The following is a 64,746-nucleotide window of genomic DNA, read 5'->3' on the forward strand; positions in this document are numbered from 1 at the left end:
CCACTAGGCCACCGATGTCCCATTTAACACACATATGACCAGACATCCCCCCTCATCAGCAACACTGAGAAGATTTTTGCACACGGATAGAAGACACCTCCACTGTGTACAGGTACTTGATCAGCAGGCATTTAATTAAAAACCTGGAGCAGCTAAAACGATCCCATGTAGATCAGATGAAAGCGGCTCCCTGTCACACTTTGGCAGCCTCAAAGCAGCCCTGGTGGGGAGCCGATCGACGACGGGGGTGACATCACACCATACATCACAGGAACAGGTGCACTCCTGCAGATCGCCGAGTTTCTGGATGATGGGCCGAAATGAGCTTCCGTCGGTGACCTGGCGGCCGATCGGGTTGACGTTTTTGCGGGATTCGTCAGTTCACCTTCACATGGCGCGTACTTACGAATACATTCATGCATTTTTAATGCATTTCCAAATCAAACATTCCCTCATTAGCGGCTTTCACCCCCCTGCATCAAACCCGGGGCCGACATCGCCGCCTCGCCCGACACGGAGACGTCTCCATCGGTGGCGCCGGTTAGATCACACGCGCCGTGACAAGGCAGCTCGCTCCGGAGAAAGCAGGCAGGGGTCCGCGCCCGGCCCAGTACCCACAGTAACTTGACGCATGTGACACGGCGCCTTCGGGCGCCTGGGACCGCGACTTCCTTTTGTTCGCGGCCTTGTTCAGTGTGCTCGGCACCGCGCTCTGATTGATTATCCCGTTGTTTTTATTTTATTATTCATATCCCGGCGCCGTGAACTGACAGCTATTGCTGGGAATTCGCCGTTTTACTGGCTTTTAATGTTCGTGTAGCGTAACTCCTCGTCCCCTTCGGTAAATTAGTAATCATCCATTTTGAATGGCTTATTGGAGAGCGAATTCATGTTTTCCCAGCGCATGAGTGATTCTTTTCCTGAATGGCCACTTAACTTGGCTTCCGAATCTCGATGGTTCGAATCCCCATCTGCCAAGGTGCCACTGAGGTGCCTCTGAGCAAAGCACCGTCCCCACACACTGCTCCCCGGGCGCCTGTCATGGCCGCCCACTGCTCACTCAGGGTGATGGGTTAAATGCAGAGGAGAAATTTCACTGTGTGCACCATGTGCTGTGCTGCTGTGTATCACATGTGACAATCACTTCACTTTTTAAGAACGTTTTACGAGTGCGTTGTTTAAAACGCGAAACCGGCCCAACTCAAGAACGTAAACCTGGTCCTGCCAGAGTGCCGGATTGGTTCTCACCGCGGTTCCACTCCAGCTTCCAGTGGCGCATAATCAGCAGAAACGTATATATGGGAGCGAACGTATGTGTGGAAGGAGCTTGTGTCTCACTGCCTTGTCCTGGAGATCTGAAGAGTCTGAGGTCTTTAGATCTGCAGCCTTTGGAGGCCTCTTCAGCTCTCATGGCGTTACACAGATGATTCATCAACTCGAAGGTTGTTCGGGGCAAAAAAAAAAAAAGCCCAGTTTTCTTCTCATCACTCCATCACTCCATGCGGTTTTCAGTCTCAACCTGCATCACTCTTTGACAACATCTCTCTTCCCTTTGAAAAGTTTGGATCCTGTCTTCAGACATTTTGGCGAGAGGCTGCACTTTCCCAAAACTTTCTGCTTTTCAGGAGAGGGGATTTTCGTGTGTTCTGCCCATTATTAGGTTCTCCGGAACCAGAACCTCATTCACAGCGAATGAGGACCATGTTAGAACAAACAGGACCAAGGACCACGTTATAATAGAAAGTTGCTGATCCATCACAGGACAATCGTAGACGAGATTAGATGTTATTTCAGATGACTGCACTCGTTTTTGCAGAATCATTTCTCTTTATAACACTTTTAAATCGCTCGGGGAGACGACTGTAGACGCACTTTCGTCCTGGCGTCCAGCAGATGTTCTTCTCCAGAAGGCCACTGTTAGTGATATGCCGAAATATGGCAATTAAAACAACCAATATCCCATGATCAACTGAGGAATTCCTGGTTTTCCTGCACTCAGCTCCAAAACCAGCGATAAAGGCCGATAGATGTTTTAAAATTTTAAAATAAGTAAAAACTTTTATTGCTTTTTAGTAGTTGAACGTGAGCCATTTCCTTTTTTGTCTGTTGGTCACTATATTTGTTTTTTTTTTTTTACTTTTTTTTAAAGTGACTCTGAAAGATGGAATCTCTACTTTCATCCAGGCGCTTCAAAGTCCTGACACTCTTTCCTTTTCTCTCCTTTTTTTTTTCTGTCCACTTTTTAAACGTCTCTGCGTCTGTCAGTCCGCGGTCCCTCCGCTGCACAGTGCAACATTGTTGTACCAACGGTAGTGACATCTTGAACGGGCCGCGTCGAAATGAGCGGTTTAAAAATAAAGGAGAGAGCGGCAACGGAAAAAAAGAGCAAAAAAAAAAAAAAAAAACCCAACTCCCCTCTCCTCTCTTCACAGCTCCTTCGCCACCCTCCACTTCCCTCTCCATCCTTTGGTCTCTCGTCTCTCGCGGTGCGGGTGCATGTCAAGCGATTGTTGAATTGAAATATTGATGTGGAGTATCAAAGCGTGGCGTATCGCTCCTGTGTTTCCAGAACTAACGGAAGGGGGCTTTGATCACGGGCTCCTGTGATCTGACTTCTGAAGTTGTTAAGAGTACTGGAAAACAAAATGCAAACAAACTTCTGCTGCCCCTGGTACTGATAAAAGTTCTCTCTCTCTCTCTCTCTCTCTCTCTCTCTCTCTCTCTCTGACTGGGAAAGATGGGCCTCTCTCGACCGGCGAGTGGTCCTTTCTAAACGCACGCGGATGCCGATGTTTGACTGATGTTCCGCTCGAGCGGGACCTGGCTAAGACCAGGCGGCTGAGAACCCGCCACCACAAGCCTGAAGCTCCATCGTGGGTGAGCGAGAGAGGAGCGTTTTACCGACGTGACAGCCCATCCACGGGGAGAGGAGGTGTTAAACGTACGATTAAAGCGAGATTCGGAGCGACAGTACAAACGTTCTTCTTTTGGCATGTTTGCTGTTTCCAGCTTCCGAGTAGCAGGTAGCGATGCACACGCGGCGCGCCAGCCTCCCCCTCCCGACGTGTGTGAAGGATGGGCTTCTAATACCCGTCACGGCCAAATGTGTGTCAATTAGGCAGCCATGGCGGCCTCGCAGGGTCGGCCCGGTCACGGTCCTTGGGCGCCTCGTCGTTCCCGCTTTCAGATCCATCGAGGCTCAGGAGCGTAAAGCGGCAGGCAGCAGCAGGCGTCCGCGTGCTGGCCGTCCCCTCCATTATCCCTCCACCGTCACCTGGGGCCCGAGGGCCGCGCTGTAAAGTCGGCTGCCGGCCGCGGCCACCAGTAAAAGAGCCGCCGCTCTCCATTTACGCCACAGATGGTCAAGACAGCTGGGACAATTTAGTGATCTGAGGCAGTTAAACTGCCCTCCAGACATGATCATAAAAAACAGCTTGACAACGTGCCGCTTTCCTGCATTGTTGTCCGGTTTTAAAACCCCTGGTTAGTCCTCTGTGGCACGGAGGGAGGGAATAATGGAAGTTCTTCCCTCTTAGAGGGAGGAGAAAAAAAAAAAAAACAGATCCGAGGGAATCTCGAGCTGTCCTCTCATCGCCCCACGCATCATTCTTCTGACAGATACTTTTTTCTGTCCCTATACTTGACATTGAACCTTTTCCATGAGAGGCTGCAATATTAAGACTCTTAGGGTAGCCTAGTGTGTAACACACTCACCTATGAACCAGAAGACCCGGGTTCAAACCCCACTTACTACCATCATGTCCCTGAGCAGGACACTTAACCCTGAGTGTCTCCAGGGGGGGGGGGACTGTCCCTGTAACTTCTGACTGTAAGTCGCTCTGGATAAGGGCGTCTGGTAAATGCTGTAAATGTAAATATAAAATATACATGTAAATATTAAATATTAAAACTACATTTCATGGCTGGGGAGTCGTATGAGTGTAAGCCACAGTTTGGGTAAACTTGAGATATACACATCAAGCACATGAGTGTCCTGAGTGTCTCCAGTCGTCCCTGTAAATACTGACTGTAAGACGCCGGATACGGGCGTCTGGTAAATGCCGTAATTGTAGATCGTCTCTTTCTACTTTAAAAGGATATTAATAGACTCTTTGTACGTACACAAAACCAAATGACTTATCGTGGAACACACAGAAGTAGTTTGTTCCAGAAACTTGATTGTGACTATTTTTTATATATTTTAACAAAAGGAATATACTGTGTACTGTATACTAGTATACTGCAATTTACTTGTGTTTTTGGTAGGGTATTTGCTCTCGGCGAAAGGTCATTTACACTGATTTATTATCTCCTGACCATTACCTCGTAATAGATCTGTAACAAAATTTATAGAATCTCATTCACAAGTTCAGACCACGCCTTTATAGAGCAAAAATATAACTTCTGATGACCACCCCCAACTTTATTTGATTGCAGAAGACAGTGTAGACTTGAGCATGAAAGAAATTTAATAAAGCGAGTTCCAGACCTGCTGTTCTTTTGCAACATTCGTGGCACCGTACAGAGACAAAGGACAGACGTGAGCAACCAAGAACGTTCTACAAATACTTTGTCTGAAATGGAAGGGTAACAATATTATGGGAAAACGCATCTGTGTTCTTTTATGACTGTGGTTTTGTGAAGCATTGACTAGTGGGAAAGGAATGCTGGGAAATCTGCGAAATTGAACATTTACGTCAGCTAGAAAAATACAGAAGACGCGCCGAATTGCAGCAGAATAAAGACGAAATCATCCTTTCCTTCCCCTTCTATTGAGACCTCGGATAAATGAACTTGACAAATGCCGGGGGGACTGTGCAGTACAGGCCGAGCGCCCGATCGGCTCGCTCTTTAATGAACGCCGCGGCTCTGGAAATGAGCTTCTCCCTGGAAACGGTGGAAGCCGTATCCAGGTCTATTTAAATGAGGTAACATGGGGAAGGTAAGCACAACCACATGAGCATTGTTTCCACAGTTCAAAGTGAGGAGAGAGTACTTTGCACTTCAAAGACACTCATCTGGGAGGCAGTCGGTGGAGTGGGGGTGGCGGGGACAGGAAATGGGAATCAGGGTAATTAACAACTTCTGCTCGGTAATAAAGCGCATGCGAGGAGCAGCGAGGGCCCCGCCGCCGAAGACTCCCCGTCTTTCTGCTGCGGACCGACGCACGCGTTTCACTGCAACGGTGTTCTTATTGCGCTCGTTAATTACGCGTACAAGGTTTCATGCAACCGTAACAAAATGGCAGAACACACTCGGTAGTGAACTTCGAGATTCTAGAGTTCGTTCAAGAGACATAAATGTGATGGGCCAAAAGGGCCAAAAACTAGACTCTGGGTTTAAAGGATGATATTTAGCCGAGCCGGTGGTTCTTTATTCGTTAAGTCTGATTAGATGGGGTTGTATTGATTAAAAAACAGTGATGCAGAGCTTCGGAACGGATGGAAGCGGTGAATGTTGTTCTGTTGTGGAAATGGCATCGTCCTCATGCTGGAGGCGGGGAGGGCTTCTTCAAAGGGGGCCGAACCGTGTCTTTCTTCCCCCTCGCCTTTGTTGACCATTTGTAAAACAATTTAGTTAGCAAGGCCAATTTGCGGCGAAGCAGAAGAGGACAGGGACGACGACAGGAACGTCCCTGGACAACTTATCACCCTTCCCCGGCGGAAGAGAAACAGGCATCTTCACTCCTCAGGACACGTCTTCAGAATCGAGGAATTTGGGCTCACCAGATGGAAACATTTTACGTTTGTAAAAATATAAAAGCCCGGATGCTTTATAGATTTCTTCTGAATAATAAACATTTGTGACTTTAATGTTCTGAAGGACAAAAGTGGATTGTGATGCGGATGTGGGCTGAATGAGGATCCTGAGTGTGCGTGTCAATGCAGACGGCACAAAGCAGCCGGCTCTCCGGGGGTCTTACTATGCAAAGGGCCTCGGCGGCTTTTTTTTTTTAAATGTAGAGGACCCGGCACTGAGGGATGAACTCGGGACGCCTCCCGCATCCGCCGAGTTAATCCGGTCAGATGTGATGACGCCCCTAACTTGAACCCGCCGGCGTGAAAGTGTCACGCGGGGCGGCTCATTTGCACCGACTCGGGGCTCCTTTTGATGGACTTTTATTCCATTTGTGTAGGAAAGGGGAAAGCAGGCATGCGGCTCTCTGATGTCGGAGGTGCTGCAGCTCCATGCGACCCCTGCGAAGGTTCTCAGGGCAACGTGGGGGGGGGTTTAATAAGATGGTCGACCATCTGGCTCGACCAGTTTAGGCCGTGCTGGTCAAACCAGTCGACTACCTGGACGACATGGATTAATATCTGAAAAATGTAAATGGAATATTAACTACCAGCCCTGCAGTGAAACCCCTTATTCTACCCTGAAGGGGGGTTTCCTCTGGGGGTGTCTTCTGAAAGACATACTGTACCAGAAATAAATCTTGTCCAGACTGACTAAGGACGTTATATTTTTTTAAATTTCCAGGCTAATTAAATTACAGCCTCTTGTTTTCATTTTCAACATTGCTGCGAATGCAAATGAGAACATGAAATACAAATGAAGTAATAACACCAATCATAGTAATAATGATGATGATTTTAAAAAATGAGATGCATGAATAATGTAGATGAACCCAAATAAAAGTGGTGTGGAATAGTTGGTGAACAGCAGTGGTCAGAATTTTTCATGAAATGAAAGCTGGCCTGCTGTATCACACACACACACACACACACACACACACACACACACACACACACACACACACACACACACCCCTGGTCTGCCACCCCCCCTCCCCAGCAGCCCCCATTCAGGGGCTCTCCTGGTACATACTTAAGAGACCCCGTTGAGAGGATCTTTTCTCTATAAAGAGAAGACGCACGCCGAGCGCCCTTTGAAATGATCCCGCGGATTTATTGCGACCGGCTCCTCTTCCCGCTTCAAAAGGGCGGCCGGCGGTCGTGAGCGCGCAACTTTGCTCCAACTTCGCGGCGCGGAGATGCGCCAGTGATCCGCGGGACGCCGAGCGCTACTCCACGCGGCCAGGGCGCGCTCTACTCCGGTACCGTCTGGGTGGCGCGCGCTCTACTCCGGTTCCGTCTGAGCTGCGCGCGCTCTACTCCGGTACCGTCTGGGTGGCGCGCGCTCTACTCCGGTTCCGTCTGAGCTGCGCGCGCTCTACTCCGGTACCGTCTGGGCTGCGCGCGCTCTACTCCGGTTCCGTCTGAGCTGCGCGCGCTCTACTCCGGTACGGTCTGGGCGGCGCGCGCTCTACTCCGGTACCGTCTGAGCTGCGCGCGCTCTACTCCGGTACCGTCGGGGCAGCACGCGCTCTGCTCCGGTTCCGTCTGGGCTGCGCGCGCTCTACTCCGGTTCCGTCTGGACTGCGCGCGCTCTCTCCGGTACCGTCTGGGTGGCGCGCGCTCTACTCCGGATCCGTCGGGGCAGCACGCGCTCTGCTCCGGTACCGTCTGAGCTGCGCGCGCTCTACTCCGGCGGCGTCTGGGTGGCGCGCGCTCTCTCCGGTTCGCCGGTGGCGGCAGGTGCGGACCGAGCGCCGGACAGATGGCTGCGCTGGCGCTGTCCAGAGGCGACAATTTCCTCCACAGCTTCCTGCAGGTACGGTCCACTCTAATACACGTGCGTTCTTTTTTTTTTACATTTATGTGTAAAAATGTATTTCTTATATGACTATATGATGACACAGATTTAGACCTTTTGGCAAAGTTCAGATAAAAAGATTAAAAAGTAAAAAAAAAAAAATAATAAATTAATTGCATGCTTGCTTGTTCACTTTCACTTTTTTCACTTTTGCTTCTTTTGTCCACTCAGGATCGCACACCCAGCTCATCTCCGGAGAGTGGCCCGAACCCGCTCACTTTCCTGGCCACCACGTGCAGCCAGGCTTGGCAGGTGGGGGGTGGCGTGGGCTCCGAAGGCCCTCAGTTCCCCTATGAGGGAGCCATGGGCTCGGCTTCCGGCATGTTCCAGCTGTGGAGCAACGAGGTGGCCCCCAGCTCCGGCCTGAGCGCCCACCAGATGGCCTTCACCATGCCCAAGGTCCAGTTCCCCGGGCACGTGCAGACGGGCCTGGGCGCCCACTCCCACCACCACCACCATCACCACCACCACCACCACGAGCTGCCCCTCACTCCGCCGGCCGAGCCACCTGCCGCGTACTCCTTCGAGCTCTCCCCGGTCAAAGTGCTCTCGTCCCAGACCCAGGGCAACGGGCCCTACTACCCCCAACACAACGCCGTGGGCCAGAACTTCCCCAGCTTCCCCAGGCCGCACCTCGCCGGCAGCCACGTGGAAGAAGGCCAGCAGTGGTGGAGCCTGCCCCAGACCAACGCTTCCGCGCCGGGCCACCCCTTCTCGTCCCTGGGCCGGCAGCTGGTCCTCAGCCACCAGCCGCAGATCGCCGCCCTGCTGCAGGGCACCTCCAAGGGGCTGCTGAGCTCCACGCGCCGCTGCCGGCGCTGCAAGTGCCCCAACTGCCAGACGGCGGGCGGCGCGATGGAGTTCGGGAAGAAGAGACTGCACGTGTGCCACATCCCCGAGTGCGGCAAGGTGTACAAAAAGACGTCGCACCTGAAGGCCCACCTGCGCTGGCACGCCGGCGAGCGGCCCTTCATATGCAACTGGCTGTTCTGCGGCAAGAGCTTCACGCGCTCGGACGAGCTGCAGCGCCACCTGCGCACCCACACCGGCGAGAAGCGCTTCGGCTGCCAGCAGTGCGGCAAGAGGTTCATGAGGAGCGACCACCTCTCCAAGCACGTCAAGACCCACCAGGGCAGGAAGGGGCGCGCCGGCGGCGGCCATGCCCCGCAGCAGCATGACGCGCTGCTCAGCAACATCAAGCGGGAGTGATGTCTGGCCTTTACGGGACATCTGGGACCCCTGGGATGTACGGTGACCTGCCCTGACGCCACGCCGGACCCTTCCAACAGTCTCCTTGTAAAAATCGAACAATAACACTAACCGGTGGATCCTATTTTAAATGAAGAGCTACAATAAAGAATATTTATGAAGTTGAGTCACGTAAAAAAAACGAATTCCAGTTGTTACTTAAGCAAATTTGCCTTAAAGGAACGTTGCTTGTTTTTCTAGTCATGTTCACTTTTTGAGCTTTCGTTGATTTTTCACTGTTGTGTCATTAAAATTCGGCAAAATCGGGATAATACAATTCGATCTTGTGACGAATTGTATCGCCTGGTCTTTGCGTGGCGTGCATCTCATGAAAGGTCGTTTGCGTAGGACCTCATTAGATGGAGCGTAACCTATGTCATACCGCCAAAATTGATCTACTTCATTCTTCTTTTTTTTTTTTAAATATACCTGTCGTAACTTTTAATGTATCCTTGTCATCCTCTGTGTTGGTATGCAGTGGTGTGACCTTTAATTCTGCCACTTTATAGACTCCGGCTGTAATGTAAATTTTGTACATATGGCTCACAGCTCTATGAAAATTGAGATTGCATGTGAAATATGAATAAACGGCTGGATAAAACGAGTGCGCATCCACTTTTTATATATATATATATATATATATATTTTTTTTTTTTTTACAGTTTGCTTCACCTTTTGTTGCTTCCGAGAGCCGTGATGTCACGCGAGCAACTGACCCACCCGCCACATAACATCTGATGGGGATTCAGGCGTTAATTTGAATGCTAATTTAAACGCTCATTGGTTCCTCGGCGCTGTGGCAACTCTTTAAAGTGGACAAATGCCTGAAAGACACTTTACACCTCGGTGCAAATACCGAGGCCATTGAGGAAAAGGGACGGGGGTCGACCTTCTGCAATCAAGTTCAGAGCCGTGAAGGCCCTTGGTGGCCTCCCCTCTCATTTAATGGTAATGATTGAGTCAACGGACGGCGCTCTGGCAGTAAACCCCCCCCGCCGTGCGGACCCCCTCGGTGGGGACAGTGCGCCTTTTGATTCGGGCTCCCTGTGAAAGTTAATACCTCGAGCCCTCCGGGTTTTTTTCCTCTCCCCAACCCCCTGTACATCACAGGCGGGACCAGCAGCTCCCTTTCTCCTGCCAACAATGCACAGAGCAGGAGCGCATTGTGAGATAAACCGAGCAGATGTCTTCTCCTCATGGGGTCCCCCCCCCCTTAACCTTTTCATCTCTCTGGATGTCTTTAAAAGGCGTTCTCACTTCTCTCTCAATAAAGCAAAGATTAGAGGTTAAATCAGGCTTTAAAGATTAAATAGAAGTACTTCGTTTGTGCTTTTGAAAGGAGCGTAATCACATTTTTGAAATTTAATTCAAAAAAGTAAAACTTCAACCCTTCAGCCCCAACCAAGCACTCACTGTATAAATTAAGAAACATTTCTATATTTTGACTGATCATATGTAACATTTTCACAGTTTGAGATACTCAAATTTATGATCTTTGAAACATTAAAACAAATCAAAAGAGATGTTTAAATCATATTTTTTAAATGGACATATTATTTGAGATGCAGTAGTATTTCCTTTAATGGATATTCATGGAAATATATGTGCAGATTGTTTTGTACTTCAAAATGACATTTTATTAATAAGATCAAAGTGTGAATTCCTGGCAGGCATTTATCATATGCATATTTTTTTCTACTTGATAGCTCTTCAGTTCTCACGTCAGCAGGTACGTTTCAATGCATGCAAGACTGCTGGACCCCCAGCCTCATCCATTAAAACCAAGACTTCACTGACTGTGTGTGTGCGGCTGCTGAATAAAATGTACTTTTTGCAAGATCCACACTTTTTAAACATCGTAACAGGAAGTCAGATGCAAATGTAAAACTTTACGTCATTTACAGAAATGTACACACAGTGCCCAGTGAATAGAGGGGCTCTACATTTTGCCATGGCTCCTTGGCGACCTCTAGTGTAGAGGCTGGGTAGCGACACCAAACCTTCAATCTCTGCAATATGCGAAACACACGAAGCAGCAAAGTATTGTTTCACTTTGCTTGGGTTTAACATTTTTTGAAAAATATTTGTTCAGCCAGAATCCAGCATCTGGTAAGATTCAAAATGCTGAGTTTGCGTGTAATTGGTTATCGTGGCATTTACAGCACAATTAGCGACGAGTAATAGAACCAGCTGTACATGTTTGGGGCATGAGTTTCTGTTCTTAAAAAATGAAGAAAGGAAGGCAGGAAGAAGGAAATATACTGGCACCTGCTTTTTGGCACTTAGTCTAATGGTGTCGGTGGTGGAGTCGCAAAGTCCCGGGAGGGGGGTTGTTGCAGCCCAAATGTCATCCCATTCCATGATGAGTTGAAAATGGGGAGTCGGGCTGCACTGTGAGGGGACGTGAGGGAAATGGCGGTCGAATGAAGGCCCGGTAACAAAAAGTAAACAGCAACGTCCGTGTTTCCGTCTGTGTCCCTAGATGTCCATCCATGCTGAAAGGTTGTACTGTGGTGTGAAAAGTTCCAGGCATTTTCTCCATATATACAGATTCTCCCGCCAATCAAAGCGTCACCAAACAAGAAGAACAGAGTCATTTGCATCCAAGACAGGAAATAGAAAGAGTGCCTTTTACAAAGAGGCTTTGCTCGTGCGAAAGAGTCACAGTCCAGCTCGGTAGGAGGCCCAGTGAGGGGTCTCTGTCATGAATGTAATGGCCGCTCATAAAAGAAATACCCCCCTGCCCAGAAAAAAAAGAAATCACATTCCCTACAACAATGAAAGTCGTAGGTTTCGGTGCATTACATACATACACACACACACACACACACACACACACACCCAAGCACACAAGTCCATGTGACTCCAGTGACCTCCCAATACAGGAATGGTTATTTGTTCTTTGGAAAAAAAAAATATCGCGTCCTTAAAAACAAGGATATAATTTTTTTTTTTTTTTTATAAAAGATTAGTCATTTCCACCAGTGTCGGTGAACGGGAAAAGGCGGGGCTTGCCAAGAAAAGTAACAACGCTATAAATCAGGAAGAGGGGGACGTTGACGCTGCCCATCACCAGGCCGTGGCGAGGTTCAAAGGTCATCTTCGTCCAGCTGAGCCAGGTTACTGGGGCGCTGCAAAGACGAGAGGCCGGCCGGCTGGCCGCCGCCCTCTCCCATGAGTCCGCTGTGGCACCCGTCCCCTCCTCTCTGCCAAACAAGCAGACAAAAGCACAGGGAATTAGCTGATTTCTGCTGATCCACGACCACGCCCAACGAGGCCGCGCCGGTACTCGGCAGACTTGCAGGAAATGTCTGGCGCAGGTGTCGGGTGTGACGAGGAGGAGAAAAGAGAGAACGTTGCTTCGGTGACGACAAGCAGGACGTAGAGCACTTTGTTTCGCGAGAGTCGATGCAATGTGGAAAACAGAGCGGGAACAATCAGGCCTAATAGCATCCTCCGACGTTCATCTCTTTCCTGTTTGTTACGTACCGCCTCCCATCAGATACAGAGACGCCCACGGCAATTGTTTCCCTGTCATCAGCACAAGTTTGCTGTGTTGATGGACAGGGGTGGGTTTAATGGCAGCGGGCCGCTAATGGGCCATGAGACGCTATTATGCAGACACTTTAAAAATTGTGCATATGTGCTAAAAACATATTTCCATCCCACTGACCAAGACCCTTTATATTATTTTCCTGTTAAATTGTTTTCATACTTCATTTTTTTTTTCTCGCTTTGCCAGGTTCGTCCACCAGAGGGAGTTAGACCTCTTCTCATCCTCCTCTAATCAGAGACCCATGATTCTTAAACCAACGTGGCCTCAGCGTGTTGAGTCCAATTTCATTGATCAGTTTGGACGTTGGAAAATCTAAACTCTCTTAGTGACCGTGATTTAAGCAGAGCTGAAATACTTCATTACATCATTTACCAGACGCCCTTATCCAGAGCGCCTTACAGGGACAGTCCCCCCTGGAGACAGGGACACGATGGTAGTAAGTTGGGTTTGGACCTGGGACTTGTGTTATTACTCTATTACCATACGAAAAAAAAACTTTATTTATCCCTGATTGACAAAAAAAAGGACAGAGAGCCAGTGAATGAACGGGCACGGCACCTGTGTGCTGGGTTGGGTGGAAGGGCACAGGCCATTGGAGACCGAAGTCAGGTGCACGGCAGGGTGGGGGACAGATGGGTGCTGTTCAATGAAGGCCAGCTGCACGTGGGCGGGAGACGCCGTTTGGCTCGGGCGGCTCGCCGTGCTGCTGGGCTACACACACGTAAACATACAGAAAATAACGGCCATTTACTGTAAACACGCGCAGGGATGCAGATGCGGCCACTTCGATTTGCAAATCTCACCTGGTGTGGGACGTGCGTGTGGGACTCCGCCGGCCCGTGACTGGGCAGGTAGAGACTGGGCAGGGAGGAGTTGTGCGAGCGCAGGCAGGGCGTCCGGTGCCGGTCGATGGAGGCCGAGGAGTGGGGCCTGAGGCCGGCCGCCGCGGAGACAGGGGGCTGCATGGTGCGTCCCAGACTGTTGGACTTGCTCTCTCTCCGCTGGTATTCGATGGGGGACTGTAGTGCTGCGTGGTCCGACATGTTGAACACATTAAAATTCAGATCCTCGTGGAACATTCAGCATGACAGCATTACATTGTGTAATTCTGCCATTTTAGGAAATTCTATGTCATCATAACCTTATGTAACATAAGTATTGCCAATTTTATACATAATTATGTGCTGCAGTGGAAAAAAAGAGATGCCTTCATCCGTCACAGGCTTGTTGTGGTCCAACAGTGTACATAATCTTACTTCACATCTCCATTAGAAACAACTTGGTCCAAGAAGAGGATCTAAGGTGTCAGATGTTGAAAAATCATGGACAGGCCTGGCAAACCTCAGCAAGCAGTGTTGAGAAGCATGAAGAAATAAGCAGGGCCTTTTCAAAGCACCTCAAAAGTCGAACGGGAACCTGCCAACTTGCTATTTGAGGGATATTTACTTGTGTTTTTTGTATATGTACTTATAGTTAAAGAGATGATTAAATGCCACCATCATCCAATTCAAACAAAGGACGATTCCAGCCTGTAGGATCTTTCTAATTCTGCCAAGGACCACAGCCTCCCATCAATCCCATCATCTGACCCGTCACATTCAATTAGGTTCCACGACTTTCGGAGACACCCAGTGTTCCCTGTTGTTGAAATCGCTTGTGTTAGCATCTGCTAGTTTGCCATGACCAGGCAGATCTTAGCTAAATATCAACTCTGCATTGTATCTGAAATAACGCAGAACAGCGGAACAGATTAGGTCCAAGATGCTGAATCTCCTCAAGAAAGCGGAAAGTAAGGTGCCGTGCTCTGGAGAAAAGAGCTAGGTTGTTTTAGAAGCAGATTCTGTTTGATGTCCCTCGTTCCTGATGCCGTCAAGAGATGACGCAGGGGTGGAGTGCTGGGTGCATGAGCCCAGTGCCTCCATGTGATGTGTATAGAAAGTGAAAGTGAAGTGATTGTCATTGTAAAACACTGCAGCACAGCACACGGTGAAAGGTGTCCTCTGCATTTAACCATCACCCTTGGTGAGCAGTGGGCAGCCATGACAGGCGCCCGGGGAGCAGTGTGTGGGGATGGTGCATTGCTCAGTGGCACCTCAGTGGCACCTTGGCGGGATTCAAACCGGCAACCTTCTTACCCGCCAAGCCACCACTGCCACCCCTGTATAGCAATTATACAGAATCTCTCACCGTTGAGGAAGTTGCGCTGCGTTTCCAGGATCTGAAAAACATCGGCCACCCAGGCCCGGCTGGTTTCAGGGGAGGAGGCCTGCAGAACGAAGCGCACCGTGCTGCCATCAGCGGCCCGCGAGCTCAGCGCAAACCGGCACGGGTCTCCTTCTACATTCGCTTCCACACCCAGACAGCTCATCTGCAAACAGCCATGGATGAAAAAGCATGAGAAAAACACAGGTCATATGAAACATCACAGGACACACACACCTGCGGCCAATCCACGTGTGGCGGGAGGAAACCGGAGAGCCGCACTGACCTGGGGAGGACATGTACACTCCGCACACACACGGCCCAAGTCCGGACCCACCTTGATGCTGTTCTTAAAGATGTATCCTGGAAGCGAGAAGCCTTTCTTCCGGTCGATTGGCTCGCTGAAGATGACGAGCTGCTCAAACAGGAAGACCCGCCTCTCCTTGGCCCGTGACAGGAAGCTGCTGTCCTGCTCGGAAATGGTGAAGGTGTCCTGCTGAAGCAGCTTCCCCTGCGCGGTGATCTTACCCTGCAGAGGGACCAAAGTAGTGTTGTTTTGGTGAAATGTCTTCGTCAATGAACCTTTATGACGTAACGAAAACGAGATGAGACGAGATGTAAATGCTAGTCATGTGACGATGACTTTAACAAAATATATCATGTAATATTGTTGATGAATAAAAACAAGACTAAATGTGGTTTACAAAATAAAAACTAGATTAAAATGTTGATGAAAACGAGACGAGACATTATTTCTGTCTCCTGTGTCTCCCGTCCAGTCACACAGATGATGTCACTTCCTCAATATGTGGCATTGATTCGATTTCAGGAGACTTGTGGTGGGTTATCAGATGACTGGGAGAAAAGGAGCACGCGACCTTTAAACACCTTCTTTACAGTGAAGCGGATTCTTTACAATGCGGAGAAACGCGGCCACTGGAATAGACGTATTCTTGAGTCTGTAAGGTAACTATAATATTATAATAATACCCATTGTATGTGTGTAGATTTCAATTGTACATTTGTAGATATATACTTATACATATTTATTTTTTGCTGCTATTACCTCTGTTTTGCTGCCATTATTTCTGTATCCACTTTCTGTCGTGACAAATGCAATTTCCCACTTGTGGGACTAATAAAAGTTGATCTTATCTTATCTTATCTCATCTTAATTGTTTTAATTATTAAATGGGTTTGACTAAAATAAAATGTTTTGTCTGTTTTACTTGATAATAATACTTAATTGACTGGGTTAAATATAATCACATTACTAAAAAAAAAAAGTCAAAAATACAGTTTTCATTGACTAAAACTAGACCAAAATTGTTATAATTTTTGTTGACAAAACTAGACTAAAATAGTCATGGATGATTCTCACTAAAATAAGACTGAAACGCTCACACTTTTAGTCGAGTGAAACTAGACTAAAATGAGTCTGAACGTGTTTAAACTAAAACTAAAAGGACAGCTTGACGCAAAGACTAGAGAACTCAAACTAACATTAAGACAAGTAGAGACCAAAGACACATGCATCGTTCATGACCATGAGATTTACATTTACAAGTTTCTTTTTTGTGGAGGGGTGTCCTCACCTCAAACCCCTGCAGTCTGCCCACATTCATCATGTCGTTGCAGCGCTTTGGCACAATGCACATCACCTCCACTGCTTTCTGCTCCAGAACAAGAGAGAGAGAGAGAGAGAGACTCAGCCCCATCACTCATGAGCTTCCGAGTAACAGAGTGGAGCAAGAGTCACTAAGCGGCCGTCCCGGAGGAGCCTTCGCCCCGGCAGCACTCAGCGCAGCACGAGTCGGCTTCCTCCGGGCCCTCCATGACCATGATACTGTCTAATGGCCTGGATTTGAGCCCGCCGCTTGGGATAATGGAGGGCATTATCTGTTTTACCGGACGGTAATTGACGGTAATTTTTGTGCATGTTTTTTTTTTTTTTGATGAGTCATACCTCCAACTCTTCCGTGTCCATGCCCGCCTTGGTGTAGTACTTCAGAAAGTCCTGCAAGTAAAAGTGAGGGGGAGGTCACTTCAGCACATCTGGGAAATTCACTATTTTTTAGTGCTTTTATGTGTGTTGTTTTTGTGTGTGTTGCAGTTACACAATTGGTAGTTACAGGGACAGTTCCCCTGGAGACACTCAGGGTTAAGTGTCTTGTTCAGGGACACAATGTTAGTAAGTGGGGTTTGAACCTGGGTCTTCTGGTTCACGGGCGAATGTGCCCACTAGGCTACTGTTTTGTTATTTTTTATTTTACGGCATTTTCTCTTATCCTGAGCACCTTACAACCAGTAGTGACAGGGACAGTCCTCTTGGAGACAATGAGGGTTAAGAGTCTTCCTCAGGGACACAATGGTGGTAAGTGGGGTCTTCTAATACCACCCCCAATCACCCATAATTAGACCATCTCTTCTTCTTCCATGGCTGACAGGCTGAAGGCGTGTAGCATCAGATATTTGTTTAAAAATCTGTTTGCGTGGCTGAGAGAAGCCACCAATGAGCCCCGGCGGATGGATTTTGTGCCGAGACTGCTCTTTAGTATTCAGGCCTGTTGCTGTTGGGCCGTGTGACGCGCCTTAATCAGACATCACCATGTAGCACCAACGTCGCCCAGTTAGGCTCATTCAGCTCCGGCTGCTGGTAGCCTTGGCAACCGTGAATTGGGGTGTCGAAATTAATCGTATAATCGATGCATCACTATGCAGATGTGGACGATTCTACATCGATGCAGCGCAGAACCTAATCGATAATATCATAATGACGCGGCTTGGTGATTCTCTGGTGGCATCAACATTTCCATTAAAAAGCAGCGCCGGTAGTGACTGATCTGTGTTCAGTCCGCCCTCGCCTGACGCCACGGACGTTACTGCTTTTACGTAATACAAAATGAAATAATAAAAGGAGCACAGGAGCCTGGAGCGGTCTGCTCGGTTCCTCTGCTTGGTGGCGAGTCCATCTGCATCAGGACCGGGCCAGACGACTAGCTCCACCCACAGCAGTGCCGGTAGTGACTGATCTGTGTTCAGTCCGCCCTCGCCTGACGCCACGGACGTTACTGCTTTTACGTAATACAAAATGAAATAATAAAGGGAGCACAGGAGCCTGGAGCGGTCTGCTCGGTTCCTCTGCTTGGTGGCGAGTCCATCTGCATCAGGACCGGGCCAGACGACTAGCTCCACCCACAGCAGTGCCGGTAGTGACTGATCTGTGTTCAGTCCGCCCTCGCCTGACGCCACGGACGTTACTGCTTTTACGTAATACAAAATGAAATAATAAAAGGAGCACAGGAGCCTGGAGCGGTCTGCTCGGTTCCTCTGCTTGGTGGCGAGTCCATCTGTACAAACGTTTGTGTGTGTGTGTGTGTGTGTGTGTGTGTGCGTGTTTGTCTTGATAGCATCGAGCCCGTGTACGTGTGTGTGTGTGTGTGTTTTATTCCATACTGACTTTTGCTGGTTTTGCCTGGGAGCGCATGCATGTGTGTGTGCGTGTGTTCCATCAGGATGTGATGTGTGTTTGTTCCCTGCTTGTGTGCAATGTGTGCGTTTGTGTTTACACGATAAAATGGACGTGTTTGGCTGTGTGGCTGTGAGCGTCTGTTGGTATAGTCGTTTTCTTTGCGTGTGTGTGTGTGTGTGTGTGTGTGTGTGTGTGTGTGTTTGTGGTCCTGGTCTCACCTTGAGCAGCAGCTGGTACTTCATAATGCGCTGCACCGGCTTGATCAGCAGATCGTTCAGCTGCAACCTGTGGCCCAACTGCTGCTTCAGCTCCTGCACACACACGAAGGCAGCGATAAATACACACACACACACACACACACCCTTCTGTACCGTATTAATAGAGTATCTAGATTAGATTGACTTGTGTTTACATTCTGTATGTACGGGAATAATTATCAGAATGAAGCATGAAAGCCCTCTGTCCACATGGCTCAGGTCACATGGTGGGGACCCGCTCACCTCGAAGTAGGTGTCGATGTACTCCGACACGATGTGCTCCGACTTGGGTTTGTTCTGGCAATAAACCACGTACATGTGGAGGCGCCGCTCCTGCAAGTCAAACACAGAGGGAAGGCGGCGGTTTACTCGGATCTCGCGTCCTGGCCGAAGTTCGTGGCTCAGGAGGCTTCAGAAAATACGTGGCACCCACTTGGCGGCCGCCTTGCTTAGAAACGAGTCGGGGCAACACTGGCCGAGTACCCTCATCCTGCATTATGCAAAATATCATTTAAACGTGGATCCTGTTGTGTATTGTGTTGTTCTGACTGTCGTGTCGCGGATTCACAGTGGTGTGTAAACACACTACATGCACGTACATACACAAGAACTGGCACACGGTGGACGGTGAATGTAACTGTGTTTTTTTTTGTTGAAGACAACCAAAACCTGCTTGGCGCACGGCATCATGGTGTATCCTGAGGAAGGGGTGGTTAAGGGCAGCGGTGGCCTAGCGCTTATGGAAGCAGCCCCGTAATCAGAAGGTTGCCGGTTCGAATCCCGATCCGCCGAGGTGCCACTGAGGTGGCACTAAACGAAAGCACCGTCCCCACACACTGCTCTCCGGGCGCCTGTCATGGCTGCCCACTGCTCGCCAAGGGTGATGGTTAAATGCAGAGGACACATTTCACTGAGGCGGGGCGTTATCCTTGTTAGTTAGTATGTTGTGCGACCCAGCTGTAGTAGTTCTGTTTTAAATAGGTGGAATTACCAGAAATGCTTTGTATTTAGTTCTTTATATAATTTATGATACTGTTTCTTGTCCTGTGTTTTACCAAACACATACATCCATGGATTTTTTTTTTCCCCGTGGGAACAATAACCTTTTTTTCTGAGTTTCACCCTACATTTTGCCTCCCTGCTGCCTCATTCCATCAATCTCCAAGACTATTGACACCCTCCCATTTTTACGATGTCATACAAATGGATCTCATGTACTACGATAAAGCAGATTTCAGGTAAATGGTTTTCTGTTGATGTGCAATTATTTCTGACACCCAGAAGATGAACTTCTGGGTGATATTTTTATAAACCAACTTTAAAAGGGGGAGGGGTTTGTAGGCGTGATTGACAGTTGTAACGTTATTTCCTCATTCTGGTCAATATCTCCTCCGTACATATACACAGGTCTGCTATTACTATTCATTCAAGGGGCTTACTATTACATGGGTGAACTATTTCTTCACTTTATTCGCACCACGGGAACTGTAGGAGCACTCGATCGTCAGGCCAGGGTTTAATTCTCATTTTTGTACATGGACCTAAAACCCCGGGTCCAGCCAGTGCCGTGCGGTGGAAATGCGACCCTTCCTGAGAAAAGGAGACACAACCCAGCAATAAAGTGGAGAAGAAAGGAGAGAGAACCGGAGCCCAGGAAGGGTGGAAGGGGAGACTGGCACCCTCGGCATTGCCACGACTCTCCCCTCGCTGGGTTTCATTAGACCACCGGTTCCCAGTCTGCTTGTTTTCACAGTTTGACACCACGTTTGGATTTCAGTTATGAGGTTTTTTCGCCCCTCCTTTCTTATTCCCCTCCAGTCTTTTAAAGTTAATTACCCCAACGGCTCCATCTTATTAAACTGTTACCAGGGCATTTTTTTTGCCAGATGGAGGGCTTAAGTGTTTAACTGTATTACATTTCAATCGGTGTAGTAAAACGAGGAGGCTCGTTCCTCCCCAACCATGTTTCTGGGACAACCGTGTCCTCCGGTCACCACGCACCGCGGAACCCAGGAACACGCCGCGGCGCCATGTTTGTTATTCCCTGTTTTGTTCCTAGGAGGCCTTTGGTCTGCCCGTTTTATTTTTCACTCCAGTTTCCTGACCAGGCTGCTCCTGTTGGAGGCGAGCCAGTCAACACACACGCACACACACACACACACACACACACACACACACACACACTCACACGTACAGATCTCTCGTACATCTAAGGGGTATCAATAACAGGAGTGGACGAGTGGAACAGAAATAGCGAGTATAAACAGGGCCTGTGCTTGTGTGTGTGCTGCTATGTATAAAGAGTTCTGTATTTTCTCACCACTGTTTACTGGCTTTACAGACAGAGAAAGTGTGTGTGTTGGTGTCTGTGTGTGTGTGTGTGTTTGTCCCTCCTGGGCCATGAGGAAAGTGTCCTGCCACTCACATGCTTGATGAAGAGCTGTGCCAGTCGCCTTGGCTCGGCCACACACTTCTCCAGCTCACCCAGGAAGTAGCTGCAATAGAGACAGACCGGTGACTCTCAAAACACACACACACACACACACACACACACACAGGGAAAGCCTAGATTTGGCAAGAAACAGCAACGCAGACAAAGGAGCAAAGTCAAGCAGGCAAAGTGGTAAAGCACCCAAGCTCTCTGGCAACACACACACACACACACACACAGCCATCTGTGCAATACCCACTCTTTATGCCAGTCGTATATCTGGTGGATGTTCCCAAACACTATCTTGTCCTTCCCTTTCATGTCTTCAGGAACGCCCTTGGCACCCATGGTGGCCATGTAGCCCTGCAGAGGGTCGAGAGGTCAGAGAGGAACAGAGGGACCATAACAATACCGGTGACGGTATTTCCAGCCGGTGGGATATTATTGATCTCTGATTCTGGAGCTCGATGGCATTAAGCCTATCCTCCCATCATCTGCTAATAGCTGCTTCTGGAAGAACCCCAATGAAGCTGGCCTGATGCCCCATGGAGGGCGGGGTCGGGACATTCACAACACTATAGTCCTCCACTAGACTCCACCCTCGCACCCTCCTTACCTCCACTATGAGCCCCAGGTCGTCTACGTACATCTTCTCCGTCTCTATAAGCTCCGTCAGCACGTACCTGCAACACCAGGACGGATGATCTGCACACCGTTTACATATCAAACATGAAGCGGCTGCTAAAAATGGGACCGTGAGTCACCAGGAGCGGAGCGGCTTGGTAACGTAGGCCTGGTAAATCCAGACTGTCTTATGTCCTTTAGGTGGACAAGGTTTTGAAAGGTTTATTTATGCATTAAGAATTGATTCGTTTCGTAGTTATTACGACAGAGGGGATAGGAAACACATACATGCTCTTCTCCAAGGCACTCCTCCTCTCCTCCTCGCTGTCCGCGGTGGCTGACGATTGGCTGGAGGCGTCGTCCTCCTCCGCCAGGGGGCCGGCGGGAGCCACGTGCTGTTTGGAGGACACGCGGCCAGATTAAAGACAGCACGCCCGGGAGATGGATGGGAAAGAGGAGCCGGCGTGAGGGCCGGGGAGGGGAAGATAAGATTTGGGAGCGCAGGTTGCCTGGGTGACAGGACCAGAGCTGGCAGCGGTGACGGCAAGAGAATGATGGACGTGGCCCATCAACAGCGCTACATGCACCCCGCTTCCGTAAACAGCGCGTAAACATGTGGTTTGTGCAGCTAAATGGACTTAAAATGTGCATTTACATTTACATTCACTGCATTTACCAGACGTCCTTATCCAGAGCGCCTCACAGTCAGTAGTTACACAGTCAGTAGTGGAGACACTCAGGGTAGTAAGTGGGGTTTGAACCTGGGCCTTCTGGTTCATAGGCGAGTGTGTTACCCACTAGGCCACCACCACCCCGTATTCTCGCCTGAACATTGCGGTGCGTTCACATTGAGTCGTTTAACGATCAATACCGGCCAGGACGCAGCACTAAAGTCCACCGAGTACAGAGACACGCCATCGGCACACTGCGTGGAACTTGGCAACGTAGACGTTTACTCAGGGATTTGTTCAGCACAGTCACTCTTCCTCGTATCTCGTTTTGTCATTGGTGGACCTTATTAAAAAAAAAAACCTTCAAACATTCAATATAAACTATAAACTGAATAGTCTCATTAAGACATTTTTTTTTTTAATTCATTCAATACAAAACGTAAAAAGTGAAACATTTAGAAACCCATTATCTGAATTGATTCGAATATTTCTTATGCTAAATCAAATTTGGATGCACAATACAGAAATTAAAAATGTTTTTTTAAAAGGCATTCGTTATTAATCAGACAGCAACATTATGAATATATATATATATATATATATATGTGTGTGTGTGTGTGTGTGTGTGTGTGTGTGTGTGTGTGTGTGTGTGTATACATGTATTATTTGTTATTGTTTTAGAATGTTTCTATATAGATAAGCATGGATTTTTGTAGCTCCTGATCGTGAACTTGCCTCTGACATCACCTCTCAGAGCCCTGCAACGTGTCGTTTTTAAACCTTCTGGTCAGGCGGTGGAACCCTGACCCCAGCCGTTAGATAAGAGGCTGATCGGATCTTCTCAAAACGAGCTCTGCGGCGCACGGGCCGTAAACAGCGCCCACCCATCCATCCTTCTTTCCTTCCGTACGGTCTATTATTCCATTACTCAGCCGGCCCCTGTGCATGACGTCTGCACCCTCCTCGCTGAGCACACGGCGGAAGCCACATCGCCTTGGACACCTGATACAGCGCGGCCAGACAGAAGCCAGCTAGTGACTATGTGTGTGTGTGTGTGTGTGTGTGTGAGTGTACTCTGGGTTTGGTCATTTTCCAGAAACTGTTGAAAACGGTGAAATCCGACAACAGACTCGCACCTTGGTGCGTTTCAGCTCATCGCTAGATAATATTTCATGCGTCTGACAAAAAGGCTGATCATTTCCTCTCAAGGGTGTGAGTTGTGATGTACAAACAGGCAACAAGGCCGAATGCGATGGCACAGACACACACACACACTCGATAGAAAGCCTCCCTGTGCTTGATTAGAATCTGAGAATAATTGTCTGAGAGGCGGTTTGAAGAAGCTGACGCTGGCTGATGTCCTCAGACGGCTAACAGCAGAGTTGTGGGAGAGAGTGTGTGTGTGTGTGTGTGTGTGTGTTTGCACGGACCTCTGCATCCCCTCACCCAGATTGGTGCTCCTGGTTCCATGTGACAGGTCTCTCCCTCACTGCCATAATCTCTTCCAGATGTGAGCTGGAGGGGACCAAAGGTAAAGCCCCGCCCCTTTTCTTTTTATTCCGCTTGTTTTCTTTCTCTACCCAGAAGTCCCGTTTAATCTGCTGCAGTTTTAATAAAAGCTGAGGTCAGACGTCTTGCTTTCCCTGCAGGAAATGATTCTAAAGTTGGGTCGTCGGATGCGGTGGGGGGGGTAATGTAAGCCCGTTTCTTTCTCTCTGCCTTGTCGGGCTGGTAGTAAATCCCCCTCTTCTAGGACGGAGTGAGCGAAGCGGTTTCCCCTTCGCTTACACGCGAGTCCCGGGAATTTTCCATCCTCCGATGAACAATAAACACGAATGCAGCGTAGCCCTCGTGGCCTACGGTGGCGGGTCAAGAGGGACGGGCCGGAGAGGGAGTGGGAACCACGGTCGGACACCGACTGCCGGGCTGAGGGAGGCGGGGCCGCAGGCTTTCTGCAGCAGTGCAGAAATATTTGCGGGGTCACGACCCCCCCGCTCTCTCGCTCTCTTTCTCTCCCCTTTCCCCAGGAAGCAGTGTGTGAGGAGGTCCTTGCTCATGCACGATATTCAAATGGGCTGTTGCTAAGGCAACGGCTAATGGCACATCAAAAACGAACGACGCGGATGTCCAGGGAAGACTCACCGAACGACGACCGTATTTTACCATCTTTGATCTGGGGTCTCTGTAATACGCCCGGCGCGTCACTCACGTCCACATCTGGTTTCGTTCTTCGTTCATCTGGCTTCATAAAGCACATCAAAGGTCTACCATTCGCCCTGCCGCTCGCCGTTACCGCGCCTCGCTCTTAGACAGGACACAGTTCCGGCCCGGAGGTGTGTGTCCCCCGCGGAGACGGGTCCACGTGCTGTCGTGGCACCGTGGCCCTCGTCCCTTTTCTCTGGGCGGGGGCGTGTGTGTATTTGCGAGTGTGTTTTCCCAACACCAGCGACTGGCAGCGAGCGGGCAGCCTGGCATCAGACAGACAATCCTTCAAATGTCCCATCTGGCGTCGTCTCACACACACACGTACACAAAATTACACGCAAACATTGAATAAAACGTATTTTAATGGATCTGTGTCCCTCCACACGCGGAACGTGATGAAGCGTCGTTAACAATGCATCAGGTAGAATTCTACTCTGTCCTGAAAAGCCCCAGCCTGAGACATGGGCTGAGACATGGGGACAGTGACGGGGCTTTTGGACGAGTAAGTCTGAGCCACTGATCATTTTAATACAGACGTACAGGACATTTTTTAAAACATGTTTATTTAAGCATCTGGATGACAGTGTTCTAAAACGTTTTATCTACAAACAGTCAGGAGCACCTTTTTGACGCCAGATGTTTCTGTCATTTGGTTTTTGTTTAATGTTTAGAATCTTTTTGCCAGATAAAATTAATGGTGAAATGGTGGTTCTCTCTTTATGAAGGGATGGTAGTAGTCGCCTATGAACCAGAAGACCCAGGTTCAAATCCCACTTACTACCATCGTGTCCCTGAGCAGGACACTTAACCCCGAGTGTCTCCAGGGGGGGACTGTCCCTGTCACTACTGATTGTAAGTCGCTCGGGATAAGGGCGTCTGGTAAACGCTGGTCTGACTCACCTGTGTGAAGGCCATCGATGTGGATCCATGAAGAGAGTCAAACTGATGCAGGACCTCAGGATAGGTCAGACCGTCCCTCCACACCTACACACACACACACACACACACACACGTCAGGGATCGCTCGCTCACGGCGTAGTTAGCCTGTCTGTGACCTTCAGTAATTACACAGCAACGACCCAAATGCAAGACAAACGGCCTCTTCCCCGAGTGTTTACCGCGGCGTGCGGTTCAGCATGGGGCCCGGGGGGCTTCACTAAAGTCTTCTCTGTCTGCAGCATTGGGGTCACATGTCTACATTTAAAGGTTCAGGCTCTGGCTGTGTGGTGAGTGTAAATTCTGGGTGGTCTTTTTTTCAAATTGCTCCACCCGATTTCATGCTTTGTTGGGAACATGGCCGACAGCAAATGAAATATTTCACAGTTTTCAGCCAGCAATTAGCTTTACATAATGAACATTATGTAAAGGACGCTTTGACACTTTTACACTTTACACTATATTGTTTACATGTTTACGTGGTTTGCACTCTCCACCATGTGCCCTTACTTGTACAGTGTTTTTAAATGTTATATATTTTTATACCTTTGTATTTAATGTTACTGTTTGTATTTTAATGTTACTTGTATGCACCATGGGTCTGAGGGTAACGCAATTTCACTTCTCTGTATGTCTTGCACATGTGGCAGAATTGACAAATAAAGTTGACTTGACTTGACTTGATTAGTTTGGTTATTTTTCCCCCGTAATGTTAAATGAGCGAAATACTCAAATATGATCTGAAATGAATGACTTGTTTTACACATGCATTTTATATGTATTCTAAACGTATTTTGAACAGTATCAACATGACAAATGTAACATCTATTGTATATTATTGTAATTTTATTGGATATAATTCTATTTGATTTAAGCAATAGAACAGATATTAGAATAGGACTGAAGGTGCGAGCATGAAATGCAGGGACATAAGTAGATTTGGTGTGGCTCTCACCTGCTCTCTGTCATTAGTGGGCAGGACGGTGAGCTGGTCCGCCTCTGCGTGGTGGGCGTGGTCTGGCTCCTGCCCATGCTGGGAGGTGGCGGGCGAGAGCGAGGGCGGAGGCAGGAGCTTGCGGGCCTGCCTCTCGCCCCCTTTCCCCCCCGAGCCGCCCATCCCGCCAACGGCGCCGGCGCTGAGCTTGCGGACGGGGTTGGTGAGCCACTTCTTCAGGGTGCTGACGGAGTGGCGTGAGCCCGGCGAGCTGGGGGCGGAGCTGCCTGACGCCGCCTGCGGCGGGAGCGAGGCCACGGAGGTGGAGATGCTGCCCTCGCTGCCTGCCGCCGAGTACGAATCTGCAGGGGGGAGATGAGGTGGCTCTTATTAAACAATGACCATGAAACATGAGTAGGCAGTTCATGCATGCGGGCAGTGGCGGCCTAGCGGTTAAGGAAGTTGCCGGTTCGAATCTCGAGCCGCCAAGGTGCCGCTGAGGTGCCACTGAGCAATTTACATTTACAGCATTTACCAGACGCCCTTATCGAGAGCGACTTACAGTCAGTAGTTACAGGGACAGTCCCCCCCTGGAGATACTTGTTAAGTGTTAAGTGTCTTGCTCAGGGACACGATGGTAGTAAGTGGGGTTTGAACCTGGGTCTTCTGGTTCACAGGCGTGTGTGTTACCCACCAGGCTACGACCACCCTACTAGCGTCCCCACACACTGCTCCCCGGGCGCCTGTCATGGCTGCCCACTGCTCACCAAGGGTGATGGTTAAATCACTTCACTTTATTTTATTCATTATTTACAAGAGAGAGACCAGAGTGAAGGAGAATGGAGAATAAGTCCACAGGAGCACAGCTGTCAGAAGCCGAGAACGGGCCGCTTTCCCCTGCAACGTCACATGATGAGCTTGTGTCGTGTTGTTCAGAGCCCATTCAAAGACTTTTCCCCCCAATACGCCGCAGTCATGTGACCCCTGGAGGCTAAAAATAGCCCCTTGACCTCTAAAACCATTCTGTGCGGTGCAGTGATGTCACCCAGACCCTGGGAAGAGTACAGCGGGTGTGTGTGCCGGAAGCGCTCTTTAATCCTGACCAAGACGGAGGTCCTTCTGCTTTTCCTCTATCGCTCTAGTCCCCCTACTTTCTTCAGCCGCTCCCCCTCTCGTCACCTACATCACGTTTTCCTTCCTCATCCTGCTTCTGTCTAGTTTTATCCGTCAGTTTTATCCGGACATCCTCATGCCCTGAACTGGGGATGCCTTTCTGCCTTTTGTTATCTTATCATTTAAGGTTTTTTTAACATTTATAAACACTTAATTACTATTGTGCATCACCAAATTTAGTTTAGATCCATGATTATGATGCAGTTATGGCATGAACTGGTAGTACTGGTACTGGTAGTGGTAGTAGCCTAGTGGGTAACACACTCGCCTATGAACCAGAAGACCCGGGTTCGAATCCCACTTACTACCATTGTGTCCCTGAGCAAGACACTTAACCCTAAGTTGCTCCAGGGGGACTGTCCCTGTAACTACTGATTGTAAGTCGCTCTGGATAAGGGCGTCTGATAAATGCTGTAAATGTAAATGTAAATATTAATGCTAATAATTGCTAATAATATTAGCAAATCTACTGCTAATTTTGATGACTTGATCACCTGAACAGTGTACCACCACTAAAAGCACAGGGCACACTGCTCTCCTGTTGACACCAGACCCGCCTTCTCTCTTCCCAGAATTCCATGTTGTCTGTTCTCTTACTCTTGTTCCCAGATCCTGAACAATGGAGCCACCATAAACTCCACACATCACCTCACATCGAAAAAGGAATTTCATCGCAAATCAAGGCCTTGGCGATGGCCTGAAATCCCCGAACACAATGAAGTATTGTGTCTCACGTCCTCCACACAAGCAGCGGGGTGTACATGTACACAAACGCAATAACCGCAAAGGTCCCCGCATCTGGACAAGCGTTACGTGCGGCGGGAGATGCCAGGGAGCTGAGATGATGCTGAAAAAAGAGGATGAAAAAAGACGACACACGCAGCAACTGCCACTGTCACTGTCACGAGGACCGTCTGTCCCCATGTGGGGATGTGGGTGGCAGTAGCCAGTAACAAATATCTGATGCTACACGCCTTCAGCCTGTCAGCCATGGAAGAAGAAGAGACGGTCTAATTATGGGTGATTGGGGGTGGTATTACAAGACCCCACTTACCACCATTGTGTCCCTGAGGAAGACTCTTAACCCTCATTGTCTCCAAGAGGACTGTCCCTGTCACTACTGGTTGTAAGGTGCTCAGGATAAGAGAAAATGCCGTAAAATAAAAAAATAACAAAACAGTAGCCTAGTGGGCACATTCGCCTGTGAACCAGAAGACCCAGGTTCAAACCCCACTTACTAACATTGTGTCCCTGAACAAGACACTTAACCCTGAGTGTCTCCAGGGGGGGACTGTCCCTGTAACTACTGATTGTAAGTCGCTATGGATAAGGGCGTCTGGTAAATGCTGTAAGTGTAAATGTGGTTTTGACTGGACGCCAATGCTGGCCACTGCATAACTACCGCCTGAAGAGTAAGAAAATCTGACTGTTGTTTGCGCGTGTGGTCCGTTTATGGCCTGCAGTAGGTCCTCAGTCCCTGCTTGTGATGCGTGATGGGATCCGTGATTTATGGCAGCCGAGATTTACGGTAAGAAGAGACCCTCCCCCGTATCTGTGTGAGGCCGAGGACCTCCTTATCTGAGAGAATGTGCAGATGATTCAACGTTTAGCCTCACCACCCACCCACCTTTCCTACAAAAGACCGGAGGATAAAGTGAATGGAGCAGAAGGGGCCGTGTCTTCGTGGAAGCAAAGGAAACCCTGAACTAACAGGGCGGGAAAGACAGTGGAGGGAGGGGCGCAGGACGAGGGAGGCGAGGAGTAAATCCGGAACGAGTGAGGCGGCTTTCGGGACTTGTTTGATATCTGGAGCTGCCGCCATGTGTCCTCGGGCTCCCAGCTGTCACCCTGCACAGGATCACAAGGAGATCTGCATGCAGTGGGCCTAGAGCACACCACCGGCACAATGGCGGTCATAGATGCACAACGCTACAAAAAAAAATGTGATACACAGCAGCACATCACACGGTGCACACACTGAAATTTGTCCTCTGCATTTAACCTATCACCCTGAGTGAGCAGGGGGCAGCCATGACAGGTGCCCAGGGAGCAATGTGTGGGGACGGTGCTTTACTCAGTGGCACCTTGGCAGATCGGGATTCGAACCAGCAACCTTCTGATTACGTGGCCGCTTCCTTAACCGACATCAACACAACTACAGGCCGGTGTAACATGCTATTTATGTGCACATGTGGTTATTTCATCGAACGTCCCCACATGGCATTTTGCGAAGTGAATACACTCCTTATACATCGTTTAATAATGCGTTACTAGTGAAAGTGAAGTGAAAAACCCATCACCCTTGGTGAGCAGTGGCAGCCACGAGCAGCGCGGTGATGGTACTTTACTCAGCGGCACCTTGGCAGATCGGGATTCGAACCGGCAACCTACTGATTACGGAGCCGCTTCCTTAACCGCTAGGCCGACACTGCCCAACTACAGCATATAAAATCTTAAGAACCAGTCAGTAACATTTGTTTTAAATGATTACTACAAAATCTGCTATTGTTTTTTCCCCCACATTTTTATTCAGGCCAATATGTTATTATTTTCTTCTAATAAAATGTAGAAAAAGCCACATATCGTCTCTGGCCAGAAGCACAGTCCATGGCTTGAGCCTGCGTTGCATACGTAGCACACACACACATTCACCACCGGCCTTAAACACACCCAAAGTAAACCTGGATAAGCACACACAGTACAGGTCAAACATCTGGACACCTTCTCATTCAACGTGTTTTCTTTATTTTCATGACCATTTACGTTGGTAGATTCTCACTGAAGGCATCAAAACTATGAATGAACACATGTGGAGTTCTGTACTTAACAAAAAGTGGAGACCTGACCTCCACAGTCACCGGACCTGAACCCAGTCCAGATGGTTTGGGGTGAGCTGGGCCATCAAGTGCTAAACACCTCTGGGAACTCCTTCAAGACTGTTGGAGAAGCATTTCAGGTGACGACCTGTAGAAGCTCATCGGGAGAATGCCAAGAGTGCAAAGCAGTAATCAGAGCAAAGAAACTAGTACATAAAACCTTTTTTTTTTCACCTTTTTTTGTACAGAACTCCACATGTGTTCATTCATAGTTTTGATGCCTTCAGTGAAGGTGTGTCCAAACTTTTTGGCCTGTACTGTATACACACACACACACACCGACAGTCTCACGCAGTCCCAGACACCCCATCAAAGCCACATGCACAACCCATCAAACAGGTCCAGCGGGCGGCCGGAGACGCGCACCCGCTTTCACAAGAGACATATTGTACACCTCGGCGGACATATTGTTCCACGCGGGCCGCCATCAACACAACTACAAAGCGGCCGCCCCCCCCCCCTGTCTTTTTCCACCAGGAGCCCGGAGGGAGCAAATCATTGAGCAAAGAAAACAACGGCGGGAAGGCGGCGCCGGTCTCCGCAGGCGGGACTCGGGGTCGGCGGGCTACTGTAACACCGCGCGAAGCATTTGCACCTTCAGCAAAACGCATGTGAAAAACGCGCTGGAGCGTCGGCCGCTCAAGTGATTCCTGTTCAACCGTCCCTCACCACGGAAACCGGCACGCGGTGACCAGTAGCGCCACAGCCGGGGCACATGGCTGCCGGCGAGGAGGGCCCTGTCAGTCATTCCTGGGGAAGCCGCTCGGCGAATTTTGATCATTAACGGTCAGAGCGCCAGGCGTCTCGTCCCCCTTCCGTGTCCTCACACGTCCCTTAATCTTTGTTCGTCTCGCGCTGCTCATCGTCCCGGCTTCCTTATTCTCCTCTTTTCTTCCCCAGCTATGAAGGATTTAATGTTCTGTGAAGGTTCGGAATCTTTAGTCTACCTGTCCCATTACAAATCTAGTTAATTTCCACGTCCCTGCAGTGGTGGCCCTAGCGGTTAAGGAAGCGGCCCCGTAACCAGAAGGTTGCCGGTTCGAATCCCAATCCGCACAAGGTGCCACTGAGCAAAGCACCGTCCCCACACGCTGCTCCCCGGGGGCCTGTCATGGTGCCCACTGCTCACTCAGGGTGATGGTTAAATGCAGAGGACACATTTCACTGTGTGCTCCATGTGCTGTGCTGCTGTGTATAACGTGACAATCACTTCACTTTAAACTTAATTTATCTGCTATTCCTTCCAACTAAGTCCAACTAATTCTAGTACCTTTCTCAGGTTCCTTTGATTCCTTGTTCTATTATTAATCATTTTACCATGCTGTGCTGTTCATTTTAACGAGTTATTGGAGTGTGTGGAGTATAAACATGGGCCTAAGAACATGGCTTAGAACATTGGTAGAAGACCAAGGTCATTAGATTATCTTTTAGTTTTTTGTAAGGAATGTCTTGGCAGGTTATGGAAGGCCTTCTTGTTAACTTCCCCATTCAGAACTTATCCCTCAAAGTCAAGATGACGTGTCCAGATGGTCGGGTGAAAACCTCCGAGCCTTCCCAGAGTAGCTTGGTTTTGTGCTAACGCACCTTACACAGCCTCTGGAGTTCCCATGAGAATCAAGAGTAGAAGATGCGCTTCCAATTTTCTCCCAACTCTTAGCTTTAGGAATTTTCGCTTCAATTTCCGCCCATTGATCGGCTCGAGAGCCAGTGCTGAGCCATCAGCTCTGTGGGAGAGCTCCGGCCGCAATAGGGCAGCACTGTTCGGGGTTCAGCTTTCCAGAACGCCCGTCTCTCGGGACCTCGGGGCTCTTTAGTCAGTGTATGCTGGGAGGCTGCAGCAGGCGGGAAGCCGGCCAGAGCATCTGACCGAATGTGTGCCCGGCACCGCTGAGCAGCTGAGCAACACACACACACACACACACACACAACAGTGACTTGAGCAGTGCTTTCTTCACTGGTCGCGCATCCTTCCAGCAGCCTGGTCCAAACAGCATCATCTGCGCCGGAAGAGCCGAGCAGAGCTCAATACACTCTGCCACTAAGTGCGGCACTTTTTCCTAATCACAGCCTCAACCGCCCTCTCTGTCTCATCTCAGCACCCTTTGCGATGGATTTATCGCACCGCAGCCTTTGTATTACATTTCACCTATTCCGACTAAACGGATGCAGTTCCCATCGGAAGCAGGAAAGAGTGAAGGGCAGATACAGACAGTTTGCGTTTCTGAGGGCCCGTTGAAGAGCGATACGTACAGGTCTGAACGACCCACCAGGGCGCATTGTGGTCCCGTGACCATAAAACCTTTCGCTGGTCTGGGACGCATCTTTGTGCAGATTTGGGCCAGTGGTGGCCTAGCGGTTAAGGAAGCGGCCCCGTAATCAGAAGGTTGCCGGTTTGAATTCCCGATCCGCCAAAGTGCCACTGAGGTGCCACTGAGCAAAGAATCATCCCCACATGCTGCTCCCCGGGTGCCTGTTATGGCTGCCCACTGCTCACCAAGGGTGACGGGTTAAATGCAGAGGAGAAATTTCACTGTGTGCACCGTGTGCTGTGCTGCTGTGTATCACGCGTGACAATCCCTTCACTTTCAGATTTGTCCCAGACACAGACAAAAACAGGCAAGTACTTCATCAGCGCAGCACACTGTGGTTGTTTTAGAGCCAGAAAGAAAGTGGCACTGGCAGCATGCAAGTGTGTACCGCGAATTAGGTGAAATTCAATAACGAATTGAGATTCCTTTTACATTGACACGCGACGCCGTAATCAACCTTCACCGCCTCGACGCAATAGGACGTTCGCTAGTCAGTGGGATGGGATGCGGGCGATTTCTCATTCACAGCGACGCAGAAAAATCAGCAGGAAAACATCCAACGGGCGGGATAATAATGCAATAATTCGACTTTGCCCATGATTGACTAGCCGAGACTACCACCACCTTTAAGAAGCAATTGAAAAGTATTTCAGACAAGTCCAACACTAACACACACACACACTCACAAAATTAAAAAAAAATAAATAAATAAATTTCATCTAGCACTTAACAATTTCCTGCATGTTCTATTCCTGACCATAGTTTGGTAACTGAAAATCTATAGGAACTGAATGAGAATTGCTGGTGTCCTCTTGTAAGTCTCTTTGGATAAAAGCATCTGCAAAGTAAAGTAAAGTGTAAATGGTGACGTGACTCGGCCGATCCGGACTCCCCAGAATAAGGTCAGACGTAATGAAAGTGGCAGGTTGCAAGCTGCAGGGGTTCCCCCAGGAACCCACCAAGTCTCGCATTCCGGATAAACACCCGGCGGAAGTGAACCTGTAATTAGCAAGGGGGGGTCGAGTCGGATGAGGGGTGCTAAATCTGAACGCGGCGATGGCAGTTCTGTGGCACCGTAGTGGAGATGTGTGGAACCTGCCGCTCCCCCACTTGGTCACCTGGGCTCCTGATGTTTATGCTCCGAGCCTCCTGGCAGCTGTGCTTGCCTTCTCCTCGTCTCCCCCCCTGTTGGGTAATAAGCTCTGGCACTTGGCGCCTCGCCCCTCCTCCCTCTACGCTCCTTCTCCTCCGCCCCTACTGCGCTGCAGCAACCTCACCCCCGCACCCCCGCAGCCGCCCTGCAAATGACCCCCGCAGCCACAGGAGCTGCTGAGAGCAGCAGTAAATGACGCGGCGTCCACCGCGCTGCGAGGGCAGCAGGACCCAACATCCCGGTGAACGTAGTCAACTTGGCGACCTGAGCATTTACTGTTTGTTTTCATGACATGGAGCAGAGAGCCTGGGGGGGGGAGCACAAGCGTCTATCGATCTTAGTTGCTGTTGAAGAGCGGTCGAGAGGGGCCAGTGGAGAATAAAACCTCCACAACCACGTACAACCCTGCAGTCAAGGACCAAATGTGCTCACAAGCGGTACTCTACTGTCCTCGTGTCGTCAGCAAGCCGGTTTAGGGACCGGAGAACCCCAATCCCGCCCCATCCAGACCACCTGCTTTCACTAAGAGCCCGGAACCATCTTTCAGGAGTTATTGATCTGACCGAAGCAGGGAGGAGATGGGATTTGTCGGTTCATATGAGATGGATTAGTACAACATAGGCAGACAAGGAGTCACGCAACCATGCAACAAGAGGCCACACACACAGAGATCAATGACAGTTAAATAAAGAGGTTCAATAGATTGCAACATACATCAACAGGAAGTCTATATGTAGGCTCAACACAAGATATATACACCAAACAGTTATTCACCAGCACACACACTCGGGCGTAATTACGTGCATAAGCTCATGTCTCCAGTGAGCCGGAGTGGTGGCCTCCACTAAGGAGCAGCAATTTACTGGCACTTTCATTTGCTCCACCCTGGGGTTGAGGGTCTTCTTTCATCAAGGACGCAAAGACACACATCAGAAACATCAGAAAGCTCCAACAGTCATTGTTCTGTCTGAGGATAATGGAGGGAGGACGTGTCCAAGTCTAGGAAAGATCTTCGTCAGGATAAATCTTGAGGGTACCACGCCATAACATCCTGCCGAAAGACTGTTTGAATGTGTAGGATCCTTGAAAGGCTACCGAGTCCTCCGTTCAGGACATTTTTCAAGGATGCATCTGTGCATTCTCTGTGTTGCCAACACTTCCTAACAAAAGCAAGTCACTTACAAAAATGTGGTATTTTTTGTGAGGCCTTTTCATGTCAGTGGGCAAATTTGGAAGATCTGATAACGCTGACATTTGCTAGACTGTTCCCATTGTGTTTTGCAAATGCTGGGAAAGAGACTTGCTTCACATTTGATGGACTTATTATTGGACGTATGCTTGACAGTGTGAACCTTTATTCACGATGATTGTCAATGCATTATCAATGCATCACGATACATACCATAAATTCTTCTGCATTACGGCACATTTTGTTTCCAGCTATGTGAGGGTGGTAGTACTGTAAATGTAGTAGCCTAGAGGGTAACACACTTGCCTATGAACCAGAAGACCAAGGTTCAAATCCCACTTACTACCATTGTGTCCCTGAGCAAGACTGTCCCTGTAACTACTGATTGTAAGTCGCTCTGGATAAGGGAGTCTGATAAATGCTGTAAATGTATGTAAAAAAATGTAAATGTCAGTGTGATGAACCAGGCGTTTTTCTGCCGTTCATTGCGTCCGGTGAGCGTGGACTGAGCGCCGTCCACATGGGCGTTCAGCACCAGCATTCAGTCGGCTGTGCATACGGTTGGCGACAAATAAACGACAAGTTAAGCACGTATTGGCATCCAGAGAGCGTTCGTTGTGGACGAGGCCGAATTCCTACCCGGAGCGGCACTGTACTCAGATCAGGCAGCCACTGTCACTACCCTCACTACTTTTAACTACAATTTTAATACCGCCACCTGAACATCACTAAGCAACATCATTATGATGTAATCGATTATGGTCTGCTCTGCATCCACGTGGAATTGTCCACGTCTGCATCGAGACCCAGTTCAACGCCCCTACTGCAAGCATGTAAGAGTTCAGCTTGTGGCGAAGACAAGCACAGACCACCAATGAACGCCCTCTTCTGGTCCAATACGTGGTGCCAGGTCCAGGGACACATTCATGGCAGTGTGGTAAAAAGATGACGTTGTCGAGGACCGCAGGCCATGTTCCCAGCGCCTGGTCCGTGGAAAAAGGACGAGGGCCCCTTCTCTGCAGCACAAGACTTAGTTCTTCATGAACCACAGAAGCTCTATCGCTCAGTCTCGCTGGCATGGGGCACGCCGCTCGACTCATCAACTGGCACCGCCGTCGGAAAGCAGCCGTCCGCCGCAGGCTTGTGGCGCGGGAGTCCAGTCAGTAATGTGGGTAAATTGAGAGGAAAATGACTACCTCTTACTTCGCAGATGGCCCGGATCCCCGGGAGTCGGCTCTCACGCCACGCTGGTTGCCCGCTTTCAGCCCCGGAGGGGCTCCCATTGGCCAGAGCTTGGCCGATGTCTCCGGTGAGCGCAAACAGCGCTCGTGTACAGGTGTGTGCACTCTTCAGTCCGAGAAAGGAATGTTTTCCCCAGCCGAGGTAGGCTGCTGGAGAACTTCATCACAGGGATGGACACCGGTGCCCAGATGGCACAGATGAGCATCCTGCGGAGATAATTGTGGTTCCACAGGGCCCATGGCACAGTGGAAAAAGGTTGGGCGAGAGGTGTAGTAATAATCCGAATTCTCTTCGCACGCAAACCCTCGCATTTCCTGAAGGATCAGGAACACACCAGCTGCGGCCACAGAAACCCTTTGAGTTGGGTTCTGTGCGAAACTGGCACCGCCGTCCCCTCATGATCACTATTCCATGACCTCTGGAGGGCCGCGAGCAAGCAGATTATATCTGGACCCGGGCCAGCTGCCACTTTTCTGGGGACTTCCAAGGCCATGAGGACCACTCGTCTCAGATAACAAGCGACACCGGCCCACCCTGTCCCCCGGTCAACCACGGCACCATCCGGCCCAAGGGACCGTATTGAATTACCACAGGCTGCATATTCCCATTATTATTTGGAAAGTGCGCTGGCATGAAAGAGGAATTCGTGAGAAACTCTCCTTCGGACGGGAGATGGGTGGATGGTCTGGGGACAGGCAAGCGTGCTCCTGTTTAAGCACAAATCCTCATTCCTTCTCATGGCTCCCAGTTTCTTCCGACCACCATTGCCATAGCAACTAAAACCAGGGGGGAGGAGAGCAGGGGACACCGACGCAAAAAAAAAAAAGAGATAAGCTGTCAGAACGACATGAAGCAATCGCACTCGCACTTACCCACACACCGATGCTGCACCAACACTCTGCCCTCCGCGGTTCGGCTCTCGCTCGGATCGGCGAACGCCCAGGCCTCTTAAGCTCAAAATGGTGATATTCGTTTTCCTCTGCGACCCAAGAACCCCCCCCGAAGCCCAGAATCGCCGCTATGACAGAACCTCGGTACTCCGAGGTGCCTGGATCAATTTTCACGTCTGCACCACGGGCCAGAAAACAGTGGGTCAAAGCTCTGGCTTTCTGCGGGACGGAAAGTATTTTCTGACTAAGCCCTCTTCCCCCCCCTCGGAGAAAACCACAGAGGAAGTCTGCCAAAAGGCGCCATCCCAGAATGCACTGTGCACTGAAGACGCATAATGATTCCACTATGCGTATCTGTTCCGGGGCTACCCTGAAAACGATAAATAAAAAAAAAAAACGAAAAATGAAAAACTGCCGCATCATTCGCTTCTCGTCAAAAGGGTTTTAGTTAGAAGAGCAGAAGAGAGGGAGAAATGCTCTTCTTTTTTCTTTCTAAAAAAGGTATGGAATGCACTCCTGTGTTTAATAAGTTGTTCCCTTGCTTCCCGCACGTTTACGAACAGAACACAGAGCGGCGAGCCGGAGGAGGAGAGGAGGAAATATGACGGCGGGGGGAGAGAAGAGAAGAGAAGGTCTGATGAAAGCGGAGGTGAGGAGGTTATTACATCCAGCTGCGAGACCAAGTTTAATATAGAGAGCCGGGTGGAGGGCGGGGGGAGCTTCGCCCCTGGAATGATCTTAATGCTCCACTTGGTCTTCGCATTCCACACAGGCAACTCATGCAAGGTTCTGCCCGAAAACTTGGGCCTGGACTCTTTCTCCGCGGCTCGGAGCGAGTCGCCGGGAAGCTTATAAGGGAGGCTTTGGAGGAGGAGGGCGTCCGGCGTTAAAAATATCTTTCCCCACTGTCCCGGCAACGGTCTCAAGTACTTTTCACACACTTCGCCATTATTTCCCCAACAATGCATAGAGATGCGTGAAGCCTTATAAGTTGATGACGGAGCGCCGGCTGAGCCCAGACAGGGCCTCATGCGGCCGCGTTGCCGACCGCCATTCAGACCAATGCTGTTCGGGCGAGGGCACTTATGGCAGATGGAATTATTACTATCGCTCCAGTTATCTGGACCCCATGCCACCTCGCTGCCGCTCCACAGGAGGGGAAGGATGAAGACGGTCACGTGGCCAGGATGCTGAGTGTCACTCTCCTACAACTTCGAATGGGCCTGAGGTCTGGAAGTTTGAACGGCGAGGAAGAGGAAGGGACGGGAACTGCTGAAGAAAAGCCTCCGTTACTTCCGCACACCCTCGGCCATGTGTGATTGAGAGCGATCGCACCTTGCGCGTGTGGACCAGACGCCTTCAGACATGTGGGAGGCTTGGCAGTAATCGATGTGACGCAGGATGGTGCTGTCTCCATCTCAACCCTCCACCTATCCTGAAAGGAACTGTTTGGTCATTCACTTAATGTTAATGTTTCAACGTGGCCACATGCAGCATCGTACAATTATAGACGTTACATCCTAAATATCCTGGTTGGTAGAGTATACAGGAAATTGTATTTTATTTTTTATTATATACCTCCGAATCTTAGCCATGATCATCACAAGCAGCTTCACTAACAGGAGTGAAGGAGTGAACTCATCCTGGGCTGTCGGAGAACCGACTTCAGGAAAAAATGTGAACGATTTTGCATTTCATGTGATTAAGTTCTAGGCAAAAAAAGCAGTTTTCAATGGCGAAGTTCTAGTTTAGTCTAATTCTTGGCTTGACCCATGAATGGGAAACTGATCTGAAGAGTTGGAAGGAACGATGGGTAAGGCTCATGAAATCCAGATGAGCTGCAACTTGTCGATGTGAATTGGCAGGTGAGGAAATTGCGATATCTGTCCCGCTCACTATCTCACTGTCTGTCTTCGTCCAACCTGATGGTTTAAGTGAAGTAAAAGTAAAGCCACATTCGAGGACAGCTCAGACTGAAAGGCAGGAATTCACAAGGAATACAACAAGCTCTTTTGTCCAGCGCTCATCTTGGGGTAAGAAGTGTTTTTTCCTGAGGTAAAGCTGCACTTCCTGTTACTGCCGGGGCCACAAGAAAAAAATGAAAATAAAGTCACAATAAAGAAAAGAACAGATAAAGGACGAAAAAGCCCAACCACAACATGTGCTATCACAAAGCCTCCCCGCTTCCTTCTATATAACTGCACATCCTCTCTCACACACTCCAGCTGACTTAAGCGGGATTTTATCCACAACTAGAGTTTGTGAACAAACTTCGGTTTTGGCTTGGAAAGCAGTTAAAGGCTAAAAGATGAGAGGATGAAAAGATGAAAGGGAACAGTGGAATCATTGAAAATTAAGATTGTTTGGCCTTTCATATGCATATAATCATGTTAATGCTAGTATGCTAGCATCTAATGCTAACATAAAAAATGCAAACGGGGCGGGGCCACGATGCATCACGTGAAATTTGGTGACGTTTGGGACATGTTGAAAAATTTGCAGGTTATCGTGCTAGCTTTCTTACACCAATAATGCTAACGCGGCATGGCCATGATGCACCACATAAAATTTGGTGATGTTTGGACCCTGGATTTGCAATGCTGATGCTAGTATGCTAACATCAAAAGTGCTAACGGGTTTGGCCACAATGCGTCATATGACATTTTGTGACGTTTGGAACATGTTTATAAACTGATAAAGTTACCATTGATGCTGGTAATGAATGGGCCTCAATAGAGCGATGGAGAGATGAAAAGGAGGAGTGGAAGATAGATTGATGTGCAATGAAAACTGTGGGAGGAGACGCGCATAGAAAAAAAAGAACAAGATTTTGGCTTTCCAAGCCAAAGTAATTATGCCCAAAATGGCTGCCTGGGTGTAACTTTGAATGGGTGAATTCTTCATTTTCTCTAGTTAATAGAGCCCCTTCAGGCCCATTGGTTCGACTCAGGCGTCTCTGTATCAACGGTTTAACTGCAGCCGGCCGGGGTATCTGTCTACACGCCACCGACATCACGGCCAACAGGAAGTCTCCGCGCAGCGGCCGAGAACACGCGCCATCGGGGAAGAAAATGGGTGTTTTGTTGCTGTGGGGCCTACATCGTTTATTCTGATTCCAGATCAGCAGCTCTGCTGGCAGGTTTACTCGGAGACGCTCTCGCGCCGCCACGTCGGGTCAAGGGTCACCTACTCTAGCCAGATCCTTCCTAGAAACGCGATTCCTCGGGCCTGTAAACCGAGTGTTGCTGCCTCCCCTGCAAACATGAAAACACCGCGCCCGAGAGTGCATGTGTGTTACATCACCGCGGGGTCGGGAATGTTAACTCCGGTGTTGCTGCGCCGCTCAAGTCAAAGAAAAGCCGCCTCAAGCATCACGTAGGCCTCGCCGTGCCGCGGTAAAAGGATGTTCCCGCGCCCGCGAGTTTAGACAGAAGGGCGCAGTGAGTGGGAGGCCAAAAGAGGGTAAGGAAGAGGTAGATAAAAAAAGGAGGATTGCGAGGGTGGTTGGGTGGGAGGGAGGCACATATGGGCTTAACTGCCCTCCATCTGCCCAGCACTCTGCGCTAATGTGATTTATATTAAAGTGGGCGAGCTCGGCGCTAATGCCCGGCATTAAAACGATATTTTCAGCAAGCAGGGACCCCCGCCTCGCGCCATTCTCGCTCAAAATGGCGCATTCCCCTGTCCGCAACAGGTCCCTCTCGGCCCCAGATGCCAGAGCGCGTTTCACTCCTGCCCCCCGGGCAGATTCAAATTCAGTTCCCGCTTTGTGCAGGTCAGTGTGTGAGCCGGAGAAGAACGGCTGGACGGAAAGGTGACCGCTGTGCACCTTGTTGGCGGAAGAGCACAACAGAATCTGGATAGGATGTTCTATATTTGTCTCGAATGTTCTTTTTTTTTTTTTTTCCGGAGTACAATGCACGACCCTTCACATCGTTACAGATTGTGATATTCCAAAAAATACGGGAAAACAATCCACCGCCTCGTCCGAAACTTCCATCCGAGGGTCCCGTGAGGTGCTTAGTCATGTCACCTAGAGAAGAGAAAGGTCCGGAAAAGAGCTGGTGTTTCTTTTCCTTGTTGGTGAAACGTAACGTCAAATGGCGAAACGCGTGGCGGCGGACCAATCGGATGGTGACGTTCCACCGGCGGCCTGCGGAGGTGGATATTCAGCGGCGGAGGAATATGCATTACATAAGAGGCGGAGATTAAACGGGAGGCATGTGAACGACGGGGACGCGGCAGATAGGCCGCCCCGACGCCGGGGTCTGTGGGAGGCCGCGTTAGCATTAGCGTGACACAATGGGGGCTGGGGGAGGTCGGCTAATCTGTTGTCCTGACACCGTGCTGCTGAGTATCCCTCGTATCGCATTTCGCCGCATTACGAGAAAGCTCCTGATCACTGCAACTTCCCCAGCCCTGCAAGGGAAGGAGGTGTGTGTGTGTGTGTGTTTGGTTTAAATCTCTCTTCTTCGGCTTTGGGGTTGGGGGGGGGGGGGGGGGGGGTCAGGAATTTATTTCTTTTTCTTTTTTTTGCACCACTCAGGACCCCGGCCCACCACCGCAGCTGCCCCATATCTGCCCCTCCCCAGACGCTACCCACCACCTACCCCCAGACAACAAGCGACGCGCATGCACGCTTCTGCACGAGTCCCCGGTGCCCTGCAGTCGGCTGTAAGGAGGAGGGGGGCGAGCATCTACCGCGGCAGAGGACGCGGCGAGGGGGAAAGTTGAGGGGCGGCGAGAGACGGGGAGGGAGCGGGGGAAAGTTGAGACGAGCGGATGGGAAAAGGCACTGACCTCGGACCCGCGCATAGCAGCAGCCACACTTTGCCAGGACTTTTCGGAACAAGTGTTGGCAGGCGCAGCCTCGGTGGTGGTGGCCCCCCTTCATGGCAAACCCCAGTCGGTGACCGCAGGAGCACCAGGAGTGGGCATGGCCCGTCAGACACACACACACACACTCACACTGTTGCTCTCTCCCCTCGTGGCACAAATCCCAACGAGATGACGGCGGGGGGGGGTCGGGTGGGGGGGAGGAGAAGCCGGAGCTGATAACAGCGGCAACTCCGATCAGAGGAAGAAGCGAAGTCACCGGAGTGGAGGGGGGGTAGAGGGAAGAAAGAAGCGGCTTCAGGTCGTCGCGGAGATCGCGGCTGGCTTCGGCGCTGCACTCTCGTGTTCGGTGGTGTCTGGTCAAATGACAGACTGTAAGACTGGCTGAGAGAGCGGAGGAGAGAGAGGGAGAGAGAGAGAGGGGGAGAGGGAGTCGGGGAGGAGGAGTCTGTAGCTCTGGTTGCTATTTATTCCAGGATAAGGTTCCCACTCCCCTCACATGAGTCTATATCTGTCCGTCCGTCTCTGTTCCCGTTCTTTTTTATTCCCGCAACTGCAAAAAAAAATCCTCTCGTCCCCTCCGAAGAGCCTCTCGTGCCCCAAGGCTGTTGCCGTATTGTTGTAATGCGTCGCACAGACACACACACACACACACACACCGCTGTAACCCAACACCGCGCCCGGCCTCAACACTGGGCACACATTCAGAGCCGGCGAGTCCAAATAGAGCACGAGCGCTTAATGGTGCGGAATTCTGCCTGCTGGCTGTCGGGATTACAGCACTTGTGTCCCGTTGTGTATTCCATATAACTGTGTACAATTTTTACATTTACATTTGCAGCATTTGCCAGACGCCCTTATCCAGAGCGACTTACAACCAGTAGGTACAGGGACAGTCCCCCCTGGAGACACTCGGGGTTAAGTGTCTTGCTCAGGGACACGATGGTAGTAAGTGGGGTTTGAACCTGGGTCTTCTGGTTCATAGGCGAGTGTGTTACCCACTAGGCTACCACCACCCGTTATGGCGTTGCAATGTAAGAAATGGAAGACGTGCAGAACCTCAGAACATCTAACAAAATGAATAAATTCATCATTCATGGGGGATATTGGGGGTTTCTGGGGTTCCTTTGAGAGCTAGAACGCGCTGACCCAGGCCACACGACCGTCCGTACCGCGCCATGCCCGCTCAGCGCTCGTCTTCCATCTGCATGTTCCATCCCTTCTCTGTACTGCTGGGTTCGTGTGAATATGTAACTCGCTTTTTAGTCCACGTTGAGTCATGGTGAAGGCTGAGGAGTGTGTGTGTGTGTGTGTGTGTGTGTGTGTGTGTGTGTGTGTATACTGTCTGTGGGGGTAAATATGGAACAAGAGGGACGGCTGATTTTTTTTTATGAAACTCCCAGAGGCTGTTGCTGGTCTTCTGCACCGGACTCCGGTTTCACAGCACTGCTATTGTGTGTGTGTGTGTGTGTGTGTGTGTGTGTGTGCGGTTGTGGCATGGTGGTTGTGTTAGTGGCCTTCTCACTGACAGCTCGACACAAACAGCGTGACACGGAGACCCACCACGCTCGGGGGTGGGACGCGTCTGGGAAAACCATTTTCGGTAAGAGGAGTAAAGTTCGGCGGGGGGAGGGGCCGCTGCTCCGCCAGTTTAGCGGGAGGTCAAGCCGCTGACCCCGGGTTACAGGAATGCACCGGCGGACGTTCAGATGGAGATAGGGGAGTAAAAACAAAGCAGGCCGCGTCCACGCCCGTCACCGACGGAGAGAGAGTGTGGTTCAGAGACGGGCCGCGGTTCGGGCTCCCCCACCGATATCGTCTGAAATTACTGCATTTTGAATTAAGTGTTAAGCAAGTGAACTACTGCTTGGGTTTGACCACCACAGATGCTATATTCCTTATTCAATAATATGTTTTCGCTCTGTGTGGTTGATTATGGCTGATAGCAATAATTGGTCAGGGCACAATTCAATTCTGCAAACAAAGCACCCTTTTAGAGGCGATTTGTTAGAACGTTAGTATGTGGAAATGAAATATCCACTCCGTTCGGCGCTGTGTGTTCATTAAAACGACAAGAGGGTCCGTATCCTGGAGAGCGAGCGGCAGGAAGGGAAAGTAAGGAAGAGTGTGGGTGGATGCCCACGGCGTGTGAAACAGAAATAATTGACGGGGCGCGCAAGTCCTTCATTCCCGCCTCGTCCATCTGCACATCTCCCTTCTCTGATGTCACCTCATTTACTCTCCCTGCCACTCACTGTCTCCTACACAAACTCTTTAGCGGCCATTTCGTCCTCCTCCTCCTACCAGCTGCCGTCACACACCAAGAGCTCCATCAAGGGGAGGTGATGTGCGACTGGAGGGAAAATTAGTGCACTTGATTGGCTGCTTTGTTATTTCATCTGAAGGGCTGAGCGCCGCTGCAACAGCGTCCCATCAGGCTGTCAACCCTCAAAAAAAAAAAAAAAAACTCAATGTGCTGCAGTACTTGGATGTGGCCAGCAGGGGGGGCAGGAGGAACGGCGTCCATCGTGGCACACAGTAATTTACATTTACAGCATTTACCAGACGCCCTTATCCAGAGCGACTTACAATCAGTAGTTACAGGGACAGTCCCCCCCTGGAGACACTCAGGGTTAAGTGTCTTGCTCAGGGACACAATGGTAGTAAGTGGGGTTCGAACCTGCATCTTCTAGTTCATAGGCGAGTGTGAACTAGGCTACTACCACCCTAATAAACTCAAGTCTGCATATTTTTACTAGTGTTGAGGAAAAGGGTGATGTGAGTAAAACACTGCGACTTTAACGCGGTAAAGGTAACAGCACCATTCCTTAACATTCTCCACCGAAAAATCCCTCTGTGACTTGACCCTGAATTTAGCTTAGCATTCCTTAGCATTGGAAAGGTAATGCGGAAAAGGAAAAAGAAGGGAAAAAAGAAGGGGAGGGGGGGGGTTCCAGTGGCTCACTGCTCATGCACAAGGAATTGGAATGAGGGACAGGAGATGAATATCTCTCACACACACGGCGACGGCATGAACACGGAGCGCCAGAGGTTGGATGGGTCGATGGATTGTGCACTTCTTCCACGGCGTTCGTTTAAACGTCACACCAGTCTGGAAGCTTCACGTCCCAACCTTTCCACCGGCTTCCTCTGAAAGGAAGCGAAAATGGCCGTAAATTTCGCGAATGTGAAATAATGGCACAACAGCGTCGGTTTGGGGTCGGCCTGTTTGGGACCACGGAGCTGCCGGAGACGTTTTTCATCTGTCCCTTATGAATCCTGATGTTTGTTATTCCTGGCACGCCCGGCCCGGAGCACACACCGCTGGATTACCGATCTCATCTGTTCTCACATGCAGCATTCAGCCGAATAATAATACATAATAATGAAAAAGTGAGCCAAATGTCCAGGAAGTATGTAAGTAGTACCTACTTTTTAGCTTAGGGCACACTGGAGCATCCATCATGAAAGGGAAGGGTGGTAGTAGCCTAGTGTGTAACACTCGCCTATGAACCAGAAGACCCAGGTTCAAATCCCACCATCGTGTCCCCGAGCAAGACACTTAACCCTGAGTGTCTCCAGAGACTGTCTCTGTCATTGCTGACTGTAAGGTGCTGATAAATGTCCCACTGTTCCCTGTGGCAGCAGTATTTGGACTTTTACTCATAAAAAGAATATTAACCATAATACAAAGCTCTGTCTTTCACATCAAGGTATAACAAATATGATGAAATATCGCAGTTATTTCACATCATTTTTACAACTGCTTGCCTAGATTGCATTTATCGTTTCAAATTGTCACTGAAGGAGCCGCAATTGAAATGACAAAGAACTAAACCACATTCAGCACAGGTTCGACATAAGACAATTAGACTCAGTTGGGGTAAGCAATAAAGTCAAAGCAAGGCACGGGGTCAAAAGTTCAGGTGGCAGGAGTGACAGGACAACAGGGCGTGGCCAGGCATTGGGCATAGATCGAGGTTTCACCTTATGAGTCCTTTTCCTTCACAGGACAACTCCAGTCTTTGTCCAAATTTTATGTCTTTTTTTATGTACCGGCATCATAGCTAGAGGTGCAGAGAAGTTAAGCAATATTTACAGTATATAAAAATAAAAACACACTTTTGGCAGGGATAGGAGGGGGAGGAGAGGCAGCGGCTAAAATGTATACAAGGCTCCCAGCATTTCCCGCCAAACACAGCCCTGTATGTCTCACCCGCCACGCTCTCCAGAGCTGAACCTTATCCAAAAAAATGCTTTTTACTCCTAGCTCGATGTTCCTCACACTCCCTTTCCAAACGGCAAGCCTGCATTAGGCCAGCGGCGATTGTCCAGACCAGCAGTCTGGCAACTTGAAATGAGTCTTATGAATCTTGCGGGGAGAATTCTGCATCGATGCAGTGCAGATCATGATATCATAATGACGTTGCTTGGTGATTTTATGAAACTTTATAAAAATTCTAGTTAAAAAGTGGTAGTGAGTACAGGGGACGTTCGAAATGAATTTTTGCTGGTGTTCGATTGGATTTCGGTAGAAATTGCCACCAATTTTTTTTCCTGTGGCACCCGTCTGCACCCCTTGTAAAAATGCATCTGCCACGGGCCATTTATGTCTGAAAGCTGAATAGGGCGAAAGTGCAAGATGGAGGGAGGAAATGGAGCCTCTTTCATGTGCATCTTCACAGCCACCCTGGGACTACAGGGCTCGGGTATTTATGGCCTCGAACCCCCCCCCCTCGCTGCCAACTAATGGTAGATAGAATTATGCAACATTTCTAAATTTTTAATGCATGACGCCAACCTATGGATGCATGCCTTTACCTTATAAAGCATGAGAAGGGGCTGTCTCCTCGTCTGGACCAGAGCTGTTCAGTGCTGTAAAGCCCATGATAGGCGTGGGCCCGTGCTGCACTGTGGCTAAAAACAACGTGGCCTAAACGGGGCCAGCGTCTCCGGCCACACGCGGCGGCGTGACACAGCCCAGTCGCCTGACCCGAGAACCCCCTCCCGGGCCGGACATTCTCCAGCAGCCCTCGCTGTCTGCACAACAGCGCAATTCATCAGCGAAATACTTCCAGCTGACAGGTTCTTCTCATCCATCTTCTTTTCTCTTCTCATTAATCATTCTGCAGACATAACGCTTCGTTTTTCGTGATTAGTAGCCACATTCTGATCTGAGGGAAACAAGCCACGAAGGAAAAATGATGTCCACAAAGGAAGTCCGGCCATTGTTGTCACTGAGTAAATGCATACAGCAGGGTCCAAACTTCTGTCTAATGCAATTATTTTCTCAGCCCACAGGAATTATAAGTATTGTATGTTTAAGTATGAAAATGGCGGTGCCCTCTTTTACTCTGCAGAAATTGTGCAAGAATTGTCTGCTGAAGACAACAGCGAGTTTGATGTCCTCCAAATCCTCCAAAATCTGTGTGGGGTGGAGACACCGGCGAACAACTTTCAGGACTTACAGGATCTGCTGACTCGGTTCTTTTGGAGCTCAGAACTATAATTGACCTACACAATATTAAGCACTGTTGCAGCTAATTGGTGAGCCAATTAAAAAAAGTTTTTCTTTTTTTTTACAAGAAATGGCTCATTTTATTCCCAACAGCTTTTGTAATAATGTTTCAGTGCAAAATGAAACTGTCAAAAAGTACTCTAATATTCAAAGCTTGCAAAGACATAAGTGTTGTCGCCTTGTCATATGAGCACCTGTGACCTGTGACTAATAATGGATCAATTAGGTGTCAGGTGTGTATAAAAAGAAGCCCAGTACACTAGACCTTCACATTAGCTGCAACTAGACCTCAAGTGTTCACTTCCTAATAAACAAGTGTTGATTAGGAAGTGAAGTGATTGTCATTGTGATACACAGCAGCACAGCACACGGTGCACACAGTGAAACGTGTCCTCTGCATTTAACCCATCACCCTTGGTGAGCAGTGGGCAGCCATGACAGGCGCCCGGGGAGCAGCGTGTGGGGACGGTGCTTTGCTCAGTGGCACCTCAGTGGCACCTTGGCGGGCCGGGATTCAAACCGGCAACCTTCTGATTACCCCGCAAGACAATTGCCCGAGAGGACCGTTTGTTGGCTTGACCATTTTCCAGACCATTCTGTCTCGAAATGGCCTCCATGGTCAAAGCCAGCACTAAACAAAAGACAATTGAAAACCGTGTGGCATTTGCCAAGGTCCACAGCCTGGAAAAGTGGCAGAAGGCGGATTTTTCTGATGAATCTTATGTTGAATTACACCCCGGTCGCCGCAAATATTGCAGGAGATCAAGATGGCCAGCCCAGTCATCATTGAGCATGTGTGGGGTAGGATGAAAGAGGAAGCATGGAAGAGGAAACCAAAGAATATTGATGAGCTCTGGGAGGCATGCATGACTGCTTTCTTTGCTATTCCTGATGACAAACCACATGGATGCAGTCCTTCAAGCTCATGGAAGTCATACAAGATATTACATTTGGATCTCACACCACCACTACTTAATTTGCCGACATTGCCAACAAAACTTTTGTCTTGCCAAAATTTGACCTTTCTGTCTTGATTAAATGATCTTTTTACACTGAAACTAATTAATTGAAATGCATTAAACATCATTTGGTTGGGTTTTAGCTTTTCAACACCAATTAAAGCTATTTCTAACACCAATTAAAAGTCAGGTTAATATCATATGTTTCTACAAACTAGATAAGCCACAAGACTTTTCTCAGGGACTGTAAAGTCGACATCTGAGGTCAAATGTTGTTGGCATTTCATTTAACTATGTTTACTGTCTGTCAGCCTCTAGCCTCTCATTTCGTCTCGCTCTCCGTTTCTCTGGTGGCAGCAGGTTTCTGGGCACCAGGTCATCAGCAGCTCCACGTTAATAAAAAGGGGGGATGACAGCGAGACGATGCCCGGTTCTCACCATCCGAGGTCAAGTTTTTTTTTTTTACAAGGACCAATGCAGACACACACACACAGACTTCTCCTCAGATGTACTGAGGCTTGTCGAGGACAGACCTTTTAAGGTCAGGGACAGCGTAGCCCCGGGGTCCCCTGGGAGAGGCGAGTGCACATTCCCTCCACCGGCTTTCCTTCTCAAAGGGAAATGATGGAAGAGGCACCCGGGAGCCTCACAAATGAAGCCTACAGGTTGCTCAAGAGACACCCGAACTTCTTCTCCCTTCAGAAATTCAGTGACTAATGTTCCTGCCCCGGCCGAGGCTCGACTGACTCACTTGAAATTATTCTGGCACAAAAGCCGCGTTGCAGAGCAGCTCTTTTTCCGATGCTAAAAAAAAAAAAGAAAAAAGCAGCGGCGCGCAGGGTCAGTTCATTCTGAGCGTGACAGAGGCGTTTAACTTCTGCGTGAAATGCGAAACACGCACAGATGACTTGGCTAGAGGTGGGGTTTCGTAAGAGTCGACGCTCACGTCTCGTTCACCCACATCCTGCGAGCTCGGCTCCGATGTTTGTTCTGGTCGCTCCGCAGGGGTCATTGTCCATAGGAAACCGTAGGCCAACACGAGCCCTTCGCCTTGGAGACGGTCTCATCGCTGCTTCCTGTTGTTGCATTTCCAAGCGGCCTGGATTGGCCATGGAGTCTGCGCTGTCTGACCCCATTACGGTAGAGGTGTTGAGGTCTCGATGAGTCAACTGGCACTCACATTTACGAAGACACACACACACACATAACGCAACATAACCGTGCTGTTGCAGAGAAGACTAGGGGTGTTGAAATCAATTTCATAATCGATTATGTCATAATGATGTTGCTCGGTGATTTTCTAGTTGAAAAGTAGTGCCGGTAGTGACTATGGCGGCTGAACACTATGCATGTTTCTGTAGCTGCTCTTGCTTGGTGCTGGATTGGTGTTTCACTGGCATTTGCTTGGTGCTGATTTTGGCAGAAACTGATGCCAAGAAAAAGGCTGCATTATTTGACATAATTCAGCACGTTGGTTTCTTGAACGCCCGTATCGTCCTTTAGAAAAACATCGGTGTTCAGAACACCAGAAAAACGGCGGGTTCGGACTCACATGAGAATTTGAAAACATAATGTGAAGTCCCGTAGAACCATTTATGGGATGCATCGTGATGCATCGATAATCGAGGCATTGACCATCCAATCGGATCGTGAGACCAGTAAAGGTTCACGCCTCTTGAGAAGGTGCAAGGGGGTCTTCCTGGCCACAGCATCTGCATGTGATTGTGCTGCCGCAGTCCCGTGACTCCAATGAAAGCCACTCGCAGGCATCCAGCTTTCTAATCTTCAACAGATGTGTGATCCTCTGTGCCCCGGTAATAAAAAGCAGTGGCCTTCTCCACCACAGGTCCCGCAAAGGATGGAAAAAGGACCCCAGCGCCCTTCGACCCGCCTTCCAGAGGGGCGCGTCGTAATCGCATAAACACCGGTCTTGAGACCCTCTGCACGGGGGTCCAAGCACGGTAAGGGTTTCGAATGGAAAATAATATGGGAATAAATTAAGCCGCAAAGCGGCGCACTTTCTTGTGACGCGACTTGAAAAGGGTCGTTCTTTTGGCAGCGCGCGCTGAGTAAGTGGTAACATGCCCGGCCGCGTTCTGTGCAACGGTCCGGCCGGGCCCCACAACCGCAGAGCACCTACAAAGGCCCTTTTGTTCCAGCGCGCTCCGGGAAAATGTAAATGCACGCAAGGGCTTTCCGAGGCAAAACAAGCAAGGCGGGCGAAGGCCCGTGGTATCCATTCTGCCATCTGGAAGCGGTTCCACCACGGCTTTCTTCACGGAACATTACTTAAGATCACTTCCCCTGCTTCCGCTGATTAGCTCCTATCTGCAGCGGGAAGTTCGGGGATAGGGTGTGGTTCATTAGCCGATTTCACCTTGCCATGAGAGATAAGTTCGCCAGCACCGTACCCCAACAGCGACTGCCAAGAAATAAAGCGCTTCGACGGGTTTAGTTTGTGTTTCTGCCTATTTTGGTCAGTCGGAGTTCCTACAACAACAGGACACACTGTTCTTGTTATGATAAACCTACGGTTGCCACATTTCATGCAGGATACCTACCAAGAAAGTATTTATGATGCATGCATAATATTTACATTACATTTACTGCACTTTATTATCAATGGTCATAAAAATTAACTGAATAAAAAAACTTTTTAGCCTTAAACCCCACTTGGTGATGACAGTGGCTTTATTTTAAAGCTGGTCAGCCACACAAACGTATTTTCCATAAAACTTTCCAACCGTCAGTATGAAGCCCCCCACTCATCCCTGTACTTTGGCCACCGCATTGACGTTTTTTGACGTCGTCCCCCCGACTCGGTTTCTGATTGGCTCAGGTCCTGTATGTCTTACCCAACCTCTGGCTTGATTCAAAATGTGGACAGGAGGACGTGCCGTTCATCACAACAACCCAGTTCCTGTGCTTATTAAGAATGGGAAGCAAGTATGGGACTATTCAAGCAAGTATGGGGCAGTGGTGGCCTAGTGGTTAAGGAAGCGGCCCCATAATCAGAAGGTTGCTGGTTCGAAATACCGAGCCGCCAAGGTGCCACTGAGCAAAGCACCGTCCCCACACTCTGCTCCCCGGGCACCTGTCATGGCTGCCCACTGCTCACTCAGGGTGATGGGTTAAATGCAGAGGACAAATTTCACTGTGTGCACTGTGTGCTGTGCTGCTGTGTATCACGTGTGACAAACACTTCACTTTCTATTCTACATTTTAAGGGACAGGTGGCAACCCTAGCCAAACCTCAGGTAGAAGACTCTAAATTTCAGATGGATCCCTCAGACGGCCCTCAGGGATGCTACGATGGAGTGTTTGAGATAAACAACAAGAGTCTGGCCACACGTCAGCATTGTTGGACCCGTCTGTTTGTTCGGGGCGTCGGCCAACAGGAGCGGAAGTTGGGGCAGGTCGCGCCGCCGTGGCCGGTGCATGGTGTGCGGCCACGTGCCAAGAATTCTTCTCTGCGTCTGAAAACACGCTGACGTGTTTAATATCGCGCTTGTTTATCACTTTCCTGTCCTGCCTGCATGAAAGACAGTTTATGTTCCCCTGAAGCCAGTTGTTCGGATGTAGTATGAAGTGGTCTGGCCAATTATGTGGCGTTATGTTCCTGCGGGTGCTATATTTTCATATCAAGGAGTAACATACTCAGCAATAATACTATTTGCTTCTTAATTACCTTATCATGTAAACTTTAGGAAGGGTTATAAAGTAGTAGTTATAAAGAATATTCATGAGCGAAAATAGACAATACAGGTAAATGCATATTCAATGTGTTTGAGAAATCAGGGCGGGGCTTCTCACAGTACCGTTTCTCTCTTGTTGTGCTGGATCAGGGATGTCCCGGGGTCCCTGTTCCCATTTGAGCTGCTCCATGTCCCACTGGCTCTGGCCTGCGGGTCTCCCTTCTTCTCGCGCAGAAGGATCTGATTCATTTGTCTCAGGAGCCTGAAAACACACACACACACACACTGTTCAAACTCTCTTCCAATCTGGGATGCTGGCAGAGCTGCTCTGGTTGTGAATCTTACAGCAGGAGACTCACAACACTGCCATTTATAGACACATTTTCTCCTTCTAATTACATTTCCTTGCTTAAAGTGATTTGGCAACTGCTTATTAAGCATAACAATTATTCTAGATGTCAATCCTCGGATGTAATTATGACAACTGGAGATGTGAATGCTGCCAGGCCGTGCAGCTAAACTTGCGCTCTTACGTAATCTTAAAAGCTGCTCATTGTGAGCAGCAGAAGTTCATTATTGCGGCTAATAGGCAAAAAACACACAACGGACAACATGGATGTAGAGAGTCATTAAACGTTATACCATTTAAGCCATGTCCAAAAACAGCATAGTTCAGCCCAGAGATTTTTTTATTCTTAGCCTTTAAAATTTGCAAATGCGCGTTAAACAATATACTCCTAATACTCCTCCGTTCATTTCTGATTCAGTCCAGACGGAGCATCATGTCCTGTTACAGTCGGAGAGAATCATGCTGAGTATTTTCATTAAAAAGACAACAAAAAAGCAACATTCCCTCCAGTAAGAGTGGGGCTGGAGGAGCGAGAATGAAATGCAGAGGGACCCTGGGGTCTGGAAGCGTGGCAGCTGGAGAGCGGCGTGTGTTTGTTTATGGTGGGACGTCTTCATCAGAGCCGCTCGCTTCCCGGCGCTCGCCAGACATCCAGGATTCCTTGGGAGCAGCGAAGGACGGCAGAGACAACTATTCGGCCATGAGCGCCGGGCCCGCTCCCTCCGCCTTTTTTCCATCCCCCTCCACTCACATTACAATCTAAAGAGAGAAATATCAGTAATGGTGACCGTATTGGTCCTAAAATGAGAACAAACGTGTCAACGTGTCATTTTCTTCAACGATTTACATCAAATGAGCTGTGATACGCAGGTTTTGATTATTATTGTATTTTATTATTGTGTGTGTGTGTGTGTGTGTGTATATATATATATATATATATAGCCGTGGAATCTCGGCTTGTTCAGACACAACCAACACACACAACCTTTTTAACGTGGTCCCGACTACTTCTCATGACTAGAACAACAGGGAGAAAAGTTTTTTTTATGGTGCTTAATCAAATACATTTTTGAAGTTTTGCCATATACGTGGCGCCGCTTCATTTTGGATTTTTTCCTTACTTTGTTCGGCATCACGACTAATGTGGATTCTTCTTCTTCTGCTGCTCCCAATGTGTTCATATTCCCCGTCTAGTCCGAACATGGTAAGCATCCGAGCATCGAGCTTCTGTGAGCTTTTTCCTTTTTTCACATTGTGATTTAGTGGGGTGTTGACCACACGACAGGAAGCGACCAGGAAAAGTCACACGCCGTATGCCCAACTTAAGAGGGAAAATCAACACGAGCAGGAGGCTTAGAGGAAGCAGCAAATCTGTTTTCGAAATCTTAGAGACTGATGAGGTATTGAACAGCAGAAAAATACATATAATTGTACAGTCAATGGGGGACTTGTCCATTATTCAGTCTCGTGGAGACGTGTTTCTTTCTCCATCCCACAATCACCACTGTCAGCCTGTCCGACTGAAGGAGCCCGACACAAAGTAAACTTTATTCGCTTCCCATCTTTTTCCCAACTATGCCAAACCTTTTTTAGGTTTGAAGCGAAAGTGAAGCGATTGTCATTTTGATGCACAGCACATGGTGCCAGAATGAAACGTCTCCTCTGTATTTAACCATCACCCTGAGTGGGGACGGTGCCTTGGTCGGTGGCACCTCGGCGGGTCGGGATTCAAACTGGCAACCTTCTGATTACGCGTCAACTTCCATACCCACTAGGCCACCCCTGCCACGCCAATTAAGATAAATGTTATGTTTTTAGTTATGACAGGGTGGTTACTACCACCCTGTCATGGTCAGGGGGTTCTGTGTGCCTAAGTGAGCCTAAATTCATCCTTCAAGTGGGACACCCAATTTGCGCAGAGCACCCCACCCACCCATTTCCCACGTCCTTTGCCGCCATGTGCCCCCCTCATATATGCCTGTCCAGAACCGGCCCCGACGAGCGGTTACAGTGCATGACGATCATTTTTTGTCCGAAAGACCCGTGGCTTATTTTGGTAATCCCGCTATCTGCATCCCTCAGCCCCCACACACACTCACTCACACTCGTACAATCTCGGCTCAGCGCAGGAATGTGCTGGTAAATAGTGTCAGTCAGGGAGCCTTGGTTTAACCCCGGCCAGGGATGATGGATCTGAGAGGTCACGTAATACGGCTGCCGTCGGCCGCTACGTCTTCGCCGCCTCCGGAACAGCCGGCGAACCCGTGCAGCCTTAATCAGAAGCCAGTTCACCTCCAGTTGTTACTTGACCTCCGGTGTCAGGACGTCTGGGACGAGCACGGCCGCGTTTGGTTGGATGTGAACGGAAGAGCTTCAGCTGACATTCACCGTCACAGTAAAAACTCCCTTCGGCGTACGCTCAATTAGCGCCGATTAACGCCACTCACCCACTGCTGGTTGGGCAGCGCCAACGACGTCAGCATGTCGGCCATGGCCCCCAAAATTTGGTCCGTCCGCCCCTGGTTCTTCTGGAGAGCTTTCATCGTTCAGCCCGGTCTGGTGCGGTCCTTCTACCTCGCCTGTCACTCGCGGCCATGAATAATAGATCGTGGAAGAAGAGAAGGCGCCATTGTTGTTCTTCTGGTTATTACGCCGCAGGTGGAGAAGCCCCTCCGGTGTCCCCCGGTCCCTCGCAGAAGAGGGCCAATCAGAGTAAGTCCCGCCAGAATCCCGTCTAGGCTCCACCGAGGGCCCCGCGCTCGCTCCCGCTCCTCCTGCGGCCTCCGACGAGTGACCACCTCGCCCTCCTCAGAGCCGGCCTCTCCGCCGCCTCGTCATTGGCTGCGCGCGATTGCCTCCCCTTCGCCGAAAGCACTTCCCCCCTCTCCATCCATCCACATCTCTCCGGTGCAACCGCGGCCCCTGGATTCGCTCCGCCGCCCCCTCCTCCCTCTCCGCCAGCTGTTTGCGCCGCTCCTTCATCGCTCCCTCCCGTCTCGGGCTCTGACACGTGGTTTTGGGTGAGCAGGGGGCGAGCCGGCCAGCGCCAAATAAGGCGCGTGGCGCCGAGCGAGGAGAGGAGGGCCGAGGGGCGCCCACGCCCGTGGCGTCTGGGCGTGTCTCCGCTCACCTGGCCTGACGGCGGCTCTGCCGCTGGTGGCGTTCGGAAAAATAAGGCCGAGCTCAACGCCTCCCACCGAGCTCTCCAGCCGTAATGCTAAAAAAAACCCCGTTTGTTCTGAGGCCCTCCGGTGTCTGGCCAGGCGGCGCTGACATGGCTGTGGAAGCACCACCTGGGGTCTAATATTAGCTCCACACACGGAGGCGCTTCAGAGGCGCTGTTACGGTCCCCAGACGTCTAGGCGTTAATGCACAGCTGCTTTGAGGGCGAACATGTGTGCCCGGAAACTTTCAACTCGGGCGGGGGGGGGGGGGTTGCAGACGTTAGATTCCAAAAAACAGTTAACAGGGGGCGGGGGGATAACTCAGGAAACAAACTCGGTATTCATTTAGGGGTTGTATTTCAAAATCACGAAATGGTCTGTGATCAGCAGCGGATGCAAACTGTAACCCACCACCAGAGGGTTTGCGCAACGGCCGAGTCCTTTTTTTGCACTGTGTTGTGGCGCCCCCGCTGGGCAACTGCGAGTATTGCGCGTACTGGTGCCGCCCAGATTTCTTATCAGCGGCCGTCTAGCGCTGCCGCTATATTTAGCGTCATTTGTTGGTCCCACGTCCTGTGTCTTTGCGGCTGGATGCCAGGCCGGCTTCCCCTTCCTCCGTCAGTCTCGGGTGTCTCCATCATTCAGGGCCTCGAAATCACCACAAGTATTACAAGAAGACGACCCGTTAACTAGCTCTTCAGTGGCAACGTTAACTGTAATAGAAGATAATAGTTGATAAAGTTGTGTAAATTAGCCCGGTGAGAGCACGCTGGCTGGCTTTGATAGGATTGATTTGGATCGGCGGTTGGGTTTGCCAGGGCCGTTGACTGTGTGACAGCAGGGGCTGGATAATGAGCTTCCTGCTGCCCGTGTCAGTAAACACGGCAAGCCGGAGAGACGCGGGTCTGTTCGTATTCCGTTTTTTGCGATATTAAAGAAAATCTCTCAAATTAATCAAATAAATCTGCAGCGGCTACTGGTTAGTATGTGTGCACCATGCATTTTAATGACTGGCGACAGGGTGACGCAGATCTACTGAACCGAACTCATCGCATCACTGGTAGTCCATGTGACGTGACCAGTAGATGATTGGTGGCCCTGGTTGCCCGGGTCCAGCTTAGTCCTGATTTAAGTGGCTGAGCTGCAGCGGTCAGGCTATTTCAGGCCTCCTAAGTCATGAATGCTCAGCGCGGCAGCAGGAACGCGAGAGCCGCGTCCGGCCAGGCTGCGCTGCTCCAAGCGGGACGGTGGTGTCATCTAGAGCAACGTGATGTGATTCTGCACTTAGCAAACTGTGATTGGGAGTCGCACGGGGCGCATGGGGTGACATGGATATAACACCCTTCCCATCAGGTCTTCGTCATGTTGACTTATTCAGTGGAAGTTAACTGGCTATTGCTCAGTCAATAATAAACAATAATGAAAATTATATAAATATGTGTCTGTGTGTGTGTGTGTGTGTATATATATATATATATACAATGGGGCAAAAAAGTATTTAGTCAGCCACCATTTAATTTTCATTAAATGGTGGCTGTAATTTTCATCATCTATTTCACCTCAACTATGAGAGACAAAATGAGAAAAAAAATCCAGAAAATCACATCCTCTGATTTTCAAAGAATTTATTTGCAAATTATGGTGGAAAATATGTATTTGGTCACGTTTTTGTGATAGAAAAACGAGACCATGAGTGTCTGACTGTTGAAGTGTCCTATAAAAAGCTTACAATAAGCTGGTTGCATAAGTGTGCACACCCCTAAACTGATCGTTTGCTGAAGCACCTTTTGGGAAAAGTGTTAAAGGTCTTGTAGTCAATTTTTTTTCACTTTGTATGTTCATTACACGAAAAGAGAAGTATTTTTGTTGTATGTGTATTATTAATATTACCTACAATGATGGCAGTTTTTCATCACGTTCTCATTGTTTGAGAAGCGCTTGTATAGGTGAATCTCGATAAACTGGTCATGAGCCGGTCACTAAATATATCATATTGGAACATGTGGAATTCACAATAATAATCTCATAATAATAATAATAACATTAGATAAAGTACAGATCTTTTTGTCAGTTGTTTCTGTGGGGTGTCCAGTCCAGTCTGCTATTCCAACTCAACCAGCATGACAGAATGATCTCCAGCCTTGTGCTCCTCAACACTCTCACCTGTATTAATGAGAGGATCACTGAAATGATCTCAGCAGGTCCAATTGTGGCAGGAATGAAATGCAGTGGAAATGTATTTTGGGGGGATTCAATGTTTGTTTGGGAAAGTTCATTTTCATGGTAAAGAAGGACTTTGCGATTAATCTGCTCACTCTTCGTAACATGCTGCAGTATGTGCAATTTGCCACACTGCTCCCCGGGCGCCTGTCATGGCCCCCCACAATACAAAAGCTATTTACGGATATGTCATCTGTATATAATGTTTAGTGGAACAAATCTGTAACATCAGTGTCATGATCCGGTCCGGAAGGGGGTTACTACGGGTCCGTGATTTGGACCGGAGTTTCATGTTCGTTCTGTGTCTGTATAAAGCTGCCCAGTTTGTGTCTGTTCGCCGTTGGGTCGTTGTTACTTGATGTCTCCCCTGTCCTGTTCACCAGGTATTAAACCCCTGTATGCGTCCTTCTTCCTCACAATGTCCAGCCATCGTTCCAGATCTACTGCCTTGCCGTGTAAAACCAGCGTGAAGATCGGTAATTACAGTGATTAGTGTATTTGTGAATACGAATGGCCTGGTGGTGGAGTAGTGACTGTTCTTCTCTGTTTTATAAGGCGTGGAGTGCGGAGTACAGAGCCACCGCCCCCCCAGAAGTCTGAGGATTACTCTGTTGACCAGGCCGCCTCGATCGTACCTTTCTGGGACGGAAGACATTAATGAAGTCGTGGATGACAAATGAGCTGGTCAGGAATCGGACAAATCGAGACAAGGAACCGAATCAACGGAGATGAAGTCTCTCAGGGCCTGGGCGAGAGGAGAAAGCTTGCTGCCAGGTAATCCCCAAAGCTCCTGTAATCGTGGATGAGACTTAAAAGAGCCTCCATGTGAAGGTTTGCGGGGGATTCTTCGCCGGCCCGGCGCTGAGCTCGGACCGGCGGGGCGGGGCAGGGTGGGGTGGGTGGCGGCTATCTATGGCTGGAACAAGGTCGTGATGTGTGGACCCATCCAGTCCGCTCCATCGCTCCACAGGAGAAGGAGACGCCTCTGCTGGGAGAGATGCTTTAACTGAGTGAACCTCTGCCCATGGTGAGTCGTGTGGACTCTGAGAGTTCGATAGATTCGCATTACTTGTTTAGTCATTTTATGTTAGTCATGGGTTTTGGGGTAAATGTGACGGTAGTGATGATCATGGAACAGCATGTATGAGAACTGTCCAGGAGGTCCACAAATGTGCGGTGAGCGTGAGTGTGGACCATCCTAACGAACAAGCGTGGAATTATGGCTGCATGTGCTGCCAGACTTGAGAGGCTTTGTACCTTTTAATCAGATCATTATGGTCATAATTAGGATTATCATTCAGAAAAAAGGAGCATCGGATTTCATTTTGATAAATCTGAAAATGAGGATTTGTGACTAAAAGCACTACAGAGTATTCCAGAGTATTCCTCTATTTATTTTGTGAAGTACTCCGTTATTAATGCTGTAATTACATGGAATAAGCACATTTCAGCAGAGAAAAACATGTGCAGGGTGGTTTCTGATTCACCTTTATGCTGCGGGTGTTTTGGCAGGTAATCAAAAGAGACTTTTGTGGACACAAAATTCAGATTACTCCCCTGTCAATCACTGTCAGATTCATCTCTGCGGACTTTAAACTGGGCCAAATTCTCTCACAATCAAGATGCTGGCTGAGGTCGTGACCTTAGTTGCACAACTCAAATAGCCATGTTCAGTAATAGGCGTTTGTCATCTGGAAAGTTCCAGAACTTTTTTGCGATGTTCCATCGCAGGGTCTCCCTTGGGTGTGATCGCTGCCACCTCGGGGCACAATGGCAGGGGCCGAAGAGGACCCAGACCTGGGCTCCGGCCCGGAGGAGGACTCGTCCGAGGTCTCTCTCGCCGGGAACGACTCGGACTCGGGGAGCCTGCTGTCGGACGACTCCGTCCTGCCGGACTACGAGCGGGAGGAGCGCGAGGCGGGCACCATCTCCACCCTGTACCAGGCCTGTTCCAAGAATGCGGCGGTGTCTCTACGCAGGGTTCTGGAGAGGGGCGTCACCCGCGAGGAGGTCATGGAGCTGGACATCAACGGTAGGGTAAGTGGTGGCAGCAAATGGCTTATTAGTGACGACGGTTAGTACCAAGACTCTGTTTCGTCTTGGTTTTGTTGACCTGTTCCGGTGTGGGTGGTAGCGGCCTGGCGGGTAACACACTCTCCTACGAACCAGAAGACCCAGGTTCAAATCCCACTTACTACCATTGTGTCCCTGAGCAAGACACTTAACCCTGAGTGTCTCCAGGGGGGGACTGTCCCTGTAACTACTGATTGTAAGTCGCTCAGGATAAGGGCGTCTGGTAAATACCATAAATGTAAAGTAACTTCCTCTTTTCCGTCCCAGAATGGCCTGATGCTGGCCGTCTCCAAAGGCTTTGTGGACATTGTATCTGGTCTTCACACATGTCCGTTTGTGGACATCAACCACCAGGACAACGATGGCAACACGGCGCTCATGATCGCCGCCCAGGCAGGTCGGCGTCCAGCTCGGTTGTCGTTTTACCCCGCGCTGCCGCCGTCCGGTGTTCATTTTACTTTTCGTGTCGCAGGTTTCGTCACCATTCTGAACTACATCCTGAACTTTTACCCGGGAGTGGACGTTGAGGCCCGGGACACGCGAGGATTCACCGCCCTCATCAAGGCGGCGATGCAGGGGAACAACGACTGCGTCGCCTCCCTGCTCATGGCCGGTAAACTGCGCCGCCGCTTTCTGCACTGATCAGAACTTATGCAACCTCCCGAGTGGCCCGAATGCGAAAAAGGCCGGCCGGTGAGCCGCTGACGCAAATCCATCTGGGTTTTAAGGGACAAGACTGAGGACATCGACTTGTTTTTTCGATCCTTCGGCTAATCTGTGCCCCTCTGGGCCAGCGCCGGATTATCCATGTGTGGATTTACCGGGCCTTTATTTAGGCTTGGATCTATTCCTGCCACGTCTATTACCGCTCCGGTCACAAGTCACAAATGAAGTGACAAACATCAATTTTAAACGTTGCTCTGACAGGACCACGGCCTGACTTTTACCCGCCTCTTCAGCCGATTGTGGTACCACAGGCACGGGCAGATACAAATACAAAATTTGAAGGTGACACATGTGCCAAGATAATTTATACCACTAACTAATACCAATTCATGTGGCATTATCCTTTAATTGCTTCGATTAAGCAATTAGGGCTGGAGAAGAAAACAATAGCCAGAGTTGGCAGCTAATCCTGTAAACGCAATAGAGACACCATTACTGCACTGACATGCTGTTCCACTGGTGGCCACAGGGTGGCGTAATACTGCTAATTTACGTTCATTTGCGTCACTAAAACAGCTTCACAGACCCACTGCGTCCTTCCAAACTCTCCCAGCACCTTTTCAAGCAGCAGAGGGATTTTAAAAACACATCCTACTCTGACCAGATATGTCGAAAACAAAAAAAAATTATAATCAAAATATTTTTATTGGGATTTTTACTTGGAAAATGTTGAAGGAAATGTTGAATTCACAACAGGGAGGTAAATACAAAAAAAAAAAGAAACTGATGAAAAATAAATAAATAAATACATTGAATTCATAAATCCCACCCGTGTCACTGCCAGTAAATTATGGATAAAAAAAAATCAGCCGGACTGTTTTGAGTGTGTGCCATAGTGGAGCTGATTTTAGATTATATTCAGAAAAGTATCAAAGTCATTTTTTTTTATAATTTCTTTATTGTCATCTAACCATATACAAGTACACAAAGAGACGAGATTGCAATGCTTCAGGGATTCACAGTGCACAAAAAAATAACACACAACTGTGCCACTGAGCAAAGCACCGTCCCCACACACTGCTCACCAAGGGTTTTCTGGTTAAATACAGAGGACACATTTCGTTGTGTCACCGTGTGCTGCGCTGCAGTGTTTCACTTTCACTTAACTTTCACTTTCAAAGACATGACAAAGGACATCGTGCTCCAACCCATAAAATAGTGCAGGTCCAGACAAACTAGTCCAATACGCAGCGATATGACAATATATCAGTGTATGGGTGTATTTAGTATATATGGTATATGATAAACTACGATATAATGATATATAGTGGTAGTGATGATGATAATAATAATAATTATACAGCAGCACAGTGTGAGGTAGTGAGATGTGCTGGGTGCAATACTTCATTAAGAGTAATGTGCAGTTTGCAGATGATTTAATGTGGATGATCCTGGGGGCAACATATCGAGGAGCCTGACAGCACAAATGTGTTATTTCCTGCGGTTCTTATAAAATCCCAGGGCTGGTCTAGAACTGCTAGAAGCCTCGGACTAACTGATGAATTTCCTGTTGGTTTCCTCTGATTGGAATGTATTTGGATTTGTGGATTTGTGGCGCTTTTCAGGCGCAGACATCAACGCAGTCGATGCCCGGAAAGGCAAGGACGCCAAAGACTGGGCCCTGAAGACAGGTCGCTTCGAGACCCTGCAGCGGCTCAGGAGGCTGAACTTGAGGCCCTGCGCCGAGCAGTTCTGCGAGACCTACGTCCCCGAGTGGCCGGATCTGAAGGAGCTGGTGGCAAAAGCTACGGCCACCAAAACCGCAGGACAGAAGGTGGCCCATCGCATCAAGTCCACCTTCGCCTTCAACTTCCCCCACGATCCCCAGGACAATGGCGTGATGGACCACATGGTGCGCATGACCACCGGCGTCCACAGCCCCCTGGTGGCCACCGGCTGCCGCCCGCTGTGCCCCACGAGCCCCCCGGAGATCGGCAAGAGGCGCCTGGCGGTGCCCGAGCTGCTGGAGGTGCACTCTGGGACGGCGCTGCAGGAGCAGCGGGTGCGGCACAGCAACGGCTCCGTCTCCTCCGCCTCGGCCTCCGTGGCCTCCACCTCCTCCGTCTCCCTGGGCTCCTGCTGCTCGGACGCGGCGCGGCGGGGCAGCGTGCTCTCGCTCGCCTCCAACGGCGTCGCCAAGTTCCTGCCGCGCAGCGTGGCCCGCCGCAACAGCGTCTTCCCGTCCGGCTGCATCCCGCAGATCAAGGTGACCAAGTCCGACGAGCCCACGCCCAAGAAGGAGAAGAAGAGGAAGAAGTCCAAGGGCTACCTGGAGCCGCCCGTCTGGAAGTACAAGGAGGCCAAGGAGGAGAAGAAGAAGGAGAAGAAGAGGCTGGAGAAGGAGAAGTCAGACAAAGACAAGGCAGGAAAGAAGAACAAAAAGTGACACCCAGCCGGCCTGCGTCTGACCCAAAACCGTCCTTCCGGACTTTTCCGGGGTTCTGCTCCATGCAGGTGGACCCCGGAGGACATCACGAGTCCGTACTGTTCACGAAATCTGTATATTAAGATGCTGTGAGGTTTACATGAGACCCACACACACACACACACAAGTATTTATTTTTTTGTTCTGCTTCACGCTCCACCTTCTAAATCCTCAGCCGGAGCGCCGATACGGTCCCCTCTCTCCACCTCCCCCTCATTAATCGCCACGGACTTTCGCTTCGTGGCCCGGAACGTGGACGCGTCCTGGCTCCAGATAAGGCGACTTCTACTGGGACTTGCTCGAATCTGAAGTGTTTATCTGTAGTCCATATTTTCCTAAATAAGTGCTGTAATGTCGGGAATTTTGCTCATGTGTGTCGTTGCTGTGGGCGTTTGTGCCTCTGCAAGACACTCCTGAAGGTGCCAGAGGCGGCACGGCTTGCGCGAACCGGCATTTTCGGGAACGTTTTATGTTTTCAATAAAACCCCAGCGACTTGCCTGCGGTTTCCAGACTCCGGCTCCGCGTGTTCATTCCACGTACACGCAGCATTCACTGCGGCGAAGAACATGCGGCCATGTCCGGTTCAACCTGGTTTTATAAAAGCCGCCGCGAGGTGACATTATGTCCCATCTATCACACGTGTAGATGCTGGGGAACTCGTTTTTAACAGCAGGCCTCGGATGGCCAGGTAACCGCGATAGGATGAGAGCGATTAGTGAGCGATTTGTGGCTTTCGAACCAGCGTCACATGTATATGATGTACAGACCAAATTCAACGTGTTTTCTTCATTTTCACGACCATTTACGTTGGTAGATTCTCACTGAAGGCATCAAAACTACAAATGAACACATGTGGAGTTCTGTACTTAACAAAAAGTGGAGACCTGACCTCCACAGTCACCGGACCTGAACCCAATCCAGATGGTTTGGGGTGAGCTGGACCAACAAGTGCTAAACACCTCTGGGAACTCCTTCAAGACTGTTGGAGAAGCATTTCAGGTGACGACCTCTTGAAGCTCATCGAGAGAATGCCAAGAGTGTGTAAAGCAGTAACCAGAGCAAAGAAACTAGAATATAAAACATGTTTTCACTTATTTCACCTTTTTTTGTTAAGTACATAACTTCACATGTGTTCATTCATAGTTTTGATGCCTTCAGTGAGAATCTACCAACGTAAATGGTCATGAAGATAAAGAAAACACGTTGAATGTGAAGGTGTTCAAACTTTTGGGCCTGTACTGTAGCTGAAACTAGCATTTCATGTGCTGGTTTTCAGTGCACGTTCTTCAAAAAATTCTTCAAAATGTTTCAAAGGGGGAGCGGATGGTGAGAAATGCCGAGAGACCTCCATAAAAAAGGGAACAGACTCGGGACGACAGATTATATATGAAGGGTTCCAGCTGCATGAGAAGACGTGGGCCAAGAAAGGACAGATAATGAGGCAGGACTGGGTCTTCTCTTCTCCTCTTGCTCATCGCAATAAATTCATAACGGGTCCCCCGGGTGGTTTTACGAATCTGCCGGGTCTCAGGGACAACTCATCAGGTGACCTCTGACCCCGATGAGTGGCCTTCTGCATCCCCAGAACATAGCCGTTCCCTGTATTATACCAACAAGTGTGGACCAGTAAACACTTATAATCTGCAGAAGAGAAGAGAAGGAGGAAGGAGAGGAACGCTTTGCACAATCTCTGCTCTTTTTACTCTTTGAATTTGAAGTGAAGAGAAGTGAAGTAAAGAGAAGGAGGAAGGAGGGA

At 49.4% G+C, this 64,746-nt stretch overlaps 3 protein-coding genes across 8 annotated transcripts; 2 read left to right on the forward strand and 1 right to left on the reverse strand.

Annotated features, from left to right (window-relative positions):
- Positions 1 to 7,285: 7,285 nt before the first annotated feature.
- sp5l (Sp5 transcription factor-like) lies at positions 7,286 to 9,031 on the forward strand. Its single transcript, XM_028994239.1, has 2 exons — positions 7,286 to 7,614; positions 7,828 to 9,031. The coding sequence occupies exons 1-2, from the start codon at positions 7,561 to 7,563 to the stop codon at positions 8,863 to 8,865; spliced, it is 1,092 nt and encodes a 363-aa protein (XP_028850072.1). The 5' UTR covers positions 7,286 to 7,560; the 3' UTR covers positions 8,866 to 9,031.
- Positions 9,032 to 11,810: 2,779 nt separating this feature from the next.
- Positions 11,811 to 55,234, reverse strand: arhgef25a (Rho guanine nucleotide exchange factor (GEF) 25a). 5 transcript variants are annotated; one of them, XM_028993605.1, is made up of 17 exons: positions 54,829 to 55,234; positions 52,156 to 52,294; positions 26,214 to 26,554; positions 25,223 to 25,306; positions 21,735 to 21,841; positions 21,439 to 21,505; positions 21,082 to 21,185; positions 20,817 to 20,886; positions 18,635 to 18,724; positions 18,353 to 18,445; positions 16,629 to 16,679; positions 16,258 to 16,335; positions 15,000 to 15,191; positions 14,648 to 14,828; positions 13,264 to 13,487; positions 13,019 to 13,171; positions 11,811 to 12,110 (listed from the first exon to the last, which is right to left on the reverse strand). In XM_028993605.1, exons 1-17 carry the CDS (start codon positions 54,922 to 54,924, stop codon positions 11,994 to 11,996), a joined length of 2,187 nt encoding a protein of 728 aa, XP_028849438.1. In that variant the 5' UTR covers positions 54,925 to 55,234; the 3' UTR covers positions 11,811 to 11,993. The 5 variants fall into 5 exon arrangements, with proteins under 5 accessions (XP_028849438.1, XP_028849439.1, XP_028849442.1 ...); XM_028993606.1 differs by lacking the exon at positions 54,829 to 55,234 and adding an exon at positions 53,503 to 53,529; XM_028993609.1 differs by lacking the exons at positions 52,156 to 52,294; positions 54,829 to 55,234 and adding an exon at positions 41,993 to 42,284.
- A 3,111-nt stretch (positions 55,235 to 58,345) lies between these two features.
- ankrd33aa (ankyrin repeat domain 33Aa) lies at positions 58,346 to 63,501 on the forward strand. 2 transcript variants are annotated; one of them, XM_028994190.1, is made up of 5 exons: positions 58,346 to 58,539; positions 59,497 to 59,802; positions 60,106 to 60,235; positions 60,311 to 60,451; positions 62,130 to 63,501. In XM_028994190.1, exons 2-5 carry the CDS (start codon positions 59,536 to 59,538, stop codon positions 62,948 to 62,950), a joined length of 1,359 nt encoding a protein of 452 aa, XP_028850023.1. In that variant the 5' UTR covers positions 58,346 to 58,539; positions 59,497 to 59,535; the 3' UTR covers positions 62,951 to 63,501. The 2 variants fall into 2 exon arrangements, with proteins under 2 accessions (XP_028850023.1, XP_028850022.1); XM_028994189.1 differs by lacking the exon at positions 58,346 to 58,539 and adding an exon at positions 58,669 to 58,792.
- The last annotated feature ends 1,245 nt before the right edge of the window (positions 63,502 to 64,746 follow it).

This window comes from Denticeps clupeoides, chromosome 10 (genome assembly GCF_900700375.1).
Source record: "Denticeps clupeoides chromosome 10, fDenClu1.1, whole genome shotgun sequence".
Lineage (NCBI taxonomy): Eukaryota > Metazoa > Chordata > Actinopteri > Clupeiformes > Denticipitidae > Denticeps > Denticeps clupeoides.

Coding starts and splice junctions, on each gene's coding strand:
- sp5l (XM_028994239.1), top strand. CDS start 7,561: ATGGCTGCGCTGGCGCTGTCCAGAGGCGACAATTTCCTCCACAGCTTC. Junction 7,615..7,827: donor TCCTCCACAGCTTCCTGCAG/GTACGGTCCACT, acceptor TTGTCCACTCAG/GATCGCACACCCAGCTCATC.
- ankrd33aa (XM_028994190.1), top strand. CDS start 59,536: ATGGCAGGGGCCGAAGAGGACCCAGACCTGGGCTCCGGCCCGGAGGAG. Junction 59,803..60,105: donor AGCTGGACATCAACGGTAGG/GTAAGTGGTGGC, acceptor TTTCCGTCCCAG/AATGGCCTGATGCTGGCCGT. Junction 60,452..62,129: donor CGCCTCCCTGCTCATGGCCG/GTAAACTGCGCC, acceptor GGCGCTTTTCAG/GCGCAGACATCAACGCAGTC.
- arhgef25a (XM_028993605.1), bottom strand. CDS start 54,924: ATGAAAGCTCTCCAGAAGAACCAGGGGCGGACGGACCAAATTTTGGGG. Junction 52,295..54,828: donor CGCTGCCCAACCAGCAGTGG/GTGAGTGGCGTT, acceptor GTGTGTTTTCAG/GCTCCTGAGACAAATGAATC. Junction 18,725..20,816: donor CACAGCTCTTCATCAAGCAT/GTGAGTGGCAGG, acceptor TTTGACTTGCAG/GAGCGGCGCCTCCACATGTA.